At 42.8% G+C, this 60166-nt stretch overlaps 2 pseudogenes; both read right to left on the bottom strand.

The window, feature by feature from the left end:
• Window positions 1–30121: 30121 nt before the first annotated feature.
• On the bottom strand, window positions 30122–30738 carry LOC138843037 (SNW domain-containing protein 1 pseudogene; annotated as a pseudogene).
• A 369-nt stretch (window positions 30739–31107) lies between these two features.
• On the bottom strand, window positions 31108–55130 carry LOC100348794 (SNW domain-containing protein 1 pseudogene; annotated as a pseudogene).
• Window positions 55131–60166: the final 5036 nt, after the last annotated feature.

Genomic DNA, 60166 nt, shown 5'->3' with positions numbered 1-60166 from the left:
TGCATGGCTGAGGGTTTGGGGACCTGCATTTCCCTTTGGTGGTGCTGTAGGCTTCAGGAGCAGCCTTTAGCACAATGAGTGTGTTGATTGGGGGCTGGGTGATCTGGAGCAGCGTTGAGGGGTTCGTGGTCCTGATGAGCTCACTCCAAGAAGATGAGTGTTCACAGACTGGCTGCTGCTGGGCGCTGAAGTTACTCTCCGGCTGTCAGGGCTTGGCCCGGGGCCATGGAGCAGGTGGTCATGTGATCGTATCGAGGGAGTAACTTTACAGCTGCACCAAGGATGGCTGCTTTGTGCAAGATCATGGCAACGCCTGCTTTAAAATGACCATGGCTTCCCATTTGTGTGAGGCGAAGGCCAAGCTCCTTATAAAGCCCTGAAGACTCTGTTTTGGTATGGTCCCTAAGACTGACTTGTGCATTCTCTTCTCCCTTGCTCTCTCTGCTGCACCACACTCGCCTTCTCTCTGTCCCTCAATGTATCGGCTTGTGTTCACCTCACAGCCTTGGCTCTCATCATTAGCTATACATTAGCAGTATACAGGTTCTCTTCCTCTGGTCTTTGGTTAACTTCTCATCAATGGAGTCCAACTGTTACTGCCTCAGAGGCTAGAGTTTCTAGTTATTCCCTTATCAAGAAATGGTCGAGTCCTATGTGAGGCAAGTCACAAAGTTCAGTAAGAGATGCAGAAGATTGAAGGGAGAGAGACACTATGCTTATGGGTAGAAAGTGAAATAGCGCAGTGATACTTATTTTTCCCAAATTAACTTCCCAAACCCCAAAAGCTTACCAAGGGAAAATTGATCCTAAACTTGAAAGTGAAGAATGATCAGGCAGTAATTAAGATAGGGAGAGAAATTAAGAAAGGAAGGCTAGAAATATGTTGCCCTACAAACTAATGGAGCATAAAACGGCAGAAGCTGTAAAAATCTGGTATTTGTAAAAGAAATGACAAGACAGTCCTGAAAACAATCCTTGCAATGAAGAGGAATTTATGATAAAACATCACACATCATGTGGGAAGTGGTTATTTTTTTATGCTAGGTGTATACCCAAGAGGGCTAAAACCTTTCATCCACACAGACATTAAGCATTCAGTACATGAATGTTTAAGCAGATTGCTCGCGATAGTCAAAAAGGGGAAGGAGCTCAAAAGTCTGTCAGCTGGTGGAAGAATGAAAGGTAGTATGTGCGTCCATCGGCGTATTTCTCCGTCCACAAATGAAGGACTGATTCATGCCTCAGCAGGAAGACTCTGGGAAACACAGGCTAAGGGAAAGAAGCTAGACACACATGCCATGCGTCATGTGAGTCCATGAATATGGAATGTCCAGAACAGACAAGATAGCCTAGTGGTTGCCAGGGGCAAAGAGGAGGCTGGAATGAGTGACTTCTAATGGGTATAAAGTTTTTTGGGGGTTGATGAAAATATTTTTGGACTTAGGGGTGATGGTTGCACAACTTTGTGAATGTACTAAAATCCACCAAATTATGCCTTTAAAGTGAATTTTTTTAAAAAATGTATTTATTTGAAAGAGAGAGAGATCGATCTTCCTTCTGCTGGGTTGCTCCCCAAATGGCTGCAATGGCTGGGACTGGGCCAGGCTGAAGCCACGAGCCAAGGGCTTCATTCAGGTCTCCCATGTGGGTGCAAGGGCCCAAGGACTTGGACCATCTTCTACTGCTTTCCCAGGTGCCTTAGCAGGGAGCTGGAATGGGAGGGAGCAGCTGGGACTGGGACTGGCAGCCATCTGGAATGCGGGTGTTGCAGGCAGGGGCTTAACTCGTTACACCACAATGATGGCCCTGTAATCATGGTGAACTTTATGTGGTGAATTACATCTCAAAAATAGTGGAGAGGTTTTCTATGCAGGAATATCAAATGAGATCCATAAGCCAAAATAACTAGATCATTACACTAAACATACACGAATATTAAATTGCTCTAAAGATTGTGAAGTTTCCACACAGGAAAGGTGAAACTTCAAGGGAAAATGAGCAGATTTCACAGTATAAATATTAAAAACTTTCATATGCTAAATTGAATCATAAAATCAAACAGTAAAAATCTGGATTTCTTTTTTTTTAACAATGGCAGGAATAAGGTTACTAGATTTAATGGTTTAAAATCAGCAACATAAGCAAAACCCTAAGACTCTAGCAGGAAAAATTGGGCATAGGCAATTCATGACGGAAGAAATAAAAATCGCCAATAACATGTGAAATGTAAAAGGCAAAATTTAAACCATGAGATACTCTTCTACCAGTGAACGACATCTGTAGTCCATAGATACAGCTTTTTTTTTTTTTTTTTTTTTGTCATCACCAGTATTGGTAGCAATATGTGAGTCAAAAGTTAAAACTAGATTGTGAAATAGGATATGCACATGTGTAGGTATGTAAGCCCATTTAAAAACTCCAATGTGCATGTTTCTTAGCTCTTAGATGAATCATTTAAATTTGATAGAAACTTGAATTTTATTTTTTAAAACCCTAACTTATTTGGTTTTCCATAAAATTTAATGTATGTTACAAGGGATCAACATAATTGTTTATTACGATGCAGATATATATTCAAGCCCCATCCCCACCTCCACCCCACATAAAAGCAGCAGGAAACATTGCCTGTAAGAAATGCTAAGGCTGGGTCTGATGTTTGGCACAGGAATTAAGATCCCACTTGGGATGTCTTCATCCTATATCAGAGTGTGGGTTCGAGTCCTGGCTGCACTTTTTTTTTTTTTTGACAGGCAGAGTTAGAGACAGACAGACAGAAAGGTCTTCCTTTCTGTTGGTTCACCCCACAAATGGCCACTACGGCCGGTGCACTGCGCCAATCCGAATCCAGGAGCCAGGTGCTTCCTCCTGGTCTCCCATGTGGGTGCAGGGCCCAAGCACTTGGGCCATCCTCCACTGCACTCCCTGGCCACAGCAGAGAGCTGGCCTGGAAGAGGAGCAACCGGGACAGAATCCGGCGCCCCAACCGGGACTAGAACCCCGGGGTGCTGGCGCCTCAGGCGGAGGATTAGCCTAGTGAGCCGTGGCGCTGGCCTAAAAAGTTCATTTGTATTGATAATAGAATATCCATAAATAGACATATAAAATATTTATTTGAAAGGCAGAATTAGAAGGAGAGAGATTTTCCATTTCCCCAAATGGCTGCAATGGCCAGGACTGGGCCAGGCTAAAGCCAGGAGCTTCATCCGGGTCTCCTATGTGGGTGGCAGGGGCCCAAGTTCTTGGAACATCTTCCGCTGCTTTTCCAGGAGCATTAGGGGGGAACTGGATTAGAAGTGGAGCAGCTGAGACTTGAACTGGTGCTCATATGGGGTGCTCATGTCCCAGGTGGCAGCTTAGCCTGCTGCTCCATAATGCTAGCCCCTGGTTATATTTTTAAAAGAAACCACAGCGGGTAGGTTTTGAGTAGTGGGTTAGGCTGCCGCTTGGTACTCAGACACCCCACATCAGGTTATAGGTTTAAATTCTGGCTATGCTGCTTCCTATCTAGTCCCTTGCTAATGCACCTAGGAAGACAGCAGATGATGGCTCAAGTACATGGGTCCCTGCCACCCTCGTGGGGGATCTGGATGGAATTCTGACTCCTGGCTTTGGCCTGGCCCAGCCCTAGCTATTTCAGGCATTTGGTGAGTGACAGAGCTGAGGGAAAATCCCTCTCTGCGGCTCTCTTTCTCTTTGCCTTTCAAATAAATGATCAATGTTCAAAGCCTTTAAAATAACATTTTAATAAGAAAGACCAGAGGCAGTCCAGCAAATGCCCTCATTCCACAGCCTTCAGAGGCAGTGGAAGCTGGAGGGGTGGTGTTGGAATTGCTGATGTGCCACCAGCTCATACAGGTGAGTTGCACCTCTGCCTCCCCATCACCCTTTGCCTGTTCTAGTCACCGCCGTTCCGTCCAGTGATGCTCGGACAAACGCATCTCGGGCTCTGGAAAACCTGAGGAGAGTTGTGTACTGTCTGAAAGGTGACTCAGGAACATGCACTTTTTCCACTCCATCAGGAACATTAAATGAAGCCCGAGTTGGCATTATTTGATGTTAACACTGTCTCACCAAAAAGGGCCTGTGTGTTGCATTACAAAAGCAGCTCTTCTCAGCTAGAAAGTTCCAGAATCGGGACTGCCTTGCCTCCCCTTGAGCCAGAAGTGCAGGGAAGGTGGTGGGATCCTGGCGGGTGAGGGCATGAACATCAAGTTTGGGAAGAGCAAGAAGTGTCCTTTTGTCTAATCCTTGTCCCTACTGCCTCGTCCAGGCTGCTGACTCAGGATAATAAGGCTCCTCTGTCAGAAAACGGCACTAATTAGTTGCAATTTCTCAACCTCTTTGGACTGCTTCTGAAAACTAATTACCGGGACCAGAGAGTGTTCGAGAACACACACCCTGCGGGTATGTAGTTAATGCACACGCCTTTCACGGGTGCTCACGGGACAGGCTCCTTAATTTCCCCAAAGAGGATCCTCTGGCTTTTCCCCTCCCCATCTTTTAAGTTTTTCTTTCTTTTTTCTTAACAGCTTTGTTAATTTAGGTTAAGTGGTTTGGTTGTCATAGAAACCAGTATTCCTCTCGGGCTGATGGTGTCAGAGGCATCATTAATCTGTTTTCTCAACTGCCTCTTCCTTATCCATCTAATTGGAGCCCCTTGCTCCCCCTCCCTTTGAATGACATCATTTTGGACATTTTTAGGACACCATATGTGAGACTCGGCACAGTTTATTTTCCACTTCCATATCACTGTGTTCATTGTCATGTGCCCGCCCCAGAGGAGCAGGTAAGGCCCGGAGGTGGAGGACACACCTTCTCGGAGGGAAGGGCTGAAAGCCCTGTGGTTTGGTTAAGCCTCAGGTGCACTTCAGTACCCCAAAAAAAGGAGGTCTCTGAAGCCTTGCCCCTTCCCGCCTTCTCCTGGGTTTTTTTTTCTAGAAAACAAATTCTAAATCAGCATTTTTGCAATTGTTTTGATAAGCATGATCTTTGAGAGTACAGAGCATTTCAGGAGGGGATAGAGAGGTGGGAGCAGGATAGCCACCCTTCTCCCGAGACCTGGAGGGTTCAAGGTCTCAAGGCCTTGAACCTGGAGGGCGGATCTGGTGCTCAGTGTACTGCCAATGCCTGCCTGCCTGTCCGCCTACATTCTTGGTGAGGGATGCCTGCTCCTTCGTGTCCTTTGGCTTTGGCATCCTTTTCTGCACACACCTGCCCATTGAGGAAAATAGTGTGTCCACTGCTGTTTGTTCTTTGCAGCTCTGATCCATGGAAAAAAGTCCTCAACTGACTTTTTTTTTGTCAGTGGGCAAGATCTTTCCTGGACACCTCCACCCCTAGGCAAGGTTTCTGTTTTCCCTACTCATTACTACAGCAGGCTCCTGAGCTTCAGGGGGGTTTTGGGTATGGGTGGGGCACAGGCCGGTAGGGTGTAGCACCTGAGGCTAAGTCAGCACAGGATCCATCCGCCTGCTTTCTGGACCTTGCTATAGAGGAATTGTGAGAATTAGTGGTCTTAGCCACTTTCTCTTGAGAAAGCCAAACTTCATCTTTTCCCTATTGTGCTATTGTTTTTGTGGGATGGTGCTGGAAATTTGGACATAATGTTGACTTAATCTGTGACTGCACATATTTGCACACAAGTTATTAGAATGAATTTTATTAGTTCATAACAGCAGACAAACATTTTCTCTTCTAATTTTTGGGTGAAATTTACTTGATTGTGAAGGTTCACCTCCTTTACTCATCTGTTCCTTAGGCAGGATTCATTGTGTCTTTGACACTTGATGTATTTCATCCATTTATTATATCATGTGTACCATTTAATTGGAGTAAATTGAAAAGAGTTATTTGAATCTCCTTTCTTATCCTCATGCCCAGCAGAGTGCCTGATAAATTATTTAGCCAAAGTATTTGTTGAGTAAGTCAATTTTGACCCAGTACCAAAACAACTTTTATTTGTGGCTAAATCAATTTAAAATAGGGAAAAAATGCTTATTGGTCATTTTTGAGTGTCAACAATGATATCAGAACTCATTAGATTGAATGTGATAATTCTCTAAGAAGCATTTTATTTTAGGCCAAAGGAATGAAGCAGTGTATGAAAAAACTAGACAAAGCAACATGCTAGTTAAGATTCATGCTTCTGCAATCTTGAGTAAAATACACTGAATGGCGTCAGATCGGTTATGGGACATGAGGGGGCTGCTGCTGTTGAAGTCACTGTTTGGAAGTGAATAACTCCTAGCCTTGGTGAAGTAGGCAGGCATACAGGTTAAAATGGATTAGGTTTGTGAGCTGGAAGACCGTGCCTTCACCACGCCCCTGTGTGACCTCATGCCCCTACCTGGCCACACCTGAGTGCCCACTGGCCAATCAAGTTAATTAACAACTCCCCTTTGGAAGTAGGTTAAAAGCCCGGGGACACAGTGTGTCCGGCCTTTCTCTTCTTCCCTGGCTTCTTGCCAGGAGGGGGCTGGCTGTAGCCCTGCGCATCCAGGGCCCGTGGCCTTCGGGCCACCCGCCCTAGGCTTCTGGCCTAGATGCTCCTCCACGTGGCTGGTTCCTGGTGCTCAGTATGAACCCAGATTTACCTCTCAAATCTCTCACTCTCCTATGTACCTTTCGCACTAAATAAAAGCCTAAAATGTACCATGCTGCCTTCTTTATCTGTGCCAGTGTTTAGAATTTTTCTCTAAATATTAGGCAAGAACCCTCTTGGACTTATTAATATTGAGGATTTATTAATAAGTATATAATGATATTGTATGGCAACCTACATTTTGGTAGCATATGTGGCATCTCAGATGGCACTTCTGGGAACTTTAAGGGGCCACATTTTCGTATAGATTTTAGGGGATCATCTCTGATATCATTGGGGTCTTGAAAGGAAGTTGGCAATACTGTAATACTGGGGGTGAGCAGGTGTGGTAGAGGGGGTGGGGGAGTTGACACCCCCATGTTAGGTCTGACACTAAACTTGCACCAATACAGAACTGAATTGGGTCTGAGTAAAAGACAAAGGCATCCTTAGGTTATGTTTTTCTTAGATGGCTAACCCTTTAATATAACTGTGTAGAAGCAAATTGTCCAGTATCTTTTAGCCTAAGCCAAAAGCTATCTCCCATCAAGGCTAGTGAGTATTGGAGATAAGGAAACAACAATACAGGGCTACAGCCAACAATATGTAGGAATTAATGCAGTTGGAAAAACAAAATTCAGATTTGTGAAAACAGATATGGTATTTGAATTAGAAATTGAGGCTCTTTTTGAGTCAAGGAAGTTTCCTCTTTTATTTTTTAATTGAAGAACAAGTAAGCCCATGGAAAGGCAGGAACCAAAGTTATCTCAGGATTAAGTTCCCTGCCTTCCTGCAATAAGTTCTTCTTAAACATTTATTTATTTGAAAAAATCCTAGACAGTGACAGTCAGCCATAAAGAAATCTATGCCCTGGGTAACTCCCCAAATGCCTGCAACAGTGGGGCATGGGCCAGGACAAAGCCAGGAGCTTGGACCTACACCGAGGTCTTCTTTGTGGGTGGCAGGACCCAGCTATTTGGGTCCTCACTGCTGTCTCCCAAGCTGCATATTAGCAGGAAGATGGAGTCAGGAGCAGAGCTGGGATTCCAACCCAAATACTCCGATACGGGTGCAGGTGGCTGAAGTGGCGTCATAATTGCTACAGCAATTTTTCGTTCATGTTTTGTGGTCACCATTTACCTCATGGCAATGTCCACCATCAACAACCGAGATAAATGACATTCATTTTGATTATCCCACCTTCATATTTCTTGGGGTGGCAGGGGGATGCTATTTTCAAAATTGTGGTGCAGGGGTGCAGAGCCGCATTACCTTGGGTGTTTGGGTGAGGGGCACCTCAGAGCAGACGGATGGGAAACAAATCTGACTCAGAAAACCACTTGCAGACACGCCGTAACCCTTACAATCCAAATAACCATGTTTTTCCCTAGCTGTTTTCCCCAAAGAGACCGTGATCACAGTAAGTCATAATTTATAATATGGTGAGCAACATAAACATTTGAGCAGAGCTGGTTAAATCATACCATTTCTGGGGCACTTTTCCAGAACCCACGTGATGCCTTTATGTTTTCACCAAATATTTATTGCTTAAAATCCAGGCTTCATTTCCTGCCGTAAAGATCTGCAGTATCACACACAAGCCACCAGATGTCACTATTGCAGATCGATTCCTAATTTCTCAGTTGGGGCGCGAATCTGTCAGCCCCAAGACAGCTGAGAGGCGCCAAAAAGTCACCCGGACTGTCCTTCCTGATAGCAAGCCACAGTGAGCAGGTGAGTGGGGTGGTGTACTTTTCATGCTCTTCAGATAGAGAGAGCAGGGTTTATGAAAGCACACGTTTCTGTGGGCTACTCTCAGGACGCAGCACCCTGACAGGTGTGCCTTCAAGGTCTTCTAAACTCCCAACATTTGGGGCCAGTGTTGTGGCGAAGAGGGTAAAGCCGCTCCCCGCGACCCGGGTATGTGGAAGACCCGAAGAAGCTCCTGACTTCAGCCTGGCCCGGCTCTAGCCCTTGCGGCTGCTTGGGAGAGTGAACCAGCGGATGGAGGACCTCTCGCTCTCTCCATCTCTCTCCTTCTCCGGCTCAAAAAAAAAACAAAAAACAAACAAAACAAAACAAAACAAAACCCTCGTAATATCTGTGAATCTGATTCTAAGCCCAGCAGCCGACTGCTCAACATTTGTGTGCTTTCTTTTTTTTGTTTGTCAAGATGAAATAATTGTATCAGATAATAGATTATGCATTCAAACAACAGAACCCATAACGGACATTCAGAATACAACACAGTGAAGGTAGAAATTTGTTGTGATTTTCGTTTACCTCTAGTGGCTAAGGCTGAGGTGGGGGTGGGGGTGGCAGCTGCTCTTCAGGTCACTGGTCAGCTGCTTCTGAGAAATACCACCCCCTGATGGTTTAAATATGTTTTAAAACATTTATTTAGGGGCCAGTGTACATGGGCATCCCATATGGGCACCCATTCATGTATCTGCTGTTCCACTTCAGATCCAGCTCCCTCTGATGCCAATGGGAAAGCAGAAGAAGATGGTCCTTGTGTTTGGGACTGGGGAACCCATGTGGGAGACCCAGAAGAAGTTCTTGGCTTTAGCCTGGCCTAGCCCTGGTTACGACCTTTTGGGGAATGAACCAGTGGCTGGAAGATTTGTCTTCCCCTCCTTCTCTGCCTTACAAAATAAATAAATGAATCTTTTTTTAAAAAAAAGTTATTTGAAAGGGCAGAGAGGGAGATAAGTAGATACAATTTTATCTTGGTATAGCTAGAACTGTATAGGTATTTATATTTAGATAAACAGCCTACCCATCTGCGGATTCACTCCCCAAATGCCCACAAAAGCCAGAGCTGCGCCAGCCTAAAGCCAGGAGCTGACAGCTCAATGCAGGTCCTATGTGAGTGGCAGGGACCCAATGGCTTAAGCTGTCATCTGGTGACTCCTAAGGCGTGCATTAGCAAGGAAGCAGGGATTGGAGCGGAACTGGAACTTTGAACCCAGGTCCTCCCAAATGGGCTGTGTGTTTTCCAAGTGGAATCTTCAAATGCCTGTGTCAAACACCTGAGCTGGTGGTTTCAATTTAACCTAGCTCCAAAATTATTGTGTTAATTTGGAAGGTAGGGTGTTAATTATTTGGTTTCACCACCCTTCTCGCCAAGTATTCCTTCTTATGTAACCTTTTCATCCCTCCCCTTTTCTTCTTCTCATACCTTCCTTTTGCCTCCGTGTCCCATTCATCCTGGCCCACAGTCCCCACTAGCTCAGAAGGCATTCTTATGTCCAGCAGTAGCAGTTGGCATGCAAGAAGTTATAATTCTGGACATGGTTTCCAGCTTTTTAGCCTCTTCTGATAACCTAGATCACTGATAGAAGAGTTCTAGTTACTAAAAAAGGGTAGCCAATGAGAAAAGCGGAGCCCGAAGAGTACTATTGACATATAGGTAGGCAGGTCTGGCTCCCCTGGGCCAGTGCTTTCCAACAGGCATTCAGAAAAACATTGTTCCTTAAGGTGTGGCACTAAAAAGTAGTTCTTCGCTAAAGTGTATTTGAGAAAGGCCACAACCTATGTCCTTGTTTGGGAGGGTTACAATGCACAGAGTGCCGTGAAGGGTCTGATAGGTGTTTCCGCAAAGAAACCTGATTTACTTCTCTTCATCCAGCATTACCACTCTAATCTGACCATAGAACCCATCTTGTGCCTGAGACCACTGCCTGCTAGGGACTTGAGTTCTCATTCTAAAAGAATTTTGTAAATATACTCTTGCCAAGAAAGCAAACTTGAATGCTTCTCCTAGAACAGGTTCAGGCTTCGATTTTGTTGTTGTTCTGAGATGTCATAGTTAAAGCAAGTAGAATAATATATTGGGAGTATGACTTTTATGTCTTCTACATTATTTAAAAGACATGCTGAATTACTGACAATTGAAAGACTTAGTCCTCTCAGGAGAGCTTCTCACTGCTTGAAGCAGCTGTATATTTAGATTATTTAGCTTAACATTTATTGAGTGTGCACTGTGGGCACCCTGAGAATGCAAAGACAAATGAGACATAGTTTTTGTTTGAAAGCTAATCTTACAGCCTTGTACTAAACTTTTATACTTTTAATCCTGATATTTAGTAAACAAAATGCTACTTATGGTGTGCTTAGCACTGTGTCTAGATCTGGATAAGCCTTCAATAAATAGTGGTGAACATTATTAGTTATTTTGTTAAATGCTTTGAAATATTTTGGATAATTTTAGACTTTTCAAGCTTTTCTTTTCCACTTAAAACTAAAAGAAACCTCAAATAGATGGCTAACAGCTTGTGGTCATTCACTGTAGAATGTGTACATGGTACCCTAGGGCTACAGCAAGCACCCCTCCCACGCCCATCTACTTGTGTGTGTGTGTGTGTGTGGAGGGGGGAATCCATACTTTCATTTCCCAGGCATCAAAACTAAGTGGTGACTTGATTGCATTGCTGGGGATGTGCACCGTGACATCTCTGATCCAAACAGATGGGACTTTTTCTCTCTCTCCCACTTGAACCTGGCACTTCCCCTGGGAAATCAGTGCCATTTGTTCAGGTTTTGTCTGAGTTCAGTGCCCAGGTTGTACTGTTTCGTTTCCTTTTCATGTACATAGTAGATATGGGGTTCCCTTCATTTGGACTCAACACCAGACATTCAAAATCATATCTCCCCCTTGCCTATCTCATCGTTGTGTTCTCAAGTTAGATGGAGAGGAGTGTGTCCACGAGGGTCAGCGGAGACTGTCCTAGGGGCCTACCTTGCACTAAAGGCTCTCACACTGATCCACTCAGAATTAACTGCAGCACACAGCTGGCAATGGGGGCTTAGGTTACTGGTGGCAGAGTTACAGAGAGAAGGAGAGGCAGAGAGGGAGCGGGAGGTCTTCCATCTGCTGGTTCACTCCCCAGATGCCTGCAACTGGCCAGAGCTGCACTGATATGAACCCAGGAGCTTCTTCTGGGTCTCCCACGTTGGGTGCAGGGGCTCAAGAACTTGGGCCATCTTCTACTGCTTTCCCAGGCCATAGCAGAGAGCTGGATTGGAAGTGGAGCAGCCAGGACTCGAACCAGCGCCCACTGCAGGTGGCAGCTCTACCCTCTGCCACAGAGCCGGCCCCAGGTTCCTGGTCTTACCAGGAGATTGTCTTCCACATTTGCTTTGTAGGAATCCAATAAAGGCAGCCATTATTTGCTTATCACAATTAGTTCTGAAGTCAGAGAAGACCTGACAAATGCTTTTTGAACTGATCCATCCATATTGCCCTGGGATACTATGAGTAACTCCATAGCAATGGGGTCTTCTCTAAGAAGAAATTCTTTAAGACATGGGCACCTTTGTTGTAGATAGGCCTAAGATTCTAAAAAAAGGCATATTCCCACTGGGGATGAAAAACTGAATTTCAGTATTGGTTAAAGTTTAGCTCATGGATAGGATAAATTCTAAATAGAATAAAAATCATTTTCAGAACTTCTCATTGATTTATGGACCCTATAAATATGCTCCTTGACAGAGAGCATGTAGGATGATGGGATTTATTTTGTGTGTTTGCTATGAGGATGAAATAGAGTTTGGGAATTATTGAGGCCAGACGCAGAGGGAAATTAAATAAGCTCTGTGGATGAAAAGAAATGTTTAAAAAGTACCCTCCAAGACAGATCAGGTAATAAAGCACCAGGGCCAGATGGATACGCAGCTGTATTGTACAGAACTTTCAGTTATAAATTACTTATAATTTTAGAAGAGGTTTATAAACATGCTCCGGGAACCAGAGAAACTTCTTGTTCCAAATCTACTGGCAAGAAAAAAGAACTGTATAAGCTATAAACTTATTTTATTCTTTAACTCTAACCAAACCCCATGACTGTTAGATTTATAAAGCTATTAAGCTGTATATTTACCTTGATCAAGTGGATTTATTTTATGGAAATTTTCTGGAAAATATTTATTACCTAGCTTATATTACAAATGCAGTACTAGGTCATTAAAAATAAGTATGGATAATGTCTTCGCCTAGTGATTTAAGTGATAAAAAAGCACTCTTCTCAAGGAAATAGTCATAGAGGTTTTTTGTAGAAATTTCAAGACCAGCCTGAATTCAGAAGGAATATATATGACTTTTTCATTTCTGTAAACATATCCTTGGAATAATCATGGACATATTAAACTACTTGACATCACGCATATTTCTTAAAATGTGGCTTGAAATAGCAAAAACAAAGAAGGAAACCCTGTATGTCCAATACCAGGTTTCACAAATTATACTATGTTGGTACAGTAGATGCTAGGTAATTACTACAAAGAAAATACTTAGATGGCCATATTGTTTTAAATGAAAAACTTCCAAAACAGTCTTTTATTTATTTTTTTTAAATGTTATGTATTTGAGAGTGACAGACATCTGCTGGTTCACTCTCCAAATGGCCTCTCAATAGTCAGGTCTGGGCCAGGCTGAAGGCAGGAGCCTGGAATTCCATCCTGGTCTTCCACTTGGGTGGCAGAGGCCCACGTACTGGGACAATCATCAGCTGCTGTACCAGGCCCATTAGCAGGAAGCTGGATCAGAAGCTGAGCATCCAGAACTCTGCTCAAACCCATGCTCTTATATGAGATGCCAGAGTTACAAGCCTTAACCTGCTGTGCCACGATACCATCCCCAGCAGTGTTTTTTTTTTTGTTTGTTTTTTTTTTTACCTCATCTCATCTGCTGGTTCACCTTAGTGCCCACATGGCCAGAGTTAGACTAGAGCCAGGAATACAATGCAAGTCTCCGATATGGGTGACAGTAACCCAACTGCTTGAGCCATCACTGTTGCTTCCCAGGCTCTGCATCAGCAGGAAGTGGGAGTCTGGAGCTGAAAGTTGAACCCAGGCACTCTGATGTGAGATGCAGACATGCTAAGTTCTAGTGTTACAGCTGATGAGAACCCCAATAACTTGCTCTATCAACAACAAAATTTGAGGCTGATGAACAAATACGAAGGCTATGTTTACCGAAGTTCTATTGAAGTGAACAGAGACGGCTCTTGCAGCCGAGTCGTTTGGAGAGAGGGATCTTTTGAAACAAAGGCCTTATTGAAAGCATTAAAGCCCTGGCCTGTGCTGTGGTATCCCATATGGGCACTGGTTTGAGTCCTGGCTGCTCCGCTTCTGATCCAGCTCTCTGCTATGGCCTGGGAAAGCAGTAGAAGATGGCTCAAGTGCTTGGGCCCCTGCACCCACGTGGGAGACCCAGAAGAAGCTCCTGGGTTCAGATTGGCTTAGCTCCAGGCATTGCGGTCATTTGGGGAGTGAACCAGCAACTGGAAGACCTCTAACGCTTTCAAATAAAAATAAATAAAAGCAGAGAGAAGACTTCTGGGAAAGCATCTGAAAGGTGTTTTTCTCAGCAAGAAAAAAGCCATTGAAAGGAAGTAATCTGAAGGTGTTATATTCCTGGAAATTTGTATAAGGTCCTTTAAGAAAAGTGTTCATTGTGTGGTGAGTTCATCCTGCCTTCTTATCTCCCATTCCTCCCATTTGGTCTGGTCCCAGGTGTGTTATCTAGGGTTTAGCCAGTGCCACCTATTTGGTTGTTCATGGCCTTTGACTCCTTAGCTTACAGTCACGGGTTTTTCTCTTAACCTGTTAAGTTACAGTCTCCAGGCTTGTGTTTTAAGTTCCCTATTTAGCTTTTGCAAAGGGTATCTCTTAAGACCATGCCCTTGTGTTGCTTAGTAACCAGAGGCCACTCTCCTGACCATGTAGCAGCCCCCAACACACACACACACCCTTAGCTGTGTTTACTAAGTTCTACGCTAACCTAGCTTGCTTGCTTCTACCTATATCACTAGGCTAAATGCCCCCACTCCTTCAGCAGTCTTTATGGATGATCAAATTTTTGTACAGTAATATATAAGTAAGTGTATCTGCAGTGCCCACCAGGGAGTCTTGTTAGAATAAATTAGACATTGAGATTCTAGACTGTCACAGGATGCATTAGAACCAGACTGCTATGGAGGGTGTGAAACAGGAACCACAGGTCCCCTGCAGGGTGGCATCAGGCATTGCTTTCAGGGGAGTCCTCAGGGAAGTCCAGACCTGGTGCAAGTGAGGGGCGAGGCACATTGCAGGGTGAGAGCTGCCATGGCTTGGAAGCTGTGTATCTCTCAGGGACTCAGCCTTTCTTGTAACAGTCAATGAACTTACAGGGCCCCCAAGAGACATTCCAGTTACTAGAGTCACCACACTCTGGGAAACCAGAGGTATGCTATGTGGCCAGGGACTAAAAGTTCCCTCCCAACTGGGAGAGACTCCAGGTGCAGTGTTCCAACTTTATTGTCATGGGCAGCCACCCATGAGGCCAGTGTCACGGATGGTGAAAGAAATCACCAGAGCACTGAGAGTGAGCAGACTTAGGTTTATTGAACATGCTGCAAGAGAGCACCCTCCTTCTGTTGCCTTCCTAGGCACGTTAGCAGGACAGTGGATCAGAAGCAGGGCAATCCAGCACTCTAACTGGCACTCCCATGTGGGATGCTGGTGTCACAAGTGGCCACTTAACCCACTCTACCACATTGCTGGCTCCCAACTTTTTTTTTTTTTTTTTTGATAGTAGAAAAATAGCTTTTTAACCAAAGAAGTAAAAACCAGTGATTTTTCTTTTGATGGTTAGGAAAGGAAGGGAAATTCATGGTCTGCCTTTTACTGAGACTCCCTAGAAAGAAAGCTGACTTGGTCAAATTTCCTCACAAACATGTTTGTGACAGATCTTTCGGCCCCCACACTAGTGGCATTTAAAAGTGGGAGAGTCCTTAACTGGGGAGTGTTTTTAGCAGAGCAGGCTGTGCCTGGTCTTTTTGATCATGTTAAACAGACCCAAAATTAGTGGATTTATCATACATGGCTCCCTAGAAAGTCATTCATAAGCAATGCAACTATAGGAAAAGAAAGAAGTTCTGTGATAGAAGGGCTCTCTTCTGTAAAGGTGAACAGGCATGTGTTAAATAATGCCTACTGAGGCTAGAAAGGTCCTAGAAAGCTGTGTTAGAAATCTTGAAGCTTTCTGCCTATTCCAAATAGTCTGATACAGGTTAAGGTCTTAATTTCTGATGAGCTGGATTTGAAAATCCAATCCTTTGTATGGTTTCAGTGTCAGAGTAGGAAAAAGAGCTACTTTCTTAGGAGCACTTGTGAGTTGCTACACTCCACTGAAATGGTATTAGAAATCACTGAACTCTACAGATGACTCGTCACTTAAATTCAGGAGATGGAACTTCAGTCTACTCGTGGCCAGTACTACTATTTATAACAAATTATTTTATCAAACAATTGGACAATGCAGCTCGAAGTTCTTTTTTCTGAGAAACAATTTCCCCTTGGTCAGTTTGGTAATTGACAGAAATGGTTTTTAGTGGATTGCACTGGTTACAGGCAATGCAAGAGAGAAAAATATTTACAGCTGTTGCTCTGTTAGTTCCATGGTGCTGAACTGTAAAGGAGAATTATTGGGAACTGTGGGAAGCGAATGCCCTTCCTGCAGCCCAGGAGGAGGTTCGTGTTTTCTCTCTGCTGTGTGCATTTTAAAAGCCTACATAGAAAAAGCTTTTCCTCTTTGTTAAACTTAGACACCAAAGAAAATCTGAAAAATTATTAAAACATAAAAAATGGGAAAGCCATCCATGTTTACATGTTTTGAATATATCTTTCTCCAGTCGTTTTAGAGGCATTGGGTTTTCTCATGTGTTTGTAACTCGTCTTGTGCAGAATAACATCACTTTAATATCCTAGACTTCATTTTAGGTAGACTGCACACTTTATTTAAAAAATTCAAAGCAGATATCTGCAGGAATCACCCAATGATTCAAATAAATGAGATCATCAGAAACTCTGCCAGTGGCTTGTTTTGCTTTGTCCACTTAAATTGGCCCCGGAACATAGCAAAGGGTGTAGAGGAAAAAAAACATCCCTAGTTAGGGGTTGTACTTTAATGGGACTTAAGAGAGGAAGCTGTGATTAAGCAGGTTTAGGGCTCAGGTGCATTTACTCCCTGTGAGTTAGTCTTATAATTTGGATTCCCACAGTTTCCCATCCTGTGCAGAGGGAGTGAACCTGGTGGTTACTCCACCTGGAGATGACTGTGCACTAACAGTCAAGACCAAGTTTCAGTTGCTGTCTATCATGTGCCAAGCATCACTTTTACCTGTAGAATGTGTGGGAAATAGTGAACAGTTTCCAATTTACAAAGCATTGTGCTCAATAGGAATTGTTGGTTAATTCAACTTGGGTTGGAACACATTTCTCCACTTAGATATTGGTAAAAAGAATGGTTCAGTTTCTAGCAAGTTCTTAAGAGGGTTTTAGTTTTTGCTTGTGTCTCTATCATAATGGAGCCCATGATCTATCTGGAATCTAAAAGTTCAATAACATTGCATATAAATAACATAAAACTGTTTTGGGCTTTAGATGCAAATCTCTTTTCTTCCTTCATCCTTACCATCCACACCCTGGCATAAAGGCAGAGAGGATTAATAAAAAGTAACATCAGCTAGCATTTATTGTAGGTATTCTGTGTTCTAGTCATTATGCTAAGCACTTTGTGTGGATTTTTATTACTTAATTCCCACCACTTCCCCATTTTACATAAGGGCAAATAGAGATCAAGAGTTAACATGATTTGCCCAAAGAAATGCCATTGTTTGGAAATGGGACCAGTTTGGAGGTCACTAAGCTGTGTGCTCCTCTAAGACTACAGCCATTAAGGCAATGGCCATTGGCCAAATACTGTTTCTCAGTAAGAATCTCCTTTCATGCCTCCCTCCACTCTCAGGCTGGTTCAGTTGCCTTTATTTAGGCTCTCACAACCCTGAATTCAGAATCCTGGTCATTCTTATACTAGCACTTGTGTGTTTGTTTAAATTTTATTTATTCATTCATTCACTGAAACAGGGATCTTCTGTCAGGCACATAATTAGACATGAGTGACCAGGGAGGGACCACAAAACTCTCCTCCAAGGCTGACTCTGAGGGCCCTGCTCTGGGCAGGGACCCACCCACTTTGTACTTTAACTTGTTAAAGTATGTGAGCTGAGACCAGATGCTACTGCTAATGTACCTAGGGACCTCGGACCTGGAAACTCCAGGGTGTGTGGGCTCATCAATCCTAGACCTAACCCCCTGTCAGTCTCATCCACCAACCAAGTGTTACAGGCCCTGGAATGCTGCCTAGCCTGCACTGCTGGGTGAGCTCTGTGTTTGTCTCTGTAGTATTCAGCCTTCAAACCTATGTCGAAAAGTCTAGTTTGTAACAGACTTTTGCAGAGTCCAAGAAGTGTATAATTCCCAGATGTCAATCATGAGCATCACTAGTCAATGCTCCTCCTACCTTTAGTCATGAAAGGGTGCCATGTTTTCTCCCAACTGGACCTTGGAATGTACTTAACTTTATTATCCCCACAGCAGACCATGTGCTCTCTGGACTGACCTGTTCTTCCTTGGAACATATCTCAATAAACTATTGTTTTATTATCCTTACTTTCATCTTTCTGAACTATAATTCATTACTCCATTGGCAAAAAAAGGAACTAAGGTAAGCTGGATGCCATGAGTGACACTTATATCTGCTGGTTTACTCCCTAAGTATCTGCAACAGCCAGAGGTGCGCCAGGCCAAAGCCAGGAACCTGGAACTCAATCCAGTTTAACAGGTTTCCTTTTTGGTGCTCGGTTAGTGGAGAACATATGATATTTGTCCCTTTGGGACTGGCTTATTTCACTCAGCATAATGTTTTCCAGATTCCTCCATTTTGTTGCAAATGACCGGATTTCATTTTTTTTGTTTTGTTTTGTTTTTTACTGCTGTATAGTATTCTATAGAGTACCTATCCCATAATTTCTTTATCCAGTCTACTGTTGATGGGCATTTAGGTTGATTCCAGGTCTTAGCTATTGTGAATTGAGCTGCAATAAACATTAATGTGCAGACCGCTTTTTTGTTTGCCAATTTAATTTCCTTTGGGTAAATTCCAAGGAGTGGTATGGTTGGGTTGTATGGTAGGGTTATATTCAGGTTTCTGAGGAATCTCCAGACTGACTTCCATAGTGGCTTTACCAGTTTGCATTCCCACCAACAGTGAGTCGGTGAACTCAAAAGGCTTCCATAGCCTTGGCAACTCATGGCAAGAGCCTAGGGTGATCACTGACGTCATAAATAAGAGTGTCAATTGTTAAATCAACAACAGGAGTCACTGTGCACTTACTCCTCATGTAGGATCTCTTTCCTTAATGTGTTGTTCAATGTGACTTAATGCTATAACTAGTACTCAAACAGTATTTTTCACTTTGTGTTTCTATGTGGGTGCAAACTGTTGAAATCTTTACTTAATATATACTAAACTGATCTTCTGTGTGTAAAGAGAATTGAAAATGAATCTTGATGTGAATGGAAGGGGGGAGGGAGAGGGAAAGGGGAGGATTGCGGGTGGGAGGGAAGTTATGGGGGGGGGAAGCCATTGTAATCCATAAGGTGTACTTTGGAAATTTATATTCATTAAATAAACTTAAAAAAAAAAAGTTGAAAAGAAAAAAAATGCCTGTTCAAGTCCTTTGCCCATTTCTTAAGTGGATTGTTTTGTTGTTGAGTTTCATGAATTATTTATAGATTCTGGATTTTAATCCTTTATCAGTTGCATAGTTTGCAAATATTTTCTCCCTTTCTGTTGGTTACCTCTTTACTTTGCTGAGTGTTGTTTCCTCTTTAGTACAGAAGCTTCTTGGCTTGATGTAATCCCATTTGTCTATTTTTGCTTTGATTGCTTGTGCTTCTGGAGTCTTTTCCAAGAAGTCTTTCTCTATGCCAATATCTTGCAGAGTTTCCCCAATATTCTCCTCTAGTAATTTGATGGTATCAGGTCATAGATTTATATCCTTGATCCATTTTGAGTTGATTTTTATATAAGGTGTGAGGTAGTGGTCCTGTTTCATACTCCTATGTGTGGAGATCCAATTTTTGCAATACCATTTGTTGAAGAGACTCCTTTCTCCAAGGATTGATTTTAGCTTCTTTGTCACAGGTTAGTTGGCTGTAGATGTATGAATTGATTTCTGGGGATTCTATTCTGTAGTTCTGCATGTTTATTTCTGTGCCAATACCAGGCTGTTTTGATTATAATTGCCCTGTAGCAAATCTTGAAGTCTAGTATTGTGATGCCTCTAGCTTTGTTTTTGTTGTTTAAGTTTGCTTTAGATATTTGAGGTCTCTTGTCTTTCCATATGAATTTTAGCATTTTTTTTTCTATATCTGAGAATAATGTTATTGGTATTTTGATTGGGATTGCATTTATAAATTGCTTTTGGTAGTATGGACATTTTGATATTAATTTTTTCAATCCACAGACATGGAAGATTTTTCCATTTTTTTGTGCCTTCTATTTCTTAAATGTTTTGTAATTTTATTCCTAGAGATCTTTGGCCTCCTTAGTTGAATTTATTCTAATATATTTAATTTTTGTAGCTATTATGAATGGGACTGATCACACAAGTTCTTTCTCTGCCATGGCATAGTCTGTGTATATGGACGCTATTGATTTTTATGTTTAATTATGTCCTGCAGCTTTACCTAACTCTTGTGAGTTCCAATAGTCTTTTAGTGGAGTCTTGGGTTTGCTATATATTGGGTCATGTCATCTACAAACAGGGATAATTTGACTTCCTGCTTCCCAATTTGTATCCCTTTGATTTTTTTTTCTTGTCTAATGATTCTGGCTAAAACTTCCAGGACTATATAACAATGGTGAGCGTGGACATCCTTGTCTGGTTCCAGATTTCAGTGGGAATGCTTCCAAATTTTCCCCATTCAATAGGACACTGGCCATGGGTTTGTCATAAATTGCCTTGATTGTGTTGAGGAATGTTCCTTCTATACCCAATTTGCTTAAAGTTTTCATCATGAAAAGATGTTGTATTTTATCAAATGCTTTCTCTGCATCTATTGAGATAATTTGGCTTTTGTTCTTCAGTTTTTTAATGTGATGTATCACATTGATTGATTTGCAGATGTTTAACCATCCCTGCGAACCAGGGATAAATTCCACTTGGTCCAGGTGAATGATTTTTTTGATATGTTTTTGGATTTGATTAGTATTTTGTAGAGGATTTTTGTGTCTATATTCATCAGAGATATTGGTCTATAGTTGTCTTTCTGTTTGTATCTTTTTCTGGTTTAGGAATTAAGGTGATGCTGGCTTCATGGAACGAGTTTGGGAGTATTTCTTCCCATTACATTGTTTTGAATAGCTTGAGAAGAATTGGAATTAGTTCTTCTTTAAATGTCTGAATTCAGTGTTGAAGCCATCTGGTCCTGGGCTTTTCTTAATTGGAAGTGTCTCTATTTCTGATTCAATCCCTATCTTGGTTATTGGTCTATTTAGGTTTTCTGTGTCTTCATGACTCAATTTTGGTAGATTGTGTGTGTCCAGGAATCTATCCATTTCTTTTAGATTTACCAATTTGTTGACATACAGCTCTTTGTAGTAATTCCTGATGATTCTGTGATATTTGTTCCATTTCATTTTCATCTCTGATTTTCTTAATTTGATCCCCCCCCACTTTTTTTGGTTAGTTGGACCTATTGTGTATCAATTATATTTTTTTCAAAAAACCAAATCTTCATTTCATTGATTTTTTTTAGTATCAATTTGTTTATTTTCTAACTTTAATGATTTCTTTCGTCTTGCTCATTTGGGTTTGTTTGTTGTAGTTTTTCTAGGTCCTTGAGGTTAATTGATACCTCATTTAGTGCCTTTCTAGTTTCTTGATGTGGGCATCAATTGCGATAAGCTTCCTTCTTAACATTGCTTTTGCTGTATCCCATAAGTTTTGATATGTTGTTTTGTCATCTTTATTCATTTCCAGAAATTTTTGATTTCTATTTTGATTTCTTCTACGACCCACCATTCATTCAGGAGCACATTGTTCAGTCTTCCATGTGTTTGCATATGTTCTCAAAATTCTTGAATTGTTAATTTCTGGCTTCATTTATTGTTGTCAGAAAAGATGCATGATATTTCAATCTTTTGGAATTTGCTGAGACTTCCTTTACCACCTATTATGTGATCTATCTTAGACACAGTTCCATGCACTGATGAAAAGAATGTGTATTCTGCAACCGTAGGATGAAAGATTCCATAGAAATCAGTTAGGTCCATTTGGTCCATAGTGTGGATTATCTTTGTTGTTTGTTGGTTGATTTTTTTGTCTAGTTGATATGTTCATCGATATACGTGGCGTGTTGAAGTCCTCAATTATTATTGTATTGGAGTCTGTGTCTTTGATCTATTAACATTTGTTTTAAATAGCCTGGCGTGCTGGCATTGGGTGCATATGTTTATTATAGTCATATCTTCCTGTTGAATTGATCCCTTAATCATTACATGATGGCCTTCTTTGTCTCTTTTAACAGCTTTTGTGTTAGTCTATTTTGTCTGATATTGTGATGGCTACACCTGCTCATTTTTGTGCTCCATTAGCATGGTCCTGAGCTTTTCTTAATTGGAAATGTCTTATTCTCTTGAATCCACTTTAAAGCATTTCATCAATCTTTTCATCTTCACAGTTTAATATTAGTGTTGTGCTCCTTTTGAGGAGTCCTATTGTCTTCCTTGTCCTTGTTTCTTGTATTTCTGTGTTTATTTTTAGGCATTTTTGGAAACACTTGGTTTTCTGCTTTGATGGCTTTTTCTTTGAACTATGCCTCTGTGGCTTAGTGGAGTGTTTGCTTCTTTAGTCAATATATAGAAACCTGTGCTAGGTGGGTCTAAGGAGCTCTGGTCAGTGCTCAAGGGTAGGATGAGAAACCAGGATTTCTGATTCAATCCCTATCTTGGTTATTGGTCTATTTATGTTTTCTAAAATGAGCAGGTGTAGCCATCACAATATCAAGCTCCATTAGCATAATATCTTTTTCCATCCTTTGACTTTTAGTCTGTGGGTATCTTTGTTGGTGATACCTAGGCAGCAAATAGAAAGGTCTTGTTTTTTAATCCATTCAACCAGTATGTATCTTTTAGTTGGAGGATTTAGGCCATTTACAACTTGCTTTGCTGTTTTTCTGTAAATATTCCTGTTGGTTGTTTTGGATTTCCCTTGTACTTTAACAAGGAGATTTTCAGCATTCACATTCTTTTACAATGATGTCTTTCTGTGTTTCTGTGTGCAGCACAAACTTACATGACAAATTCTTAAAATTTCTGTTATAGAAGGTCTATTTCGGCCGGCGCCGTGGCTCAATAGGCTAATCCTCCACCTTAAGGTGCTGGCACACGGGGTTCTAGTCCCGATCGGGGCGCCGGATTCTGTCCCGGTTGCCCCTCTTCCAGGCCAGCTCTCTGCTGTGGTCCGGGAGTGCAGTGGAGGATGGCCCAAATACTTGGGCCCTGCACCCCATGGGAGACCAGGATAAGTACCTGGCTCCTGCCATTGGATCAGCGTGGTGCGCCAGCCACAGCGTGCAGGCTGCAGCGGCCATTGGAGGGTGAACCAATGGCAAAAGGAAGACTTTTCTCTCTCTCTCTCTCTCTCTCACTGTCCACTCTGCCTGTCAAAAAAAAAAAAAAAAAAAAAAAGAAGAAGAAGAAGGTCTATTTCACCTTTCATAAATGAGAGCTTTGTAGGGTGCAGTATTCTGGGTATTCTGGGTTGACAGTTTTTTTCTTTTATTACTTGGCCTATGTCTTTCCATTCTGTGCTAGTCTGTAGAGTTTCTGATAAGATATCATCTGTGAGTCTAATTGGAGGTCCTCTGAAGATAATCTGGCATTTCTCTTACACATCTTAGAATCTTTTCTTTATGTTTTACTGTTGAAAGTTTGACTACAAAGAGTCCTGGCAAAGCTTTTTTCTGGCCATGTCACACAATTCTGTGTGCTTCCTGTATTTGGATGTCTCTGTATTTCTCCAAATTAGGAAATTTTTCTGTTATTATTTCATTGAATAGGCCTTCTAATCTATTCTCTTTCCACACTTTCAGGAACTCCTAAGACCCATATGTTGGGTTGCTTGATAGTATCCCATAAATCTTGAACACTATTTTTAACTTTTCTAATTTATTCTCTTTTTTTTGTCTGAGATATTTCCAGGCATTTGTCTTCTAGCTCAGATATTCTTTCTTCTGCCTTACCAGTTCTGTTGTTAAGGCTTTCCAGTGTATTTGCTATTTGACATATTGAATGCTTCATTTCTAATATCAGTTTGATTTCTCTTCAGTATCTAAGCAAAATTTTTCATAATACTATTAATGAATTTCTTTATCTCATAAATTTATCTTTTTTGAGTAATCTTATTCTCTTGAATCCACTTTAAAGCATTTCATCAATCTTTCCATCTTCACAGTTTAATATTAGTATTGTGCTCCTTTTGAGGAGTCCTATTGTCTTCCTTGTCCTTGTTTCTTGTATATCTGGGTTTATTTTTAGGCATTTTTGGAAACACTTGGTTTTCTGCTTTGATGGCTTTTTCTTTGAACTATGCCTCTGTGGCTTAGTGGAGTGTTTGCTTCTTTAGTCAATATCTAGAAACCTGTGCTAGGTGGGTCTAAGGAGCTCTGGTCAGTGCTCAAGGGTGGGATGAGAAACCAGGGTGACACCAAATTTGGGCTTGGTAGATCTCTGTTGTCTGCAGGGGAGAGGGTGTGATCATGCCTGATAGTGTACTGCCAACCTTAGCTTCTCTCTCCCAAGGTGATCAGTGTCCCAGGTTAGCCCACAGTGGGTGCAATACTCATCTGCACTGCCATAGGATTCACATAAAGGATCTGTGTGGTCCCCAGTGTGAGCCAAAACTCTCCACAATGACCTACGCGAGGCCATTGGGGAACACCGAGCCTCTGAACCCAGACACAGTGATTGCCCAGAGACCCAGCTACACTCTGTGCCCTATCGTGAAGTCACAGAATTCCCAAGGTCACAGCATGCAAAGCCTCCAGAGTCACAGGGTACAGAGAATCTGCTCAGATTTGCAAGAATGCCCTATCCACGGAGAGAGCAAAGACATCCCTAGAGTCAGCTGCCTGTGGGTGCTCTGCTTTGGCAGTTTGAGCCCTGGAACCTGTGATATATAATGAGTGAGTGGGGGCACCTCACAGTCCTAAGTGGGTGCCCAGCCCACTGTCAACCCTCTCAGGTAGACTCAAAGTTGATGCAGAATGCAGATTTTTCCTTCTTGTAAAATCCCGTGGTCATAGGTGTGCAGGAGAGCCGCTGCAGCCTCTACTCATGTCAAGATGGCGCCTTCTCCCCTCTAGTTGCTGGGCACCCCTATGGGGCCATGGGGAGAAGGAAACATGCTTTTATTTTGCTGGGATATGTGGTTACCCTGCCCCCTGTTATGGCTCCAGGCCTGACTAAAAGTGTGGTCTGCAAGGCTGTCCCTTGGGCAGTATCATCAGTGGCATGGCCTGCTGCATTCTGCTCTCGCCTTGCTCTCCAAGGCTGGCGTGTCTTCCAGTCCCCAGCTGCAGGGATCGTGTGTGGTGTCCCTGTTTCTTGCTGTGCATCCGCACCTTCCATACTGCTCTACCACTCTTCCTTCTGCAAAATTTCCACTGTAAACTCTCCAACTCACCCCCAGGAATGCGCTTCCTCTACTTTTCTTCTGTTATTTTCCACTAATCAAAAGCAGCACGTCTTTTCCCTATTCAACTGTCTTGGAGTTCTTTCGGTTAATATATTTAAAGCAAATGAATGAGGTAGAAATATGGGAGCATTGCTTCCACAGGGGCTGAGAAAGAGGTATATATGTGGGCAGGAAGGGGACTTTGTTGTCTTACAGGGGCAGAGTAGGTTCTGATATTGATAAATCTTGGGGGTAGCCTCAGCTGTTGTGGCTCCTAACACCATTAGAGGATTGTGGCACAGGGGGCATTTTAAAGTCACCTTTTTACCTGTCAAATCTTTGTGTCAACATTTATTTAAAATTATTGCTTATTTTCAATTATTTGAGAGACCAACAGAGATCTTCCATCCACTGGTTCACTCCCCAAATGCCTGAAATAGTTGAGGCGGGGACCTGGATCTTGGAACTTAATCTGGGTTTCCCATATAGATGACAAGGCCAAACTATTTGGGCCATCCTCTGCAGCCTCCCAAGGTGCACATTAGCAGAAGGTAGAATTGGAAGCAGAGCCAGGACTCGTACCCATACAGTGACAGTGCAATAAGATGTGGGTGTCTCAGTTGGTGGGTTCTTAGCTGCTGTGCCAAATACCTACTACTGTGTTAATCTTTAATCTCAGTAGCTTCCTTCAAGGCAGTTTCCGATTCCAGTCACAGGTTTACCAGGCATTTCTCAATGAGCTCCATTTTCCTATTCCTTTGGTTCTTAATTGAGGGTCATTTGCTGCTGCTGTAATAAATCTTCAATGATTTCCTTTCATCCTTGGGGAAAAGCCCTAGCTCATCCTACAAGTTTCCAATGCAAACAGTCTTCCACAGCCAGTGTCATCTGCTTTCTGGATGCTGTCTTTATGGCTGCTGTGATTGGTGTATTCGTTTGGGTTTAAATTCCTACTTGTGCAAGGCTTAGATCCCAAAGTTTTACGTTAATGGTACTAAGAGGGTGGGAACTTAATCCAGGTCTGGTGTTTAAAGGTGGGACCTATGGGAAGCGCTGAGCTTGGTGTAGCTTGTGAAGGTGGAGCCCATGACTGGGTTGTGGGTTTATCAGGGCGCAAGCATGAGTGCTCCCTTTTGCCTGTGATGCTCTGACTCTATGGGGCCCTCCCAGTCTTGGACTGTGAACCTCCAAAACCAGGAGTAGAAACAAACCTCCTTCATTCTTTAAGTAGCTTGTCTTTGGTATTTTGTTGTAGTAATGAGAAACTCGCCAATCCAGCGGGATTTCTCAACTGTGTATCTGTGCCCAAAGGGTTCTCACCTCTCAGACTCTCTTCACTCCTTTGCTAACTAACCCTGAATGACCCCTTAAGGCCCAGGTAGACCTGTTCTACACAGAGCCTTCCAGCCTGACCCCAGGTGTAGCCATAGCCTGCCAAGATGATGCATACCTGCTTCTTGCCTTCTTTTCAAAGTCTCAGCCTGCTCACAAGATTTTTACCAGCTGCTATTTCCTTATTACCCCATAATTTTTTTTCTCTTAAAGCCAGCTGTAGGGGGCCAGCCTTGTGGTGCAGCAAGTTAAGCTGCTGCCTGTAACACTGCTATTCCATGTAAGTACCAATTCCAGTCCCATTTTCTCTACTTCCAACCCAGCTCCTTTCTAATGTACCTGGGAAAGCAGCGGAGGATGGCCCAAGGGCTGGAGCCCCTGCCAGCAATGTGGGAGACCTTGATGGAGTCCTAGGCTCTTGGATTTGGCCTACCTCAAACTGTTATGGCCACTGGGCATTGAAGATCTCCCCTGTCTCTGTCTCTGTCTCTCCTTCTCTCTGTCTTTGACTCTGCTTTTCTCCCTGTAACTCTGCCTTTCAAATAAATACATCTTAAAAAAAAAAAAAAAAAAAAAGCTGTAGTACTGCATGTTCTTCAGTAGGTGGCAACCTTCCCAAACGGAATTCGGGCTATTCTGCTTTGCTTACACACCCCGGGCAGCTACATCCCCTGGTCTTGCTCACTAATTAGAAACATTTGCTTCCTTGGAGTCACGAAAATGTTCCCACTATTATTCTACTTTGTGAGGAAAAACAATCTGAGTTGTTATTTAAGTGATTCCACTTTCCAGCCCTCGCTGGGAAGATCAGAAGATACCAAAACAACACTCCTTTTTGTTATTCTTTCCCTCAAAGAATAGGGAGAACTTACGATTGTTTTTCAATTTTGTTAGGGAATTTTTCTTTTTCTCTTAACAAGATGATGTTAATGTTAAAGGTTTAAAAAAATTTTTTTACATGGATCTTATTAAAAGTAATGGGAAGGAGAGGATGTTTTGAAAAACACAAGGCTAGACTGCTAATGAAAAACAAAGACATGGAAAAACTGAGCACATTCTGAGTTCTGTTTCTCTTTAACAAGAACACTTGAGAGTTGGCTGTTTTGTGACATGGAGAAATTGGTGCAATTTCTAACACTGGAGAAATTGGAACATGTACATTTTCTGGTAGGATGATACAGGCATTGTACTTACAACTTCTCTTTGCCTGAGTTCATAACTTGACTGTTGGCACTTACTATGGTGTCTAGCTTGGGAAATAAGTGAACTCCCTTATCCTGTGTTACTCCTGAACTTTGCGGCACTTGTGGAAGTTTTCCTGGGATCATCCAACCCCTCAAACCAATTTTCACTTGTGTGTTTAAACAAGTGTAGTATGAGGAAATGGGATGAAACTTCAGCAAGCAAATGGAAATGTATGCTGGTCAGCATGTACTCGATTCCTTAATGAAACCACTGTTGTAGATCACGTAATCATGTTAGTGATGACTTGTTGACTCAAAACTTTATTTTCTTTTTTCTTCAAAGCCTATTGCCAAATGATAAGATCTGTTCTGGGCTATTCCACCGATCCTGAGTTATTTGTATGCTTTTTGCATTCCTGTGCTGTTCTATTACAAGATATTTTGTATTGCCATGGGAGTAAAAAATTGTACTGATATCTCTCTAATCTTTCTTAATGCAGATTTATAATATTTTCTCACTTCCACCTTTGATTTAAAATTTACTCCTTGTAGTGTTGATGCCTGATCTGAAAGTGAATAACTGCAGTGCTGTCTATTCCAAAGGTGTGCAGAGTAGTTGTTCTTCGATTTCTGTTGGACTTACCCATCTCCAAGGTCAGATTTTTTTTTAAATTGACTTATGTATTTGAAAAGCAGAAAGATGTAGATTCACCAGTCTTTCATCCCTTGGTTCACTCCTCAAATAACTGCAATGGCAGGGGCTGAGCCCTAAGTCAGGAGCCTGGAACTCCATCCAGATCTCCCACATGGGAGGCAGAGGCCCAAATACTTGGGCCATCTTTTCTTGGCTTTCCCAGGCACACTAGCAGGGAACTGGACTGGAAGTGTAGCATCTGGGACTGGAACCAGTTCTCATATGGAATGCTGGTGTCGTAGGTGGTGGCTTAACTTGCTTCATTACAATACAAACTCCCAAGTTTTAGGGGTTCAGATATTAGGACTAGAAACATGTTTCCTAAATTAAATAAGAATATAATCTTGGGGGATCCAAGGTAGCTGAATAAGGTATAGCTACACTATGTAAGCTGCTCTGGGATATGAAAAGAACAAAGGAAAAACTATGTTTCTAGGGGTCTGACTGACGGAAAATTTCAGCAAAGGAGTGAAAACAAACAATGAAGACTCCTGGGGACAAGAGGAGAGAAGATAAACACCGCTCCAGCCAGCCACATGGTACAGCCAGCTACTGGCTATGAGCTGCCATCTTACCATGTCAAGGTAGAAAGAAATTGCTGCGTACTCTGTTGCTTGCAGTTTCAGCTAATGGGGAATTTCAGTCACACACTGACTTTTACTTCAGCATGGAGAGCCGATTGCTTCTCTCAGCACCAAGAACAAGGCCCTGGCTATCTCAATCATCAGGGAGTCTGGCACTGAGCTCTCTATGGACCAAAGATAGACACCCAAGGAAAAACTGCTACAGACTGCAGCAGACTAGACCACTGTGTCACTTATGGACGTAGCTGGCATTGATTAAGACAAAAGAAATCACTCAGACTACAATCCTGGGTTTACATGGAATCAAAGCCAAAGCAACAAGCCAAGTGAGACCCTGCATTCCAGCTAAACCATAAATTCTTTCTCAATAAAAGCTCCATAAGGAAGGGAAGAGTTCATTAGATGGGGCAGACATCAATGTAGTGACACAGGAGACTTGAAGAAACGGGATAGCAAGATGCTTCTGAAGGAATACAAGAATTAGATCCTGAACTGAAGGAAATCTATAAAATGACAGAATGCAAAATAATGATTGTAAGGAAACTCAATGAGATGCAAGAAAATACAGACAGATGACAGAAATGAGGAATATGAGTAACATGAATGAAAATATTAAGAAAATAGAACTTATTAAGAATCAAATAGAAATTTTGGAGATGAAATCTTCAGTCAGTGAAATAAAAAAATACAATTGAGAAATTTAACAGCAGAATAGTCCAAATGGAGGGAAGAACTTCAGACCTCCAGGACAAGAGTTTTGAAATAACCCTTATAAAAAGAAAAGAATGCAAAGGAATGAAGAAAGTCTATGTGAAATATGGGATACCATTAGATGACCAAATACTTGTATTATAGTTATTCCTGAAGGAGAAGAAAAGGAAAAAGGCATTGAGAACCTGCTAAATGAAATAATAGTCAAAAATTTCCCAGGTCTTAAAAGAGACATGGACATCCAGGTACAAGAAGCTCAAAGAACCCCAGGCAAAATGGATTGGCTGAATGGATAAAAACTAACTTCACTATATGCTGCCAACAAGAAACTCACTTCAGAAACAACAGACAGTCCGCTTTTTCTGTTGGAGTAGTAGTGCTGGGATCTGGCATCTAGTTCTGGTTTTATCCTGCAACTTCCAAAGTGTTCCTCATATGACTTGTATCATTAGGGCAGAGTAATAGTTCATCTACTCCTTCCTCCTCCTCTAGCCTTCATGCTCATGTTCCTGGGGGCAGCTATTACTTTAAGATATTTTAGAACATGTTACTCTTTGTCTTCTTTCAAAACCTGTTCAAACCTAAAGGCTCTTCCTTAAACTGAACTGGTCCTTCTTGGCCTCTCTGCCTGTGGTGTGAACCAGAACCTTATTGGTAATGAATCTATTGGTCTTTATTCTGGCTTCTAGGTCATTACCATATATGTCCAAGTTCAGGTTTTTCTGGGCCTAAAATACTTGGAACCATGTCTTTACTACCTCTTGAGGCTTGGTTGTATAAATATTGCAAATTTCACCTCCACCTGCAAGTCCACTCTCTGTATCTTAGATTGGTTGAGAGCCCTTGGTAGTACGTTGGCTATACTTCATTAGGAATGTGAACATTGGGCAGTGACTTCACTGTTACCCCAATGTTCATTTCTCTATAGGTTCAACCTCTTCTCAGGAACTCTCCTGGAAAACATCCCAGTCATGCTGTCTCTCCTTTCACCTGTCTTGCCACATTTCATCCCTCTCACATGCTATCCAGTCCTGTTTTCCACCTGGGTTTTGATCCCAGCTCTCCTCTCCTTGGCTTTCTGGGTTTTTCATGTTTTTCTTCATGTCTCTCCATTTATATGTATTTATTTATTTTATTTTTTTTGACAGGCAAAGTTAGACAGTGAGAGAGAGAGAAAGGTCTTCCTTCCGTTGGTTCACCCCCCAAACGGCCGATACAGCCAGCACGCTGCGCCTATCCAAAGCCAGGAGCCAGGTGCTTCTCCTGGTCTCCCATGTGGGTGCAGGGCCCAAGCACCTGAGCCATCCTCCACTGCCTTCCCGGGCCACAGTGGAGAACTGGACTGGAAGAGGAGCAACTGGGACAGAATCCGGCACCCCAACTGGGACTAGAACCCGAGGTACCGGCGCTGCAGGTGGAGGATTAGCCAAGTGAGCTGGGGCGCCGGCCTCTCCGTTTATTTTTGAGCCATCTTCCTCTCTACTTGGGCACGTATTTCCATAGCTTCATGAGCCTTCAGATCAGCAATGTAGAGGGTGTCAGCCAGTTTGGCAATTTTTCATTTATGTGTACTATCTGTGGTCCTCTTCTTTCAGCAGGCAGATATTTGGCTAATGGAGTTGTGTAGATCTTTGCATTTTTTTTCCAGTTGGCAGTACAGGAGGACTCTTCTACTCTTGTTGCTTTACAGTGATATTTTGACTAGGAGGATGCATGACAAGGGCAAGGTGGTCTTTGGGAAATTTTCTTATTAATCTTGAGCATTAGAGTCTCTACTAGACCTCTCTGCATTTCTACCATCTGGTAACCCTCTGTTGAACTCCAGAGTTGAAAGCCACATCTTACGGAGGTTGTATGTACCTGGCACACTGAACATGGGGCAGTTTGTTAGCTGTTTGAATTGGAATGACTGCAGCAACCTTTTATGATACAGATTTTCCTAAGACTATGTCTTTTGTGTTATTTCATTGAGTCTTTGCAGGGCGGGATAATCTGCATTCATAACCTCCTTTGGAACCAGGTCAGGTATTTGCTATAAATGACCTTGACCTTTGACTGTCCTTTTTGAGTGATCACATCATACTTAATTTTTCCTCCAGGATCTTTCTGAATGGCTGGCACATTCATTATATTTTTGTGCCATATTCAGTGGATGCTGAGCCACATAGATCTCTGGAAAAGCACCTCCATCTCCAAGATCCTCTAACAACCAGATACCCAATGTTTCTGGTGCCTGTATGGGAAGTTTCTCTCAGGGAAGAGACCATAAAGGTCTGCTGTGGCCTCTGGGATCTTGTCTCAGGCTGGTCCTGAGAGAGCTGAGTAGTTGCAGGTAAAACCTGATGAGCACCATCTTCTTCTCCCAGTGCCTTTTAGTTCAAGTAAATTTCATCCATACCTATTGCTCAGGACAGATCAATTCATTTCAATCTCATGTTTGAACAATAATGTATGAGGAACGGGCCAGCACCACGGCTCACTAGGCTAATCCTCTGCCTGTGGTGCTGGCACACTGGGTTCTAGTCCCGGTTGGGGCGCCGGATTCTGTCCCGGTTGCTCCTCTTCCAGGCCAGCTCTCTGCTGTGGCCCAGGAGTGCAGTGGAGGATGGCCCAAGTGCTTGGGCCCTGCACCCACATGGGAGACCAGGAGAAGCACCTGGCTCCTGGCATCAGATCAGCGTGGTTCACCGGCCACAGCGGCATTGGGGGGTGAACCAACGGAAAAGGAAGACTTTTTCTCTCTGTCTCTCTCTCTCACTGTCCACTCTGCCTGTCAAAAAAAAAGTATTAGGAATGGTATGACCTTACATAAATATATCCTTTGCAAGTACTTTTATTCATTTATTCACCAATAATTGGTTAATAGGTTCAATCATACAGTTGACAACCATATTGATCAAGCATATACTCAATGCAGCCTTTTGTTTACTGCACTAGTGATAACAGCAGGAAATGGGATGCATGATCTTATTCAGTCTCAGTGGAGCTTATTGAACAGTAGGCTGCCACTTTGTAAGGGCATCAAAAAATAAGCTACTGCCCAGGAAGCACCTGCTATGTGTCAGCTGATGGTATTTTCACTGATGGTAGTTCACTTAACCCTTGCAATGAGTTGTTTAGGTTAAGCATAACGAGGGTAATTTCTGTTCTCAACATTGTTAAGTATTGCTCCCAGTGCAATTATGGGGGAGTTAGGTTTGAACCTACAGGTGCAGCCTTCCTGGCCTCCCCAGTGTGAACATGATTGTCTTGGCCTCACAGTTTTGGTTGCATCCACCAAATTCAGTTCCCTTTTATTAATATTTCTGTGGGGTTTTAAATTTAGACTTGAATATTGCAAAACTATAAGCTGAGGACAGCAGTGTGAAATAGCCAATCCCTATGTAGCACTTATTCTGCACCAGGCAATATTCTCAGTATGTATATTTATTCACTCATTTAATTTTCACAAAACCCAATGCAGGAGAGATTATTCTCATTCTTATTTTGTACAGGGATAAACTGAAGCACAAAGAGGTCAGGTAAATGATTGAGATGAGATTGGAATCTGGGTAGGTCGAGCCTGATGGCCTGTGGCTTGCACTGTAATGCTGTGATAATAAAAATTACACCAACCATATAATAGCCTCCTCATTCCATAATACTTAACTAGACACAGCTAAACAATTCATGCACATGTATAGACATGCCAGCGTCTACCCATGGAGCAGCTACACTTAAGGGGTGAGCTTCCTGACATAGCTCTTGTCACCAGTACCTCTGCACCAGGCTACAGGCTAGAAGTGACTGAAGTGGTGTTTCAGGGTCACAACAATGTTGAAATTGCTGTGACTCTTCTTCATGGTGTACAGGCCCTGATAATGCCTATTGCAAAATGCTCTTTCAGTTTAAGCGTGGAAAGAGGGGTTTTAGAAACCTCCTTGATTTTAGGTTAAAAATCTTCAATTTGGAAACTTATGCTTCTAAATAAAATTGGAGACTTCACCTCCATCTGTATTTATTAGTTTCCTGCCTATTTTCTATCTTCTGGGGATTTTGTGGATCCTTGGTGTGAGCTCACAGGCTGGGTTTGCCATTTAATTTTTTACTGGGTTATACAAGCAACTCTGGAAATTATTTGATATTTAAAAAAAGATAATTATGCATTATTATGAAGCCAAGTTTTTTTTAAAATTTTGATCAAAGGTTATTTTGTGGCCTATTAAATGACAAACCCTCAACCTCTGTGGAACTATTTCACAATGAAAATATGTTCAAGGTGTAAGCCTTAAAATTCTCAAATACAGCACAATTCCTTTAAATTATAGCAATTTTCTGATATGGTTGTTACAGTTAGTTTTGGCATTACTATAATTTATTATTCCAAGTCATGCAGTTATCAATATTAAGTAAATACAGAGAGATGGTTCTCCAAGTAAAAGGGTTTGTTTGGGAATAATATATATAAAGACTAGAATTGCAATTTGAGACACTTGCACAGGTCAGAATGGCCTCTGGCTTGTCTGGAAAGCAAAGGAAGAGGTTGGGATTTCATTGGGAAAACCAAAGCCCTTACAAGTGAGTTTGAAAGTTCACTGGTGCTCACGGTGTGCTGGGTGCTGGTGAGCTCTGAGTAAAGCGTATCAGTAGTCACTAGATCATATTTGTAATCTCAAAACTGTGGTTGGGCCCTTGTAGCTGGGATTGGGCTCATGAGACAGTATGTCAGGTATGTGTGCTTATGTTAAGTGATTAGCTGTCCTTGTGTGTTAGCTATTCTTGTGTTGATTCATGTAGTAAACTGTGGTTTGGAAAAACTTCTTGTGACCCAGCAAATGGTACATGAACCCTCCCTTTGTGGCCTTCTCTGGCTCCGTTTTCCTGGCATTTGATGTGATAGATTTTGAACCTCACAATTTCACACTATCTTCTACAGTATTCTGTGCATTCCATCTGCTGGTTCATTCCCAAAATCCACAATAGCCAGGGCTGGGCCAGGCCTTATTCAGGAACTGCATCTGGGTCTCCTTAAGTACTTGAGTCATCACCTATTGCTTCCCATGCACTTTATTTTTTTTATTTATTTTTATTTTTTGACAGAGTGGACAGTGAGAGAGAGAGACAGAGAGAAAGGTCTTCCTTTGCCGTTGGTTCACCCTCCAATGGCCACCGCGGCCGGTGCGCTGTGGCCGGCGCACGTCACTGATCCAATGGCAGGAGCCAGGTGCTTCTCCTGGTCTCCCGTAGGGTGCAGGGCCCAAGTACTTGGGCCATCCTCCACTGCACTTCCCTAGCCACAGCAGAGAGCTGGCCTGGAAGAGGGGCAACCGGGACAGAATCCAGCGCCCCGACCGGGACTAGAACCCGGTGTGCTGGCGCCGCAAGGCGGAGGATTAGCCTAGTGAGCCGCGGCACCGGCCCCCGTGCACTTTAGCAGGAAGCTGGTGGATTGGGAGTCTGAAGTAGTCAGGACTTGAGCTGGACACTCTGATATGGAATGCAGGTGTTCTAGCAGTGCCTTAACCATTGTACCATAATGCCCGCTCCCTGCCCTCCTCCCTCCGCCAAGTCACTCTCTGCACCTCATTATTTTAGTTAAGATGAAAGTGGATATTCAACTAAAACATGCAACCACAAGCCTTTTAGGACAGTGAAAGTCTTTTATAGGAAACTATAATAGTGATACCTGTCATTATACAGACATGTGGAGTGTACCACACTGTGAGTGAGCCGTAATATAAGCTATGGACTTGGGTAGAATTTGTCAATGCAGGTTCATTCATTGTGACAACTGCACCAGTGGATGCAGAATGCCATTTGTGACATAGGCTGCACATATATGGGGCATAGACTTATGAAATCTTTGTACTTTCGGCTCAATTTTGATGTGAACCTAAAGCTTCTCTAGAAAAATTAAGCCTCAAAAAAGGAAATTGTGGGCTAGGGCCAGTGCTGTGGCATAGTGGGTAAAGCCGCCGACTGCAGTGCTGGCATCCCATTGGGCTCTGGTTTGAGTCCCGGCTGCTCCACTTCCAATCTCGCTCTCTGCTAAGGCCTGGGAAAGCAGTAGAAGATGGTCCAAGTCCTTGGGCCTCTGCACCCACGTGGGGGACTTGGAAGAGGATCCTGGCTCCTGGCTTCGGATCAGCACAGCTCCAGCTGTTGCGGCCAATTGGAGAGTAAACCAGTGGATGGAAGACCTCTTTCTCTCTCTGCCTGTCCTCCTCTCTTTGTGTAACTTTCACATAAATAAATCTTAAAGCTGTGGGGCTGATGTTGTTGAATAACAAGTAAAACTGCCACCTGCAATGTTGGCATCCATATGGGCACCAGTTTGAGACCTGGCTGCCCCATTTCTGACCCAGCTTCCTGCTAATATGCTTGGGAAAGCAACAGAAGATGGCTGAAGTGCTTGTGCCCCTGCACCCATGTGGGAGAGCCGGAAGAAGCTCCTGGCTTTGGCCTGGCCATTTTGGCCATCTGAGGAGTGAACCAGCGGATGGAAGATCGCCCTCTCTCTCGAACTCTCCCTCTCTCGGTGTAATTTTGACTTTCAAATCTTTAAAAATTGTACAATAATTAAATATGGGAGGGAAAGGAATGCAAATAGTAATAAATATCAGAAGACAATGTTTAAAAAATTACTTCCAAGAATACTGAGTGAATGTATTTTTTTTTTTTCTTTACAGGCAGAGTGGACAGTGAGAGAGAGAGAGACAGAGAGAAAGGTCTTCCTTTGCCGTTGGTTCACCCTCCAATGGCCGCCGCGGCCGGCGCGCTGCGGCCGGCGCACCGCACCGATCCGATGGCAGGAGCCAGGAGCCAGGTGCTTTTCCTGGTCTCCCATGGGGTGCAGGGCCCAAGCACTTGGGCCATCCTCCACTGCACTCCCTGGCCACAGCAGAGGGCTGGCCTGGAAGAGGGGCAACCGGGACAGAATCTGGCGCCCCAACCGGGACTAGAACCTGGTGTGCCGGCGCCGCTAGGCGGAGGATTAGCCTAGTGAGCCGCGGCGCCGGCTGAGTGAATGTATTTTAATGGCTAAAACATTCAGTTGATGTGAAGGTTCTGTCAAAGGATTTCTTTGTTCAAATTTGCCCTTGGTTCTGGCCTGTGCTGATAACTAATTGTGAACTACCTGAACGGATCTTGATCTTAGGATTTGCTGAGTGTGATAAGCCTATTTGCTTAGAACTAACCTTTGTGTACATGGTTCTTTTATATGATAAAACTTTATGTGCGAGAAAATAAAAGCAGCACATAGCTTTCTTAATTTCCAGTTCCCTTCTCACAAAGGGATTGATAAACTCTCCTAAAGTGAGCCTCAATTTCTTCTCTCCAAATCCTCATACCATTCTTATTCTGGGTAAATGGCTCAGGCCAAAAGAATTCCAGATAAAATTCCACAAGAAAAGGGACTTTGCTTTATACACTAATATATCTTTAAGCATAAAACAATACCAGACATGGGGTGAGTATTCAAAAACTCATTTGCTGAATGATTAAGTCAATGCAGTAAACAGAAGCTCAATATAAAATTATGTTTTATATTCTAAAGGTTAAAAGTAATTATATGTGTGAAACAGTGTAATGCCAAAAATCAATATAAAGAGTATAAAGAGCTCTTTGAAGCTGAAATTACTTTGACTAAAAATTTTTAAATTTATCATAAAGATAGAAAAGAATAGAAAAGCTGAGGATGGCAGTAGAAAACTTTTAAAAATTAGGATTGAGATCCATGATCCAACTTACAGGCATTCCATCGGAGAAAAAGTGAAAGTAAGAAATTAAAGAAGTAAAATTTTAAAGTTTTCCAAAACTGAAGGATGTGTGTCTTCATGTTGAAAAAATCCACAAGTACACATTAAAAAAATTGTAAAAGACCCACATAAAAGTACAATCCTAAGAAATTTTAGAATACCAGAGACAATTTGCAATTCGGGACATGCTCAAGCTGACTTACCTCAAACGGTAGAGTTAGAAACATACCAGGGGATTCCAATTCAATCCCATCAAGGTGGCATGTACCAATGCCATCTCACTAGTCCCAGTGATCAATTTCTGTTACAATTGATTATAATGATAGGACTAAGAACCAAAGGGATCACATAAACAAGACTAGTGTCTGCAAATACTAGCTGATAGAATCAAAAAGGGAGAGAATGATCCAACATGGGAAGTGAGATACACAGCAGACCCATAGAGTGGCAGATGTCCTAAACAGCACTCTGGCCTCAGAATCGGCCCTTAAGGCATGTGGATCTGGCTGAAAAGCCCATGAGAGTATTTCAGGCATGGAAAGCCAAGACACTCTGGGGAAAAAAAAAAAAAAATCTAAATGAAAGATCTCCGCGAGTGAGATCCCAGTGGAAAGAACGTGTCATCAAAGAAGGAGGTACCTTTCTCTGAAGGGAGGAAAGAACTTCCACTTTGACCATGGCCTTGTCTAAAAATTATCAGAGTCAGTGAACTCAGGGGGCTTCCATAGCCTTGGCAGCTCATGACAAGAGCCTAGGTTGATTACTGATGCCATAAACAAGAGTGTCAATTTGTTAAGTCAACAACAGGAGTCACTGTGCACTTACTCCTCATGTAGGATCTCTGTCCTTAGTGTGCTGTACATTGAGATTTAATGCTATAACTAGTACTCAAACAGTATTTTTCACTTTATGTTTCTGTGTGGGAGCAAACTGTTGAAATCTTTACTTAATGTATGCTAAACTGATCTTCTGTATATAAAGAGAATCGAAAATGAATCTTGATGTGAATGGAAGGGGAGAGGGAGCGGGAAAGGGGAGGGTTGCGGGTGGGAGGGACGTTATGGGGGGGAAGCCATTGTAATGCATAAGCTGTACTTTGGAAATTTATATTCATTAAATAAAAGTTTAAAAAACATACCAGAGACAAACAGAAAATTCTAAGGGAATATGCAGTTGTGTGTATTATGGTTTTTTTTTTTTAAACAATTTTTTCTCACATTTATTCAAAAGGCAGAGTTACAAAAGGAGAGACAGAGATTTTCCATTTGCTGGTTCAGTCCCCAAATGGCCACAACGGCCAGAATTGGGCCAGTCTGAAGTCAGGAGCCAGGTGCTTCTTCCAGGTCTCCCACGTGGGTGCAGGGGCCCAAACACTTGGGATATCTTCCGCTGCTTTCCCAGGCCATTAGTAGGAAATTGGATCAGAAGTAGAGCAGCCAGAACTTGAACCTGTGCACATATGGGATGCCGGTGTTGCTGGTGGTGGCTTTACCTGCTGTGCCATGATACAGCTCAGATTATGCAGATTTAATAATCACAAGAAATTAGTAATAAAGACAAAGGAGTGGAGTTGGGAAGAGAAATCAGGTGTTTGCCACAATGGTTAAGATCCATATGACTCCGCATCCATTGCATATGGGACAAAAGAAAACTGTGCTGACCATTCAGGAAGATCTTGGAGGAAGCCATAAATACGGTATGATTGCTCAACAAGGACAGTCAAAAGTCAAGGTTATTTATAGCAAATACTCTGACCTGGTTTCAAAGGAGGTTGTGAATACAGATGATCCAGTCCTGCAAAGACTCAATGAAGAAGCTGTTAAAGAGTAACAGAGACGACTAGAGTAGTCTTAGAGAAATCTACTTCTCAAAAAGTTGCTGCAGCTGACAAACTGGCTCCTGCTCAGTGTGTCCATCAGATACCATCTCATCAAGCTGTGACTTCCAACTCTGGAGTTCAACAGAGGGTTATAGGATAGTAGAAATGCAAAAAGAAAATTCCTTGAGGACTACCTTCTCCTGCACATATCATGCATTCTTCTAGCCAAAAGAAGACTGTAAAGGAACAACAAGAGTGGAAAATCCCTCTTATATTGCCATCTGAAAAAAAAATTGCAATGCTCATACATTGTATGTTTCCTATTGCTGCTAGGACATGCTATCCCAAACCCGATGGTTTAAAACAACACAATTCTGGTGGTCAGATGTTCCAAATCCATTTTACTGCACTGAAATTGAGGTGTCATGTTCCTTCCAGAGGCTCTAAGGGGGAATCTGGGTTCTTGGCTCATCCAGCTCTGGCATTGCCTATACTTCTTTCCTCCAGGCTCAATGCCAGCTTCTTAAAGCCTTTGGTCAACACATCACTGCCTACTTCTCTAGTCAGGTCTTCTACCACCCCCATCTTGTGAGGACACTGACATATTATTTAGGGCTATTTTGGGTAATCCTGGATATTCTTCCCATCTCAAGAGCCTTGATTAAACCCATTTGCAAAGTTCCTTTTGCTGTGTAAGGTAACATTTACTTACAGGGATTAGGACCTGGATACCTTTGCAGGCTAGAGCCCACTAGAGACTTTCTGAGTTTGAAGTACATTTTTGAAAATAATTCTGTAATTAATTTGAAAGCAGATAGAGGAAATTCCATTTGCTAGTTTACGTCCCAAATTCCCATAATGGCCAGATCTGGGCTAGGCCAAGACTGGGAGACTAGAACTCAATGCAGGTTTCCTATGTGGATGGGAGAGACCCAAGTACACAAACCATCACCTGCTGCCTCCCAGGGTTTGCATTAGCAGGAAGTTGGATCAAAAGTGGAGTAGCCAGGATTAGAATCAGATGTTCTGATAAGGAATGCAGAAATCTTAAACAAGGACTTAACTGCTATATCAAACAGCCACTCCAGACACAACTCTTTTTGAAAGTATAGCTGAAATGGCCGGCGCCGCGGCTCACTAGGCTAATCCTCCGCCTAGCGGCGCCGGCACACCGGGTTCTAGTCCCGGTCGGGGCGCCGGCTTCTGTCCCGGTTGCCCCTCTTCCAGGCCAGCTCTCTGCTGTGGCCGGGGAGTGCAGTGGAGGATGGCCCAAGTCCTTGGGCCCTGCACCCCATGGGAGACCAGGAAAAGCACCTGGCTCCTGGCTTCGGATCAGCGCGGTGCGCCGGCCGCAGCGTGCCGGCCGTGGCGGCCATTGGAGGGTGAACCAATGGCAAAGGAAGACCTTTCTCTCTGTCTGTCTCTCTCACTGTACACTCTGCCTGTCCAAAAAAAAAAAAAAAAAAAAATGTATAGCTGAATAGGAACTGCGAAATGGAACAGGAGTTGGAGGAAGAAGTGTCAAGAACTTTTTTTACATAAACTATATTAAAGTATAATTTCTATACAATTAATGTATCTATTGTAAACATACAGCTTGATGAACCTTGACAAATGTATATACCTGTATGGTGATGAACTATGGCAGATGTATACACCTGTGTAACATCACTATAGTCTAAATGTAGAAAATTCTCATCACCTACCAAATTCCTTCATAATCCTGGGCAGTCAATCTTCACTGCCAGGCAACCACTGATTTTCTTTGTTGCTGTGGATTAGTTCTGCCTGTTCTAGAATTTCATGTAAGTGGTATCATGACTGAGTAATCTTTTATGCCTGGTTTCTTTGTCTCACATCATGCTCTTAAGATGCAGTCGTGTTGTGTCTATCCTTACTTCTTTTAATTGCTGAGTAGTAGTCCATGGTGTGGCTATACCACCTTTTTTATCCATTACCTATTAACAGAAATTGCAGAAAGAGGAAATTTTAAAACTTACAACTCAAAAATTTTTAATTGATTTCTTTTAGGAGTCAAAGAACAAAATTTCAGCAAATTGAATTTTTAAGACCAAATAGACTCTTATTAGCACATGAACCAGGCAGCATCCCTTCTACAAACAGAAGTTCTACCAGGTAAGGCAGAACAGTTGGCTTTTATAGGGTAACTAGAGAAGGAACTAGAAAATGGATTAACTAATTGTAAAGAGTGGATTAACATGAGATCACTTAGGTTACTTTTATAGGTTAAGGTAGAAGGGGCGTCCTTGTTCAGGCTCAGGTTGACTGGGCCTTTCTGATTGGTTGTGATGGGCCTCTCATTTTCACATTTACTAGCATGAGCGATTCCATTGGTTTGGCCATGTCTGTCAGGGCCCAAGGCAGGAACTCATTTCTAAACAGTGGGTTCTCATAGATTTATTAACATACGGCTGGTATTTTTTTATGTTTCGTGTAAGAAAATCATTGCCTGTTCTAACGTGGTGGGAATTTTTTTCTGTGCTTCCTCTGGAAGTTTTATGGTTGTAGATTTTATGAGTGGATTCTGTGCAATGTGAGGTTATTTTTTTCCATGTGGATATCCTGTTGTTCTAGCACTGTTGATAAGATTGTTGTTTGCTTGGAGGATTACCTTGTGAAACAAATCAGTTGATCACGTGCTATGGTTTCAGTGTCTCCTCCAAAAGTCACGTTGAAATTTAATGGTTAATGTAATTATATCAGGAAGTGGAACATTTAAGAGTTGATTAAGTCATGAAAGCTCCACCATCATGAATGAATTAATACCATTATCTTGGGAGTAGATTTATTATCATGGGAGTAGCTTTGTCTCATGCATGTTCTGCTGAATCCCCTCTCTCTGTGTGCACCCCCCATCTTGTGTGCACGTGCACACATGTTCTCTCACCTATATGATGCTCCCTGCCATGTTTTTGAGAACTTCTTAATGTTCTTATCAATTTTTTGAGATCTGCTTCTTGCATTTCTTCTATGTCATCATCCTCATAATCTTGAATTGGGGTGTCTTTTTCATTTGAGGGCTTCATGGTGACTTCCTTGTTTTTATTACCTTGGTTTTTGCGTTTGTTATTTGGCATATTGGAGATATTTGGTTTCTTCACTGTGGTGCTTTTTCTTGTTATACTATGACACTAGATTAAGTGGACTATCTGTTTTTGATGGAGCCTTAGGGCTTGAGATGGGTGTGGCCTGAGAGCTCTGTTTGGTGTGCCAAAGGTGACACTCCCAGGTTAGGCGTGGTAAACCTCTCTCTCTCTCTCTCTCTCTTTTTTTTTGATTCAAAAGGGAAGTTATTCTGCACAGCTGAACGAAGTTGGAGGTAGTTAGCAGGCAAATGATATACCCGCAGGAGCCAGAGATCAGAAGCTCTTTCCCAAGGACCACACAGGGAATCTGTTCGGCCCTCAGAGTGGGCTCAAATTCTCCTTCAGTCTCCCACTGGGTTGCCAAAGTTATGGAATTGTAGCGTCTCTGGAGAGTGCTCACGTGAATTCCGTGAGTTCTCTCCCCCACCGTCTCTTTTTTCACAGTCTCAGTTCAGTAGCACCACAAATTTACTAGGTCCTAATCTCCTGTTAACTCGCCCCGCCCAGAGTCAGGTTTTTCTGCTAGGCTCAGGGCCGGTGCAGACCTGAGGTCGCTCTGCTTATGACGTATGTCCAAGATGGCGCCTGCTCTTTGTCTTGCTCGCCCTTGAGAGGTGAGCGGAGAGAGAGAAACCCGTGTCCGTACCAGTCACCTTTTTTTTTCCTCTCTCTCTCTTCCAGTTAGCTTGGTGAAGTCCCCCCCCACCCCCCGGGGGTCGTTCCCTCTAGTCTCCTCTCTCCACTTGCCTGCCGGTGTCTCGGGTTATTGAGGTTCGGCTCACCTCGCGTTCCAGCGCTGGTGTGTTGAGTCTGCCGCTGGTGTCCCGAACTGTGGGCTCCCACGCTCTCCACGCAGGTCCGCTCCCCTTCCAGTGCCGATGTGTGGACTCGGAGCCCTGGACGTCCCAAGTCTCCCCGCTGTTGTCTGTGTGGCACGCACTCCCCTTCGAGCACTGGGGTGCAGACCCTGCAGCTTGCGCAGCTCAGTCCCGCGGCTCCGCTCCCTGCCATGTTTTGAGGCAGCAAGATCTTCACCAAATGTAACCCTTTGATATTGGACTTCCTAACCTCTGGAACTGTGAGAAATAGATGTCTTTTCATTATAAGTGATGCTACCTTGTCTGTGACATTCTATTATGGCAGCAGAAAGTGCACCAGGGGTAATTTCTGTTTCATTGTTCTATGTGTCCATCCTTCTTTCAGTATGCCTGCATTTGATCATAGGTCTTGAAGTCAGGTAGTATAGGGTAACCAATTTGGACAGATGTTTGACCTGACCGCATTAAAATAATCACTTAAAAACTTTGAAAGTTGCTAGGGAATTATATGTGTTTTGGTTCATTATCTGCATTTCATTGAGAGATTCTCTAATATTGGTATCTGTGGTTTTTGTCCCTTCCATGCTGCTCAATTTTCTTCAGACTAGAATACTTTATTGTCCACAGGGCACATGCTTTCCAGCAGGTGGTTAAGTTCCAAATATTTGCTGTTGAAGGCCTTCCTTAATACTTCTGTTTTTTTTTTTTTAAGATGTTTTATTTATTTGAAAGTCAGACTTACAGAGAGGCAGAGGCAGAGGCAGAGGCAGAGGCAGAGAGAGAGAGAGAGAGAGGTCTTCCATCCACTGATTCACTCCCCAGATGGCCACAATGACTCGAGCTGTGCCTATCTGAAACCAGCTTCTTCCAGGTCTCCCATGCAGATACAGGGGCCCAAGGACTTGGGCCATCTTCCGCTGCTTTCCCAGGCTGCAGCAGAGAGCTGGATCAGAAGGATCAGAACTGGAGCAGCCAGGACTCGAACCAGAGCCTGTATGGGATGCCAGCACTGTAGGCCACAGTACTGGCCCCAATACTTCTGTTTTGAACTTCTCGGTTCAGCTTACCCTCTACTGCTGGTTACTTTTGGTTCTCTCAGGTCCTTTTCCAAACATTAAATCTGGTTTCCTAAGAAGTAGGGAAAAAGCCAGTGGCCTACCTACAAAGATTTGAGAGAAAGGAAAAGGTACCCATATTTGATCACTCTATTTTGTTGACAGATTTTCCTTTTGACTCTCATCTTGCCTCTGGTTCCTTGCACTCCCATTTCTGAGCCTGTCCACGGCCTTGTGGGTGATTTCATTTGACTTACTGTTTTCTCTCTCATGGGATGCTGGATTCTTCCCTTTGCTAGAGTTTTTAATATTCCCCCATCATTCTGTCTTTGAGAATTTGTTCACACATTCTTGGCAATCATTGGCAATCATGGCAATTGATTGGCAATCGCCCCTCTCCTTTTTTCCTTGTGGATCTGTACATTTTTAATTTCTTTGATTTGGTGGTGTTTCAAAAGCTGAAGGATAATTGCAGAACTCCCTTTCACACTGTTAAGCCACATGTGCTCTCTTATAACACTTTAAATAATAAATACTTCACAAAAGTTATTCTTATGGAAATTTGCTATCCACAGTATGCTTTGTAAAATGCTTGTCACCAATGACCCATATCAGCAATCAAAATTACAACAAATGTGGCTGTGGATCTTACTGGCTTTTTTCCTGAATTGATGTAGCCTACATTCTGCAAAACAGAAGGAGGGGTCCCGCCGGGCGGTTAGATCAGGTTGCCTTTTCCACGTAAGATTTCTTTGGAGGGGACTTTGCCATTGCACTGATTCAAGTAGGCTAGAATGTCTTCTTTTTAGGAAAAAGTTTTCTCCTGGGATTTATCTGCTTCCTTAAAGTTTTAGTTTAATTATGTGGTATTTAGCAAGAGTGACTCCATTTTGATTTGATCTGGTCTGTTAGAGCCTAGTACAGGAGCTCAGAGCAAACCAATGACCTCTCAGAATTTTTCTTTAAAACCTGTTATCTGCTTGCTCAGTGCCACAGGTCTATGATCTAATCTGTGCGTGCTGGGCTGAGTGCCTACAGGATCTTGATTGGGTTCTGAGTTTTTCAGTATTTAGATGGCTGCACAATGGTAGGAATGTATGATTTCTATTTTTTGTGTAAAGAGATGCATCTTAGCTAGAAATGATTTCTCCAGAAATGTGGACATTAAATATCACCTTGAACTTAAGCAGTTCAGAAAGATATCTCTTACTTTCATGTAGTCTACTTCTATAAACTCAAAGCTTTAAATGATGTGTCACTGTCTCTCACTGCAGTACAGAGTTCTTGTTCTTCTGATGTTGAAAAATTTACTTGAGTATCTATAGAAATCTGCAAGATTCCCACAAATTCATAAGGAGCATAGTCATAGTTTTCTATAACTGCCCTTGTGTGTGTGTTTTTTTTGTTTTTTTTTTTTTTTTTTTTTGGATTTACAGCACTGCAGCCTGAATGAAGATGTCCTCCAATTCTAAAAATCTACACTGGGCAACCATTTGGTGCAGTGGTTAAGACAGAACTTGGGACACTGACATCCCATATCGGACTGTCTGGCTTTGAATCCCTGCTCCACTTCTGATTGTAACTTCCTGCCAGTGGGCTCCTAGGAGGCAGCAGTTGATGACTCAAGTATTTGGGTCCCTGCCTGTATTGAGTTCCTGTCTCCTATCATCCTGGTCTGGCCCTGGGTATTGTGAGCATTTGGGGAATGAATCAGCAGATGGGAGATCTCTCTATGTAACTTTCTGTCTTTTGAATAATATGAAAATAAATAAATACACTCACACAAAGTATCTATAAGCAGAGTCAAATTTAGTTAAGGAAGCTCGGTTGAGTAGAGTTTATTTTATTTGACTAGAGTTGGAATTAGATTGAGTTTGAGCTGACTTGGGTATTGATTTAGGGATTTTAACTTAGTAGAGAAGAATTTGATTTGAGTTGAGGTTGATTTGGGTCTGGAATGAGTTACCTGGAGGTTGATCTGAGTTGAAGTTGAATTGAGAAGAGGCTGAACTGTGTCAAGATTCAGTTATGTAGAAAAGGAGTTGAGTAAATTTGGATGGCACCTGGATTAGGGTAAGCAAACTAAAACTTCCACATAATAGAATAAACAAACTAAAACTCTGGAGTAAATTCTCCAAAATCTTTGTGAACCTTTCTACTTGGGGTCATCTCTTAGCTCTTTCCAGATGGAAGGGGTTACTCACAAGGCGTTCTGTTTGCTCTTTCTCTTTTCCCCCTCCACTGCCCATTCTGAAATAAAAATTCCTTTCCTTGTTTCTCTGTAACTCTTCTCTAACAGCCAGATCCTTACTGTCTCAATTTGTACTCTAACTGCTTGTCAGAATTTGCAGAGACGGTGCCATCCCTATGAAGGTATGGCAAATGACTACAATAATACAATTTTCTCTACCTTATTACCTGTACTTGGACTTCTGAGAAATTACAAAATGATTCTCTGTTTTAAAAAGTTTTATTTATTTATGTTTATTTGAAAAGCAGGGAGAGGGAGCGAAAGAGATTTTCCATCTGCTGATTAATCCCCTAAACGTCCACAACAGCCATAGCTGGGCAAGGCTGAAGCTAGGAGCCTGGAACTCAATCTGGGTCTTCCATGTAGTGGAACCCAAGTACTTTAGCCATCACCTGTTGCCTCCCAGAGTACTAGCAGGAAGCTGGATGTGAAGGAGAGTGAGGATTTGAAGCTTGGCAATCCAGTATGGGCTGTGGGGCATCACAAGCTGCATCTTTATTTTTTTAATAAAAAACTTTTATTCAATAAATATAAATTTCAAAAGTAAAACTTTTGGATTTTAGTGGTTCTTCCCCCATAACCACCCTCCCACCCACAAAAAAAAAAAAAAAACCTCCCATCTCCTACTCCCTCTTCCATATCATTCTTCATTAAGATTCATTTTCGATTAGCTTTATATACAGAAGATCAACTCTATATTAAGTAAAGATTTCAACAGTTTGCACCCACACAGACACACAAAGTATAAAAGTACTGTTTGAATACTGGTTTTACTGTTAATTCGCATAGTACAACACATTAAGGACAGAGATCCTACATGGGGAGCAATTGCACAGTGACTCCTGTTGTTGACTTAACAATTTGACACTCTTGTTTATGGTATCAGTAATCTCCCTAGGCTCTAGTCATGAGTTGCCAAGGCTATGGAAGCCTTTTGTGCTCGCTGACTTCGATCTTATTCTGACAGGGTCATAGTCAAAGTAGAAGTTCTTTCCTCCCTTCAGAGAAGGGTACCTCCTTCTTTGATGGCCCCGTTCTTTCCACTGGGATCTCACTCGCAGAGATCTTTCATTTAGCTTTTTTTTTTTTTCCAGAGTGTCTTGGCTTTGCATGCCTAAAATACTCTCATGGGCTCTTCAGCCATATCCGAATGCCTTAGGGCTGATTCTGAGGCCAGAGTGTTATTTAGGACATCTGCCATTCTATGGGTCTGCTGTGTATCCCGCTTCCCATGTTGAATCATTCTCTCCCTTTTTTATTCTATCAGTTAGTATTAGCAGACACTAGTCTTGTTTGTGTGATCCCTTTGACTCTTAGACCTATCAGTGTGATCAATTGTGAACTGAAATTGATCACTTGGACTAGTGAGATGGCATTGGTACATGCCACCTTGATGGGATTGTATTGGAATCCCCTGGCACGTTTCTAACTTCACCATTTGGGGCAAGTCCTATTGAGCATGTCCCAAATTGTACATCTCCTCCCTCTCTTATTCCCACTCTTATATTTAACAGGGATCACTTTTCAGTTAAAATTTAAACACCTAAGAATAATTGTGTGTTAATTACAGAGTTCAACCAATAGTACTAGAACAAAAAAAATAAATACTAAAATGGATAAAGTATTACATTGTACATCAACAGGACAAGAGCTGATCAAGTCACTGTTTCTCATAGTGTCCATTTCACTTCAACAGGTTTCCCCTTTGGTGCTCAGTTAGTTGTCGCCAATCAGGGAGAACATATGATATTTGTCCCTCTGGGACTGGCTTAATTCACTCAGCATAATGTTTTCCAGATTCCTCCATCTTGTTGCAAATGACCGGGTTTCATTGTTTTTGACTGCTGTATAGTATTCTATAGAGTACATGTCCCATAATTTCTTTATCCATTTAGGTTGGTTCCAGGTCTTAGCTATTGTGAATTGAGCTGCAATAAACATTAAGGTGCAGACAGCTTTTTTGTTTGCCAATTTAATTTCCTTTGGGTAAATTCAAAGGAGTGGATGGCTGGGTTGAATGGTAGGGTTATATTCAGGTTTCTGAGGACTCTCCAGACTGACTTCCATAGTGGCTTAACCAGTTTGCATTCCCACCAACAGTGGGTTAGTGTCCCTTTTTCCCCACTGGTACCAGACAGGGATGTCCACTCTCACCACTGCTAATCAATATAGTTCTGGAGGTTCTAGCCAGAGCTATTAGGCATGAAAAAGAAATAAAGGGATACAAATTGGGAAGGAAGAACTCAAACTATCCCTCTTTGCAGATGACATGATTCTTTATTTAGGGGACCCAAAGAACTCTACTAAGAGACTATTGGAATGCATAGAAGAGTTTGGCAAAGTAGCAGGGTATAAAATCAATGCACAAAAATCAACAGCCTTTGTATACACAGACAATGCCATGGCTGAGGAAGAACTTCTAAGATCAATCCCATTCACATTAGCGTTCCAGCGCTGGTGTGTTGAGTCTACCGCTGGTGTCCCAAACTGTGGGCTCCCACGCTCTCCATGCAGGTCCGCTGTGAATCACGCGTTCCGGAAGAGTTTCTTCTGCTGTTTCCTCCCCTACTCTGGTACTGCTCTTCCTTGAACCTGCAGTATCTCCACTTTTATTAAACTATCTCTCCCCGGACTATCAGTGTGCTCCCTTCCTATTCCGCCATCTTGCCTCCTCCCGATTCCTTTTATTTCTGTGGTGTCTGTTGTTATGTTTCCTTTTTCATCTCTGATTTTATTGATTTGGGTCTTTTCTTTTTTTAGTTAGTTGGGCCAATGGGGTGTCAATTTTGTTTATTTTTTCAAAAAAACAGCTCCTTGTTTGGCTGATTTTTTGTAATGTTTTTTTGGATTTAATCCTGTTGATTTCTTCTCTGATTTTAATTATTTCTCTTCTCCTACTAGATTGGGTCTGGTTTGCTGTAGATTTTCTAGATCCTTGAGATGCATTGAAAGCTCATCTATTTGGTGCTTTTCCAATTTCTTGATGTAGGCGCCTATTGATATAAACTTTCCTCTTAACACTGCTTTTGCTGTATCCCATAAGTTTGGTATGTTGTGCTGTTATCCTCATTTGCTTCCAGAAAATTTTTGATTTCTCTTTTAATTTCTTCTATGACCCATTGTTCATTCAAGAGCATGTTGTTCAGTCTCCATGTGTTTGCTTATGCTCTAGGGATTCCTGAGTTGCTAATTTCCAACTTCATTCCTTTGTGGTCTGAGAAGCTGCATGGTATGATTCTAATTCTTTTGAATTTGCTGAGACTTGCTTTATGGCCTAGTATGTGGTCAATCCTAGAGAAGGTTCCATGTACTGCTGAGAAGAATGTAAATGCTTTATGTGTAGGATGAAAATTTCTGTAGATATCTGTTAGATCCATTTGGGCTATAGTGTCGTTTAACTCTACTGTCTCCTTGTTGATCTTCTGTCCTGTTGATCTGTCTATTTCTGAGAGTGGAGTATTGAAGTCTCCCAGTACTATTGTATTGGGGTCTAAGTCTCCCTTTAAGTCCCTTAACAATTTGTTTAAATAAACCGGTGCCCTGTAATTAGGTGCATATACATTGATAATTGTTATATCTTCCTGTTGAATTGATCCCTTCATCACTATATAGTGCCCCTCTTTGTCTCTCTTAACAGTTTTTGTGTTAAAGTTTGTTGTCTGATATTAAGATGGCTATACCTGCTCTTTTTTCATTTCTGTTGCATGGTATATCTTTTTCCAGCTTTTCACTTTCAGTCTGTATGCATCTTTGTTGGAAAGATGTGTTTCTTGTAAGCAGCAAATAGATGGGTTTTGTTCCTTAACCCAATCAGCCAATCGGTGTCTTTTAACTGGACAGTTCAGGCCATTAACGTTCAATATGACTATTGATAAGTAGTAACTTTGCCCTGCCATTTGCCAAAGATATTTTCTAATATATGTTTTTTTTATTTTATTTTATTATTTTTTGACAGGCAGAGTGGACAGTGAGAGAGAGAGAGACAGAGAGAAAGGTCTTCCTTTGCTGTTGGTTCACCCTCCAATGGCCGCCATGGCCGGCGCGCTGTGGCCGGCGCACCGCGCTGATCCGATGGTAGGAGCCAGGAGCCAGGTGCTTTTCCTGGTCTCCCATGGGGTGCAGGGCCCAAGCACCTGGGCCATCCTCCACTGCACTCCCTGGCCACAGCAGAGAGCTGGCCTGGAAGAGGGGCAACCGGGACAGAATCCGGCGCCCCAACCGGGACTAGAACCCGGTGTGCCGGCGCCGCTAGGTGGAGGATTAGCCTAGTGAGCCGCGGCGCCGGCCTCTAATATATGTTTTGAACTTCCTGTGATCTTTTGCTGTGAGGTTTCCTTCCTTTACCTTCTTTCATATTGATGACCGTGTTTCTGTGTTTCTGTTTGTAACACATCTTTAAGCATCTTTTGCAGGGCTGGATGAGTGGCGACAAATTCTTTCAATTTCTGTTTGCTGTGAAAGGTCTTTATTTCACCTTCATTCACAAATGAGAGCTTTGCAGGATATAATATTCTGGGCTGGCAGTTTTTCTCTTAGTACTTGGGCTGTGTCTCGCCGTTCCCTTCTAGCTTGTAGGGTTCCTGATGAGAAGTCTGCTGTGAGTCTAATTGGATATCCTCTGAGAGTAATCTGACATTTCTCTCTTGCACATTTTAGGATCTTTTCTTTATGTTTCACTGTGGTGAGTCTGATTACAACATGTCATGGTGAGGATCTCTTTTGGTCATGTTTACTAGGGGTTCTATGAGCTTCCTGTACTAGGATGTCTCTGTCCTTCTCCAAACTCGGGAAATTCTCTGCAAGTATCTCACTAAAAAGGCCTTCTAATCCTTTCTCCCTCTCCATGCCTTCAGGAACTCCTAGAACCCAAATGTTGAGTTTTTTAATAGTATCCTCTAGATTCCCAACAATATTTTTTAGATTTCTAATTTCCTATTCTTTTCTTTGGTTTGACTGTATACTTTCCTGTGCTCTGTCTTCTAGGTCTGATATTCTCTCTTCTGTTTCACTGACTCTGTTTTTAAGGCTCTCTAATGTGTTTGTCATTTGATCTATTGAATTCTTTATTTCATTTTGATTTCTCTTCACTATCACACTTTCCTGTTCTACTAGTTTCTGCGTTTCATTTTGATTCCTCCTCAAGATTTCATTTTCTCGAAGGAGATTTTCTATCCTGTCCAATAAGGGATTCCATCGCTCAAGCATTTGTTTTTGAAAGCTTCTAATTATTCTTATCATAAATTTTTTGAAATCCGTATCTTGCATTTCTTCTATCTCATTATTTTCATAATCTTGGCTTGGGGTGTCTTGTTCATTTGGGGGTGTTATAATGTCTTCCTTGTTCTTGTTTCCTCAGTTTTTGTGTTTGTTGCTTGGCATTGTGGAGATATCTTTGGATTCTTCTTCCCTCATTGTGGTGTTTTTTTCTTGTTATACTATGACTGTATTACGTGGACTGCCTGTTTTTTTTTTTTTTTTAAAGATTTCTTTATTTTTTACTTGAGAGTCAGAGTTACACACAGAGAGGATAGGCAGAGAGAGAAAGAGAGAGGTCTTCCATCCGATGGTTCACTTCCCAAATTGGCCGCAACGGCCAGAACTGCACCAGTCCGAAGCCAGGAACTTCTTCCGGGTCTCACACACGGGTGCAAGGGCCCAAGGACTTGGGCCATCTTTTACTGCTTTTCCAGGCCGTAGCAGAGAGCTGGATCGGAAGTGGAGCGGCCAGGACTAGAACTGGTGCCCATATGGGATGCCGGCACTTCAGGCCAGGGCGTTAACCCGCTGTGCCACAGCGCCAGCCCCTACTGCCTGTTTTTGATGGAGCCTTAGAGGCTTGAGATGTATGTGGCCTGAGAGCTCTGTTTGGTTCCTCAGGGTTAAGGGTGTGCCAAAGGTGACACTCCCAGGTTAGGCGTGATAAATCTTTCTTTCTTTCTTTTTTTGATTCGAAAGGGAAGTAATTCCACACAGCTGAACGGAATTGGAGGTAGTTAGCAGGCCATTGATATACCCACAGGAGCCAGAGATCAGAAGCTCTTTCCCAAGGACCACACAGGGAATCTGTCCTGCCCTCAGTGTGGGCTCAAATTCTCCTATGTCTCCACTGGGTTGCCAAGGTTACCGAATTGTAGCGTCTCTGGAGAGTCCTCATGTGAATTCTGTGAGTTCTCTCCCCCACTGTCTCTTTTTTCATGGTCTCAGTTCATTAGCACCACACATTCACTAGGTCCTAATCTCCTGTTATTTCACCCCTCCCAGAGTCAGGTTTTTCTCCTAGGCTGAGGGCCGGTACAGACCTGAGGTCGCCCTGCTTATGACATATATCCAAAATGGCACCTGCTCTTTGTCTTGCTCGCTTTTGAGAGGTGAGCAGAGAGAGAAACTCGTGTCCGTATTGGTCACTTTTTTTTTTCCTCTCTCTTCTAGTTAGCCTGGTGAACTTTTCCCCACAGGGTTTCAAGCCTCATTCCCTCTAGTCTCCTCTTTCTGCTTGCCTGCCGGTGTGTCAGGCTATTGAGGTTTGGTTCACCTCGCATTCCAGCACTGGTGTGTTGATTCTGCTGCTGGTGTCCCGAACTGTGGGCTCCCACACTCTCCACGCAGGTCCACTGTGAATCACTAGTTCCAGAAGAGTTTCCTTTGCCGTTTCTTCCCCTACTCTTCCTTGAATCTGCAGTATCTCCACTTTTATTAAACTGTCTCTTCCTGGATTATCAGTGTGCTCCCTTCCTATTCTGCCATCTTGCCACTCTTGGTGTATTTCTTTTACCTGGTATATAGATGGGTCTCGCTTTTTAATGCATTCAGCTAGTCTGTATCTTTTAATTTGAGTGTTTAGTCCATTTACATTCAAGGTTATTATCAATAATGACTTAGTTTTGCCACATTTTTCTATTTTTTTCGTAAATATTTCTATTGTTTTGGATTTCCTTTGTGTTACTATTAGGAAGCTTTCTGCCATCATTTTCTTTCATGATGCTGGTTATCTTACTTGATTTCTATGTGTAGTACATCCTTAAGCATCATTTGTAAGGCTGAGTGATGACAAATTCTTTCACTTTCATTATGTTCCATTTTTAAATGACAGCTTCACTGTGTACAGTATTCGTGGCTGACAGTGTTAAGGGCTTGGACTATATCTGTCCATTCTCTGCTGGCCTGTAGGGTTTCTGATGAGAAATCTGCTGTTAATCTGATTGGAGATCCTTTAAAGGTAATCTAGCATTTCTGTGTTGAATATTTTAGAATATTTTCTATGTGTTTACCTTTGAAAGTTTAATACTTGTGAAGATCTTCTCTGATCATGTCTCTGGGGTTCTAGACGTTTATTGTATGTAGATGTACATATCTTTTTTTTTTTTTGTCTGACTTAGATCTTTCAAAAACATTGTCTTCCAGCTAAAATATTCTTTCTTCTGCCTCACTGAGTCTGTTGTTGAGGTGTTACACTGTATTTTTTATTGGAAATATTGAATTATTCATTTTTAAATATGTTTGATTTTTTAAAATATTTCTTATACATGTCATTCACACATTTCTTCAATTCATATAATTGCTTCTCTGTGTTTTTGAGTAATCTTAGAATCATTGTTTTGAATTCCTTTTCTGGCCTTGTGTCAATTTCCTCATCTTCACAGTCTAATATTGAAGCATTATTGTATTCCTTTTGGGAAGTTATATTGTCTTCCTTGTTCATGTTTATTGTTTTTCTATACTTTTTATGCATCTGCAGAAACACTTGTTCATATCTCCTGAAATTTTTGTTCTTGGGAATGTGGTTCTAGGTGTATTGGAATGCCTGTACCTTAAGGGGTTATACAGAGATGTGTGCTGGATGGGGCCAGGGAGCTCTGGCCAACGTTTGTGAGTGGGGCAAAAGTCCAGGGTTACACACAAGTTATGAGTAGTAGACTTCCTGTGTAGTCAACAGGGGAGAGGCCTGATCACTGCCTCTACCCAACCATGCAAAGAACCTATGTGCTCCATAGTGTGAGCATGGAGCCCTCTGCAGTGTCCATTACCGGTGATCAGGGAGTTATTTGCTTCTGGAGTCGGGCTCAGTAATTATCCAAAGACCCAGCAACCCACAAGGGATCTACTCTCTGCCCTGTGAAACTTCTGGTCCAAAGAGAGCTGCCTTGGAACCAGCCACCTGCCTGAGAGAGGTCAGTCAGTGCCCCACCCTGGCAAGCTGAGTCTGGTGCTTTGATGGAAGGAGTGGAGAGCTACTCCAGATACCCATGGGCACCCCAGAGGGAAGAGAGAGATGGCAGCTTTGTGTGTTCCTTGAGAAACCCATTTCATCCACCCTTTAACTCTCAGACTCAGCCTCCCCCTCTACCTCCCCAGAGCTGCATGGAGGAAGGAAGCCTGCCTTTCCACTCTTATTTCTCCTTAGAGGGCCCAGCTGTTTTGGCATAGTTAGAGTTGAGAGCCGGGGCCTGAACACATCTACAGAGAGAATGTTCCCAATACTGTGGTACAGCTTCTGAGGTGGAGATGCCCTGGGGACAGGGAGGGCTGAGAGCTACCAAGGAGAAAGAGCTGTGGTGGTCAGAACTGACCTGTGAGCACACATGAGACACTCTCTGGATCACTGTAGAAATTACTTGAGGAAGCCTTGCCGGGGACTGGACTCCTTCCTGAGCAGTATGGATGGGCTGTTGCTGCTGCACTGTGCAAGTCATGTCGGTGACACCCTCAGATGTGCCCTTGGGTGCATGAGGCTGGGGCATACATGGGCTTTCCTGTTCTCTTCCTTCTAGCACGTAGGTTCCCTCATTCATCAGGTGTGCTTCAAGTTAGACATTGGCTTCATTGATGAATAGAGGTTTTTAACTTGCTCTTAAGTTATTCCAGGGGGGCGCTGCATAGGTGAGACTGTATCAGGAGCAATGACAGAGGGTCTCATGTTGTCTGGGGAAGGGAACAGTGTCCAGGAAAGCTTCGGAGAGGAGTTTTGAGTTGGGTCTTTTTTCCTTTTTAAATATTTATTTATTTGATCGAGCTATGGCAGAGTGGGAGAGGGAGATATCTTTAATCTGCTGGTTCATTCCCCAGATAGCTACAGCAGCCATATCCATGGTTAGGCCAGGCCAAAGCCAGGAGCCAGAGGGCTTCACATAGGTGGCAGGAGCCCAAGCACTTGGACCATCTACCACTACTTTCCCAGGCCATTAGTTAGGAGCAGGATTGCAAGTGGAACACCCAGGACCCAAAAAGGCACTTGTATGGAATGCCGACATTGCAGGCAGCAATTTTATTAGTATGCCACAAAGCTGGCGCCTGAGTTGGGCCTTAAAGGAATGGTTCATGTGTGGTCCAGTGTTACCTGGCGCATTTTCATCTTATCAACAGCCACATATCGACCAGCATTTGTTGGAAACTAAGTAGGGCCTGGCATTTCACTCAGCACTTGCCGGGCACTCTGATTTCATCTACCAGAATCCATAGTCTGGAAGGTGCTTCACAAGTCGATGTTGAATAGAATGAAATTTTGGCTTCTGCCCTCAATTTATTCCTTGGACCTTTTGATAATGGCTTATAAGGCATTGCTTTGACTGTCATTTACCTGTAACACGATGGCTTCTGTCTTTTGGCACCAACATGCTTCCACATCTGTGTCTTATCCATTCTCCTCTAGGCCACTCTTGGCAATGAACCACACTCTCTCAGTGGATCTCTTGAATAATGGAAGTTTTTAAGATTGTGCCTTTTCCTTCCAGTAAGGCTACAAGGCTCCATTTATCTACCATCTATCTATTTATTTACTTTGAAATTTTAAACCTGCTTACCAGTTTGCCAAATTGTGTCTTTTGGAGCAAAAAGTCCCTTTTTTTTAGGCACAGAATGAAAACTTCCCACATCTCATGGCGGCCACGTGCTGTGCATCCAGTGCCCAGTTTACAAACTCTAATATAGAACATGTTTGAAAAGACTCCCAGCTAATCCACACTGAGAATATTTATGTACTTCTTGGGGGGATTTTGGCATGGGTGTTTCTTTTCCGGAACAGGTGGTGAAGCTAAATTTGTTTGGTGTGCTTGACATACTTGGAGCCTTATATTAAAAGACTTCAGTGGCTGAATAAACAGTTCTTCCCTTCTTTGTTTACAGGGATTTGGGGTTTTCTCTGGGGTGTTGGATTTCTGTTTCTGCCCCCAGGCAGGCTGCAAACTGTTCCTGGCCCACATTCTTTCACTGGGACAAGAGGCCGGCTGATTTGGCTTGGAAACCTTGCTGCTGGGCTGTAAGATGTGGCCTCCAGCTCTGTCAGTTGGGTCAGGATGGATTTTAGTCATTCCTTCAGATCCATAGAAACAAACCCATATACTTTGTTCAATGTCTTCATATTTATACGAAGATGCTTCCTTGCAGTGTCACAAGATGGCAGGGAGAGGGTGGGAAGAGTGTGGGCAGGGGTGCAGATTTAAAAGCACCTGAGGGTGCCTGTTGCTTCATTTGGAAGTCTTTTGGATCTAAAAGCAGATGATTGAATTTTTGTTTGTTTGTTCTGACTGTAGGAAATGAATATCCCCAGATTAGCTTTGTGACAGAAAGTGAGGCTTTCCTTCTAAGGAGTATCATTGCTTCCTTAAGTCCTTGTAGTGGGCCAGTTGGTGACACCAGACCCAATCCTTTCATGGGGTAGATTTTTGGACTGACTACCCCAGATTGAGGCTCCAGGGTGTTACCGGGAGATAGTTTTGGAAATATCTTTGGCGGGTAGGATGAGAGTCTACTGCAATTAAAAAACCTTGGTGCTGTCACACTGGGCTTTAGCTAGAAGGTGTCACTGACATGATGTTGCTGTAGGTTGTATGCAATTGTTGCTTCCTAAAGCAAACCTGAAAAAAAAACCTCCTATTTGTACCTGTCAGAGTTGTCCTTGCATTGCCCAGATTTGTGCGATGCTCCTTTGTCCTTCCAGATGTTTACTAGTGTTTTCATTGATGATTGGGAGGTCTGAGCTTCTAATCTGAGGTGGCACAGGCTAGAAGAGCTAAAGTTCACTTGCATTTAGCATGGAGGTCTCCTTTTGGTGTAAATTCATCCTTTGGTTTCTGCAGGCAGTATCAGGCTTTAGATCCACTCAGATTTGAGTTCAATTATGCAACCTGGATAATGAAATAGCTATGGTACAGATTCAGCTGTTATGGCAAAGGCCAAAGTCAAGTGACTTCAACAGGATGGAAATTTTTGTCTCCTATAACAAAGCGTCCACTCTAAGGTTGATGTGACAACTTCATGGTATCTGGTTTGTTTTTGTTCTCCTATCTTGAGCCTACCACTTCTGTTTCATGTCTAGGGCAAGGCTGCTCCACCTTCCACTGTCAAATCTGCATCTTTTCTGGGGTAGAGGAAGAAGATAATGGAGGCCATGTCCCTTTAAGAAGTAACACATGTCACTTTTGCTCACAGCCCATTGCCCAGGGCTTAATTGCATTGTTACAGATTGAATGTGTGGCCCTTGCAAATTCATATGTCAAAGCCCTAACCCCCAATGTGATGATATCATGAGGTGGGGCCTTTAGGAAATAATTAAGTTTACATAAGGTGTGATCTTTCATGACTTACTGCCCTGTGAGAAGAGTCTGGGGGGGGGCTGGCATTGTGGCATAGCTCGTGAAACCGTGAACCCGACTCCTGTGATGCTGACATCACATTTGGGTGCAAGTTTGAGTCCTGGCTGTTCCTCTTCCAATCTAGCTCCCTGCTAATAACTTGGGAAAGCAGTGGAGGATGGCCCAAGTGTTTGGGAGACCAGGATGAAACTTCTGGCTTTGGCTTGGACCGGCCCAGCTCTGGCCATTGTGGCCATCTGGGAGTGAACCATCACGTAGAAGATTCCCTCTCCCTCTCTCCCTCTTCCTTTCTCCCTCTCTCCCCCCTCCCCCTCTTTCTCTGTAACTCTTTCAAAATAAACAAATCTTAAAAAAAGAGAGAGAGAGGGTCCAGAGCTTTCTCTGTCTCTGCCAGGTGAGACAGCCATTGGCAAAGTAGGAAGAGAGCCCCAGCAAGAGCTGAATTTTCCGTTGACTTGATCTTGACTTCTCAATCTTCAGAACTTTGAGAAGGTTTCTGTTATTGAAACCATCCATCCAATCTGGGGTGTTTTGTCCTATCAGCATGAGCAGATTAAGAGTGTAAGGTGGCCGGTGCCGCGGCTCACTAGGCTAATCCTCCACCTTGCGGCACCGGCATACCGGGTTCTAGTCCTGGTCAGGGTGCTGGATTCTGTCACGGTTGTCCCTCTTCCAGGCCAGCTTTCTGCAGTGGCCAGGGAGTGCAGTGGAGGATGGCCCAAGTACTTGGGCCCTGCACCCCATGGGAGACCAGGATAAGTACCTGGCTCCTGCCATCGGATCAGCATGGTGCGCCAGCCGCAGCGCGCTGGCCGCAGCGGCCATTGGAGGGTGAACCAACGGCAAAAGGAAGACTTTTCTCTCTGTCTCTCTCTCTCACTGTCCACTCTGCCTGTCCAAAAAAAAAAAAAAAAAAAAAAAAGAGTGTAAGGCAATGGCCATACCAAAAAGTTAAGAAATGTATTTAGTCAAGTGGCTGCGTGCCCAGCTAAAACTCAGAAATTTATTATTGAAACGAGGATAATGGATATTAGGAGTCAACTCTCACAGATAAATTATTTTCATTTTATGTGTCTTATTTTCTTCACCTGGAAAATGAGATTGATCTCAGAATTATAAGACTTAAATAATGCTTATAAGGCTTTTAACTTGTGTCTGAGGCATAATTACTACTCAACTGTTGCTGTGGATTCGTTCTGAGAGGAGAAGCACGGTGAGGACAAGAGACGCGAGTCACGACACAGACACAGTCATGACACAGACACAGTCACGGGTGAAAGCAGGCTAGAGGCGAGCAGCTTGCAGACTCATTTATTGCAGTTGGTACAGCAGCTTATATAGCCGAGGCAGCCAATCCGGACAAAGGGCAGTTTATGCCATAACCAATCACTGCCTGTTGCCAGGTAGGCTCCTTTGCCAGGTGGGTTCCGAAGCCATTCCTGAGTAACTGACGCTCGCTTGCCAGTGGCCATCTTGACACGGCCTTCTTATTCCACCACAGTCAACTAACTGAGTAAAAGAAAACATGAGAGTTGTGGCCGGTGCTGTGGCATAGAGGGTAAAGCCACTGCCTGCAGTGCCGGTATCCCATATGGTTGCCCGTTTGAATCCCGGCTACTTCAGTTCCAATCCAGCTCTGTGCTATGGCCTGGGAAAGCGGTAGAAGATGGCCCCTGCACCCACGTGGGAGACCTGGAAGAAACTCCCAGATTCTGGCTTCTGATTGGCCCAGCTCCAGCCATTGCAGCCGTTTGGGGAGTAAACCCGAGGATGGAAGATCTCTGTATTTCTGCCTCTGCCTCTGCCTAAATCTGCCTTTCAAATAAATAAATAATCTTTAAAAAAATGAGAGTTAACTTGGATTCATGTCTTAGGTAGTTTTGATTTTAAAATTTATTTATTTGAAGGGTAGAATTACAGAGGGCAAGTGAGAGAGAGAGAGAGCAAGCGAGCGCAAACGAGCAGTTGATCATCCATCTGCTGGCATGCTCCCCAGATGGCTGCAACAGCTTCAGCTGGACCAGAGTAGGAGCCAGAAGCTTCACCCAGGTCTCTCATGTGGGTACAGGGGCCCGAGCACTAGGCCATCTTCCGCTGCTTTCCCAGGCACATTATCGGGGAACTGGATGGGAAGTAGA

This window comes from Oryctolagus cuniculus, chromosome 1, assembly GCF_964237555.1.
Source record: "Oryctolagus cuniculus chromosome 1, mOryCun1.1, whole genome shotgun sequence".
In the NCBI taxonomy this organism is placed as follows: domain Eukaryota; kingdom Metazoa; phylum Chordata; class Mammalia; order Lagomorpha; family Leporidae; genus Oryctolagus; species Oryctolagus cuniculus.
The sequence above is the reverse complement of the archived record's forward strand: the minus strand, read 5'-3'. Positions and strand labels throughout refer to the sequence as shown.